Source organism: Diuraphis noxia, unplaced genomic scaffold (genome assembly GCF_037042655.1).
Source record: "Diuraphis noxia isolate RWA-SAM2 unplaced genomic scaffold, SU_Dnox_SAM2 contig0001, whole genome shotgun sequence".
NCBI lineage: Eukaryota > Metazoa > Arthropoda > Insecta > Hemiptera > Aphididae > Diuraphis > Diuraphis noxia.
The window spans coordinates 58208216-58272345 of record NW_028301711.1 but is presented as its reverse complement, the minus strand read 5'-3'; the positions used below and the strand labels follow the sequence as shown (position 1 = coordinate 58272345).

Below are 64130 nucleotides of genomic sequence, written 5' to 3'. Positions count from 1 at the left end.
TTTATCATTATTGTTATTATTATTATTATTATCACCGTGCACGGGCCCACCCGGCACCTGTCCTGCCCGTCCACTAACACTAACACGCACGCACCAAAGACGTCAGAGCCCAAAGGCCTACCATAATTTATTATTATTATCATAAGCATAACATTCGGATTCGGAACGATGCGCGCTGCCACGCTCGACACATATTTTTCATAGGTATTCGTATTCATAATAATATTATTCATATTACCATCATTGTACGGAATACTTCGATTTATTTGATTCTTAAATCTAAGCGCTCGGTGTGTTTAGAATTTATTTCGGCATGACATTGTTTTATTATAATACAATTTCATCGACGAGATTTGCACAGTATTTTTCGTAGAATGATAGGCCATACAAATAAACAATGCATCATAATATATTAATGGTATTATAATATCGTGTTATTCTATGCGTCGCGTCTTAGTGATAATATTATTATGACGACCTAGACACCGCCGCACTCGTGTCTGTCGCGTGAATGACAGCTTGCTGCGTGCGTAGGTTATACCCTACTAACCTACTCGCATACTCGAGTCAATGGGCCATAGTCATAATATTTTTAATGAGCTTAAATGTACTTGATATGTAAACGTGGGGGGGCTTTCCACACACCCCCTATATAATCCGTTATGATTGTGTTTATTAACTTTTTAGATATTAGTATATTACATTAGATACAAATTGAAAAATTATAATTTTAAAATACAAAAACTAAATACTTAAGTAATAATTACTTGATTTATGTTTGAAAAATATGAAAATAATGTTCCACGTTTAGTTTTGTTTGGTTCCATGTTTATTATAAACGTTAAATATAAAATAAAAGTTAGAAAACCACTACAGCAGCCGCTATTAAGGCGATTATGAACATTATTATTATTACTGTTGGCGGATGACGGGTAATGGTGCCTGGTGGTGTTCATCTGTTGCATCTTATCAGTTACATATAATACGTTTTCCCGAAATGTTTTTAAATAATTATTTGATCAGTATACCCCATTGACCTATTAATTAGTTAATAGGTCAATGGTCTACCCACGCAAAACCATATAAGATATTAATATATCATGAATTCATGATGAAATTAATGATTGTTGAGCTCGTTGTCCACAGACGTTAGATAAAACCTTAAAACTTGAAGCCTTATTAATTATTTAATTTTTATTTCAAGTCCAAATATTAATAAGTAATAAAAGTATATTGTACATAGGTATAGACACTGTAATATAGAATACATAGATATATCTCAATGAAATGTGTAAGAGTGTACGAATCAAGATATATCGTAATTCGTGATTCTGTGGTAACATATATAGTATATACTTTATAGGTCCTCATAGTAAAATTACGCTATTAGGTACATTATCGGATGTAATGTATATATGCGGTATTATATGGATTGATGATTTCAGATATTTTTTTTATGTTGGTAAATATTTACTTGTTTATTTTGTTAGCTGCAGTTTGAGCAGTATTTTTTAACTTTGTGTCGTTTCTGATAACAAATTGGATTTATAAATGGTAATTAGGGACAACAATTTTCTAAAAAAATGGAAGAACCAAATAAAATTACGAAAAACAGGAACATTTGCACGACATCAGTTTTTGAAAAATCGAGTTTATATATTGATGTAAATCAAAAATGAATGCAAGTATTTAAAATTTAAAAACTTAAGACTTAAAATGTAATTAAAAATAATTGCTGGAATTTTACAAAAATGTCATCAATGCTAATTTTTTATGAGTAGGTACCTACTCATAATTAACATCGTTAATTTACTCATAGGAATTTTAAGTACAAACTTTGACAAAATTGAATATTCAAACACTAAATATTAAAAAAAAAACAACCATGTAATAGATTAGATAATATTTTTACTCCTAAATTTGGTAATAGTCAATTCAGTCTGAAATTAGACTAAAAATACTAAATTTACTTTATTCCGAACTTACAATAAATTCGCTACAAGTTATACGTTGCAGGTAAGACGGAGACAGTGCATGCGAGGATGGTGAGATGTCCTCTTAAGAATCCATTTTGTGGTGTTAGCTTAAATGTTTTAATATTACAATAAATATATATATATATATATATCAATTATTAAATATTAGATACCTCTATCTATATATTTTAATTCTAAAGTGAATATTATAAAATATATTGTTTAGTACTTACTAGAGATGTTACGAACTGTTCGATTTTCGAACCGAACCGAACCGAACTCTGGGTGTTCGGCTCCGTTCGAAAACCGAACTGGAAATTCCAAATAATCGAACCGAACCAAATATCTAATAGTTCGGTTCGGTAATCGAACCAGAGAAATAAAAATAGAAGTCGATGGAGTAACGGCTAAAATTATAAATTATTATTAAATAATTAATAATTAGTATTTATTAGGTATTTATAAGTTATTACTATTGTTATTGTTAGTTGCCCGTTTCAACCGGCTGCCTCACACCTTTCCTACCACCCATAGCCAATGACCATTCAGCGCATTATCCGAGACTGTCTAGATAGTTGATACTCCGTGCGGTGGGGAAGGGGGACCTCGTTATGAAAACCCTCGATACAAAAATAGATTGTTATTAGTTGTTTAATATATTTTGCTTGTTTTAAATATTGATGTTTTTCGCTTTTTCTCATCAGTTATCATCAAATTAATAATTAAAAATTAAAAATCTCATGCATAATTATTAACTATTAAAGTATTTAAGTAAATAGTAGTAAAATCTTTATTCTGAGGTATGGTGGCTAAATGATAAATAAATAAATATTAAATATTAAATAAAATAATATCAAATTTAACTTTTAATGTTCGGTTCGAGTTCGATAAAATATTTGAAGAGTTCGGTTCGGTTCGGGTTCGATTAAAAGTGTGTAGGTTCGGATCTGTTCGAGTTCGTTAATTTCAATAAAAGTTCGGTTCGGGTTCGGTTCGACCTTAAATATTATGGTTCGTAACATCTCTAGTACTTACCTATATATACACCAGTGTTGTAAAGTATTTGAGTAAAAGTATTTGAATAAAAGTATTCAAATAGTTTTTTACGTATTGAATACTTTTTAAAATACTTTTATTTTTGAAGTGTTTGAACGGTATTTTAAATACATTTTTTTAGTATTGAATACTATTTTATTGAATACTTTTTTTATTACTTTAATTCTTTATTCATTGTCAAATAATAATAATGTCATAATAATATTATAAATATAATATTATTTTATCATTTATGAACAATTCGATATCGGTTTTAGTTTTCGTCTATTAATAGCCTAACTAAATAAACTACTATTTAAACCGTCTGTTTATCGTTGACGACGATCGCAATTTCCTAACGGTACGTTATCGGTACCTACTACCTAGCAGTGCGTCAGTAGAGAGAGTGTTTAGTGTTGGTGGTGCAACAATCACCAAAAAAAGAATATGACTTATAAGCATTTCGAACAAATTATGTTCTTAAAATGCAACACACAAATGTTCGATTAATATTATATATTAATATATTATGAATGATTCAGAATTAAACTGATTTTTTTGTTTTGTATTTGAAAATTATGTCAAATACTTTACTATAGATAGTATTTGGGTGGTATTTTAAATACTTTATTTTATAAGTTAGTCAAGAGTCACTAATGGGTGGCTGCTTAAATCACGCCTGACACGTATCATGTACTATTATCATATAAGCTTATTGTGCAAACTGTACAGATTGTTTATTTCAAATAAAAAAAAAAAAAAAAAATTTTATAAGTATTTGAGTAATTATTACTTAAATACTTTTTAAAAGTATTTTTTACAACACTGTATATACCTTATATAAATATTTAAAAGAACTGATAACTACAGTAACTTTGAATTGTAATAAAATACTTAATTAAAAAACGTAGATAATATCCGTGTTTTCTTGACCGATTTTTGTTAATATTTAATTACTATATACGCAATTGGATGTTCATGATTTTTAAATCCCAATATTTAACATTCTCATTATTCGCTTCACGCTCATCAGTCATCAAGTAAACATCTTTATAAGTTATAATCAATTTTGTATTGTTAGTTTTAAATATTTAAATATTACATTAAACATAATATCGATTATTAAATATTAAATGTTAAAGCAAATTACAATAGTAGGTATGTATAATATACATATTTGAAAATACTGATAACTTTAAAATTCAAATAAAGAAAATAATATGTAGATAATATTCCTACCTTAATTTGATTATAGATAAATATTTACTGTAATATTATTAAAGCTAACAATATATCGGATATAATGGATTCTGATGAATGCTGATGCGCAATGTTGCATGTTTGTTAGACGAAGATAACACGTAAAGTTTTCTTAATGAGACATTTCTACCAGTATGACCTATCATATTGTAACTATTTGGCATTTGTATTAGTGATATAACTATATAAGTGATTCTTAAATTAATTTAAATGTAAATATTCATTTTCTTGAAAAGTATTAAGTAGGAAGTTGAATAACATTATTTTTTTTTACATAAGTTTAAGTACCTATCTAAATAAGTAAATATAGGTACTCAACACCTAATGAATATTATAATTTTCAAAGCCCGCGAAAAATATAAATATACTAATTAAATTATGATACTGTTGCCATCATGTATTACATTTGTGTTTGTATTAGTATTAGTCGTCAATGATGATTGATTAATGTGAGTGTAAGTAAGATTGTTTGTGGGTAGTGGTGATCCAGGCATTTTTTAAGCCAGAAAATTCTTAAATAATTCTCATTAAAAAAAAAACATAGATAAAATTTACTAAAAATTAATTTACAATCCCCCCTCCCCCGAAGTAAAAAATTCTTGATACGTCACTGTATGCGAATACTGAGACGTCAAAACTATTGTTTATTACTTTATTAGTTAAGGAAATAAGGACACAAGTTAATTTGACAATACTACAAGAATTATTGAAAAATGTATATGTTAGGATGCTAGTAGATTATATTTTTTAAGCCACCTTTATAAAAAAATGTAATAATATGGGCTAGAATTTTTATAAATATTAAAAACAAATAATTTATTTGATTATTACTATAGACAGAGTCATACGACATTCGTTGATTTATAATGAAAGCCATTAGCCTTCAAAGAAAAATATTTAATGTTAATTATCGACTGTGTATAGTATGGTCAAAATTCTTATTGGTCATCGCATTAATCACTAGATTATCTATTTAGACTATTTAGATCTAATAACCATTTAATGTGTCTCTATAGCCATATACAAATTTCAAATTCTTTCAATCGTTCACGGTTTAACACTGTAATTATTGTAGTATAATCGTTTGGCTGTTTATTTATTTATTTTTTAAGAGCGGAAGTAATACCTAGCGATGATAGCGATGAAATATGCACAAAAAAAGCTAGGTATGCAGAATTAAAATATATAAATTTTTTTTTGAACTTGAAGGCTGGTTACAACTCCAATTCTCCAATCTGACCGATTGCTCGCCTTGTCTTAAGTTTCCTTAAAATTATTGATATTTAAATTGCCCTAAATCAGAGTTTCAAGGACGTCCTGAACATAGGCGCAATTTGGGTTAGATTTATGGGGGTGCTAGATTTAAATTGACCAAAGTGATAAATTTATCTCCTAATGTCTATGACATAAAATCATAAGTTATAAGTTTATAACCAATAAAAATTTGGGGGTGCTATGCATCCCCAAGCACCCCCCAAATTGCACCTATGTCCTGAATTTGCCTTCTCTTCAATCATATCCTCTTCCTCTAGTATTATATTGTGCAGCTCGTTTGTGTCTCAGGGAACGTCTAACCGTTTTCCACGGACATTTCTCCAGCCCCCCCAACACCAATAATGTTTATCAAAACATAACTTAAGGTTTGTAAGTCGTTTGTAAAGTTTTGTAAAAACAAAATTTTCGTTTGTAAAGAAAACCGAAAAAAGTTATGACCATTTCAGGGTGGGGGGGCTGGAGAAATGGGTGAAAACCACGGGATTTGGAAAAACCAAACTTTTTTCGGCTCAGTCGTTTGTAAGTCGTTTGTAAAGTTCTGTAAAAACAAAATTTTCGTTTGTAAAGAAAACCGAAAAAAGTTATGACCATTTCAGGGTGGGGGGGCTGGAGAAATGGGTGAAAACCACGGGATTTGGAAAAACCAAACTTTTTTCGGCTCAGTCGTTTGTAAGTCGTTTGTAAAGTTCTGTAAAAACAAAATTTTCGTTTGTAAAGAAAACCGAAAAAAGATATGACCATTTCAGGGTGGGGGGGCTGGAGAAATGGGTGAAAACCACGGGATTTGGAAAAACCAAACTTTTTTCGGCTCAGTCGTTTGTAAGTCGTTTGTAAAGTTCTGTAAAAACAAAATTTTCGTTTGTAAAGAAAACCGAAAAAAGATATGACCATTTCAGGATGGGGGGGCTGGAGAAATGGGTGAAAACCACGGGATTTGGAAAAACCAAACTTTTTTCGGCTCAGTGGTTTGTAAGTCGTTTGTAAAGTTCTGTAAAAACAAAATTTTCGTTTGTAAAGAAAACCGGAAAAAGATATGACCGTTTCAGGGTGGGGCAAACTTTTTTCGGCTCAAACGTTTTTTCTAGATTGGTAATTATTTATATAGGTAGTACAAATTATTTTTACCAATAAAAATATATACTTAAACATAGGCAAATTAAAATGGACAAACTCTTTTATTTTTTTGAGTCCCTTAGTTTCACCAAATGTCTATATATCGTCAACGGTTTATTATAAAAACATAAATTTAACATAAAATTATTTTTAAATAAATACAATTTTTGAAACTTCATATATAGCTTGCTATTTGAAAATCAAAAGTCGATAATGTTTTATCCAACAAGGGAGGTAGATAAAAATGTAAAAATTATAAAAATAATGTAAAATTGTAGAAACTTATGTTTTAAAATAAATTATATAAAACCAATACAGTTCCTGTTAAATTTAAAAACGTATAGAAACGTTAAGAAACTTAACACAATTAATAAATATAATAAATTATTAGACTTATGAGTTAGGTACCTATTTAATATTTTATAATATTCAATATAATATAATATAGTAATAAAAAAATTCAATCGTACCCGTGCGTTTTTTTAGGAAAATTTAGTGAGGGAGCTATAGTAAAGGAGTCCTATAAATGTATAATAATTTAAAAAAATAAACTATTTCTCTTTGCAAATATTTATTGAAATTTCTGTATTATCATGGAAAAAAATCATATACCTTGTTAACAAATAAAAATATTATAGTAAAATATTAAACTATTGTAAAACAAAATTAAGTTCTTCTTTGTAAAAATATTATTTTTAATGCTTTCAAATTAAATTATGTACATTTTTTAAAAAGTTTACTTGCTTCCAATTGTATAATTACAATTATTAAGTACCTATGAGTATTGCATGATATTTTCAGAACTTTTTCTTACAAAATATCGTCTAACAAATAAGACTAGTAAAGTAGTAAGTAGTTGCCACCTCCAAACTCAATGCTACATAATGTATGTAAACCTTTAGGTACCGGTATTCCGGGGTAAATCTAAGTATTAGATATTATTAATTTTTCTGTAATTTATAAGCATTTTCAAGTTTACTAGTAATATTTTAAATGCTCGTAACTTACATAAAAATTAAAATATCGTAAAACAACCAATGTAACAACACAAGTGTTGTTCTTAACTTTAAGTTTAAAAAAAGACGAATTCAATGCCTATACTAATATTATATTGTAAAGAATTATAAGCCATGCCTATGTAGATTATCATGATTAGAGCGTGGATTTCTATGCAATTGCATATTTCTTTCCTTTTAATATATTTGGATTTTTATCAGTTATCTCCACGAATCATCATAATTTGAAGCTAATGGCGAAATTTTTTTTTTGCATATTTCTGCATGTTTAAAGATTATTGCATATTATTGCATATTTTGACAAAATTTAAAATTAATTGCATATTGAAGCGAAAATTTAAAAAATATTTTATCATGTAGAAAAATTAAAACTAAATTTCGAGAACGTTCAGATCGAAGATCTTTATCAAGACCCGAAAATACTAAGTTGCTTCAAATATGCCCCAATAACTTCAGTTTTCACGTCGAACGTTCGTTCTCTGCAGTCTTTAAAAATATGTTAACCAATAAATGACACAGCTTCACAGAAGAAAAACTTGAAAAGCATAGGTACCTATGATTATTCATTTTAATCATAAATAAAATTTCAAAAAAAAATCAAGTTCAGAAAATTCCCAAAATTTTTTTTTTTTGTAAATTTTAAATAAATAAAAATTTCTTGCATATATTTTACATATTTTGACTGCATATTTTTTTACATATTTTCATTATTTTGACTGCATATTTGTTGCATATTTTCATGATTATTACTGCATATTATATGGCATATTTTCATGATTATTACTGCATATTATATGGCCTATTTCGATACTTTTAAGCAATATTTTTATCGTAATACAATTAAAAAAAAAGTATCAGCATAATCAGATGTATCAGACTTACATAGACGAAAAACAATAAACCACAAATAAGCCATTGAAGTTCAATAATTATTGAAGAATACATAGTAAGTATCACTTCTTTAGATTTTATGAATAAAAAAACAGATTGTAACCGACTTGGACCCAATTTCCCCAGCCCCCCACCCTGAAATGGTCATAACTTTTTTCGGTTTTCTTTACAAACGAAAATTTTGTTTTTACAAAACTTTACAAACGACTTACAAACGACTGAGCCGAAAAAAGTTTGGTTTTTCCAAATCCCGTGGTTTTCACCCATTTCTCCAGCCCCCCCACCCTGAAATGGTCATAACTTTTTTCGGTTTTCTTTACAAACGAAAATTTTGTTTTTACAGAACTTTACAAACGACTTACAAACGACTGAGCCGAAAAAAGTTTGGTTTTTCCAAATCCCGTGGTTTTCACCCATTTCTCCAGCCCCCCCATCCTGAAATGGTCATATCTTTTTTCGGTTTTCTTTACAAACGAAAATTTTGTTTTTACAAAACTTTACAAACGACTTACAAACGACTGAGCCGAAAAAAGTTTGGTTTTTCCAAATCCCGTGGTTTTCACCCATTTCTCCAGCCCCCCCACCCTGAAATGGTCATAACTTTTTTCGGTTTTCTTTACAAACGAAAATTTTGTTTTTACAAAACTTTACAAACGACTTACAAACCTTAAGTTATGTTTTGATAAACATTATTGGTGTTGGGGGGGCTGGAGAAATGTCCGTCCATTTTCCAGCATTTTACTCTAATATAGCATCTACGAATGTATGATAATGTGTTTCTCCTACAGTTCTAACGTTCTATAAGTACCTTTTTGCTTGTCTTTGTCTCCATTATTATTATATTTAAAAAATAATATATGTAAAAAAATTTAACTGGTAACAATAATTTATTTATATTTAATATTAATATATATATATATTTTATAGGTAATTCTAGTGAAATAAAAATGGTACTTAGCAATGAAGGTTAAAGGTACACTTTTAAATGCATGAATTATTATTATATATGACTATATGAAGTTGCATTTGTTTTTAAAGGAGGCTAAACACATTTTCAGTTAACATGTAAAGACATTTTATTAAACGTAGGTTTAAATACTAAACAAACCAACAGCGATTAACGACCAAAAATATTTTTGATAAAATACACACTTGATAATTATATTCAATTGCTTAAGGATTTTCGTCGAGAGTAAATGGCTATCTTTGTGAAAATCGTTAATCGAAATGTGAGACTCCCAATAAAAATGTGGACAGTGGTATGTGGCAGTGCGAAAGTGCAATAATTTAAAATAATTGAATTATATAAAATCTGACATTTGTTTTATAAATATTATTTATTCTAAAACGAATAATCATCCAAACCCGCTAATTTCAAACCTCTCCTCTAAGACTCTCCCGGATAACCCTCCCCATCGACTAAAACGAAATTGGCCTCGTGATATACTTCGCTAAAAAAAAAAAAAAAACAGTTTGAAGTAGTGTCAATGGACGCACCCTTCACTCAAGCCTCCAAGCCTTATAAAAAAATTTCAAATTTACTTATTGTTTTATTATATTACAGATTGTAAATACATTTATTTATAAAAAAATAAAAAAATATTATTTAAAATAAAATGTGCAAAATTAGTACAAATAAGGAATATACCTATGTTTCAAAAATTAGAAATCTTGACATAATATGCAACATAAAACGCCTTTGTATCTATTTGGCTTTGTTGTAACAAATGAAACAGCTTTGTTTCAAGTTGTCCATTTTTACGATTACGTACAACAATATTTAAATGCTAGAAGTCGTCTGGCTTAATTATTATTATTTTGATGAAATATTTTCACTTCAAATTTCATATAATCTATAATGTATAATTATATGTAATAACTTGCAGCGTATCGGTCATCGGGTATGCATGAATAATTTGGGTAATTCTGGACTTAAATAATTGCAGCCAGATCATCTGCAGGAGCAATTAACTATTTGTCATTCCTAAACAACTTTACGTACAAATCGTTATGAAGATTCGATTAACTTATTCTACTTAACTGACCTATCGTATTCGACTTGTCATGTATAAATCAACACTTTTATGAATAAAGATCTTTTTATTTAATTTATATTTTCTAAACAAAAACAAACAAAACGAAAAAACGAAAAACATTGGTTTATATGTTTGTTAAGTTAATTGTTTATCATCACTGGTCTTTCATAAAAATATCTTCATATTTTTTTTTAAGCTGCTCCATGAAAATAAATAATAAGACAGTCCCTGGTGCCACTCGTAAATAATAAAAAGGCCAGCCTTTCCACAAAGCTGTAATACCCTCGGTCTTCAGCAAAATCGACGCCACTTCTATTATGCCCGAGTATTCTGCTTTTCCATCTACAATTTTCTGTTGTTGTATTCTATAAATATATAAAACGCCAATGTATATAGAAATAATGTATAAATCTATACAGTTATAAGCAGTAGCAGATTTAAATGGAGCGTAGAAGGGCTAGAGGAATTGTGCTATAGTCGCTAGGTATTGGTAGGTATATGTTAAAATATAGTTGTGAGTTATGACATATATAACTTTGTATAGATATTAATAATTTTAAAATTTTATGTTTATAAGTGCTTGTAAAATTATTTTACATTGTAATTAATATTATGAAAAATATTTATACCAATAAACAAGACTCTTGATTTGTAGGCTATAGGTAGCTCTAAAAAAAGGCATTCTAAGCGTAATAATATTCACTTAAAATCATTCATTTTTTAGTGCTCGTTTAAAAGCTATTAAGCTATAAGATATGCAGAAAAATGTACTGGATGTGAAAAAAATAAATTATAACATATTATTATGATTAAAATTAAAATCGAGAAAGATTGAAAAGTAATTTGCTTGAATACCACGAAACAAGATAGCACGTGTTATAATATATGATATATAATATATATTATGGAACCTCATTATCGACGAAATTACTAACGGCTATTAATTGCAATTCATCAATCTCATACTTATATAGCAAATATTATTTTATAAATCTTAACTGATACAATTGACTAACATGCACTTACAAAAAAATATATTCACTTTTATACTCTCAAAAGACAGTATAAGCATAAAATAGTGCTAAAAATAGCATTAAAACTTTGAAGTATGCCGAAATATGCAAATTCTACAAGTTACAAGTCCTGTTAATAAATATAATAAGAAAAAAAAGTATATTTTAGAAATATGTATTTAATAATATAATGTGGTCCCCCTCCAAAAAAAAACAATAACAGAAGATCCCAACTATTACTAGTTATATACATAGATGTATATAAATAATAAATACTGCGTAAATATGTTACCTAGTCTTCAACACGTCCATTGGATTCGAGCAGACGGAATATACAATTCCAGAAATCATGCTTGATATGGCGTGGAGCTTCAAACCGTTCTCCATATTATCTGCAACCGTTTTTGAAGTATGTAATATACATTTTATAATATTTTTGTGTTACCAGTGCCATAAAAGCAAAATCATAACATGTTTAAAATATTCGCTGTATGAATTCGATTTTGGTTTTTTGGCCTAATATGTAAAATTATATGCGTAAACCGCTACGGATGAGCGGGTAACCAGCGTTCTTACAATTGTTCATCATATACACTTTAGCCTCGTCATATGACATCAGCTGCGTTAGATTGGCTGTCATCGCCCTGAGCATGGTCGCCACCGTCCCTCGCCACAGCCCTACTACACCTTCATCTTTTCGTATTTTTATCAAAGCATCGAACGCGTTTTTGTAGTTGCGACGACTCTCTTTTGGCAATCGCCCGTCGGCTGTCATGCGGACCATAGCAATCTGTAATAATTTCAAACAGATTTCAAATGATTAACAACACCCGTAGAGAATTTGCCCCCCCCCCCACCATAAGACCGTATACACTTGCGATAAAATACAGGACAAAACCACACACTTTTGGTAGATTAAAACCGCACAATTTTTTTGAATTTTTTGTATACAAAAACAGCACGTTTTTGATTTCGACCCCAAAAGAGTTCACAGACAAAAATATCTATGGATAGTTAAAAAACTATTATTTAAAAGAAAATTAAAGTGTATAAAATGCTTAAAATTTGATTGGCTGAAATCTATTACCAAAATTTTTTTTTTAAATTCATACGACCACCATCGATTAAAAATTCTTCCCAGCATTTGTACAAGTGTTCCTAAATTAAATACAATTATTTAATTTAAAATTTAAAATATCACTTAAACGTTATTCTTATTTAGCATTAATTTTTAGTGTGCAGTTTTAACCACTTTGATGTATTTTATTATACAAATACCGATAACGTGTGCGGTTTTTGTCTAGAGACATTTTTGTGGTCAAAGTCAAAAGTGTGCTGTTTTCGGTTACAACCAATTTAATTACACCGGTCACTGATTTATACCACCGGAGCGGCCTGCAGGTATTAATCCTCATCCGGGCATCATTGTAACGATTAATTATATTATAATTTTAACTTTATATCTCAATATTATCGATGGTTATTATAAAAATATTAACCACTGAATAATAATATTTATCATGAGATAAACAACATGGTATGATCGCAAAGGTTCAGATTATATTAAAGTCTGCTAAACATATCACTACCTACGTCACTAGCGCTTAAGCATATGGCCATATTATGATCATATTATTGCAATTAAATTATTAGTACTATTACACGCTATGCTACGTCATGCACTCATGTGCCTATACTGTCTGCCGTCTAAAAGTTCCGATCATATGCCTTGTTGTTTATATCGTAATATTTGCGTTGGATAATCCAATAATTACGTCGGTGGGTGTAGAAATGAAAGCAGCTAACGCTCCGGTGGACATGCTGGCTATTGCGTTATTCATCACGGTGCCTTGCCCTCGTCTGAAACACATAACATAATATTGAATATCGATAAAATCATGGGCGAATAGGCCTACCGGGCTACCGGGCATTTCCCGGTGGGCCCCCCTTCATAGTTCGGTAATGGGGCCCTTTAATATCATGTACCTATTATTACATTTTTTTTCATGCGGGGGCCCTTTTTAAAATTTTCCGGTAGGCCAAAAATGGCCTATCCGCCCATGGATAAAATAGGTACTTATTTTGATATTATGCATAAGTATCACTAGGTTTCTAATGTCACTAATACATGACATGATTATCAATTATCAAATTGTTATACTAATGTAGTGACGTGATGGTTAAATTACTTATAATATTATTATGAATAGGTAGTAGGTATACCTACATGATTATTTATTACGTGGAACGATTGACATTTAAGACTTAGCCAGTATACATGCTATAGTAATATGCCCATATAATATAATATGATATATATATATATATATATATATATATATATATTTACAGCTATTACGTCAAAACTAAATTAAAAGTAAATACATTTAAAACAAATTATTCTACACGCAAATTTAAATATCGTTGCCGTACTTTATAACTAAGTAGATGCAATTCCACCATTATGTTCAAATGTTACATTGTCACGTACACACGTTCACACGAGATTATTCGTGCGACTTTTACTTCGTTTTTTGTTTATACTTAGACTGGTAATTTATATATTATAATCAAATTAAATGTCATAATATTTATAAATATATTACGTGTGTCGTGTGTAAATGTATTTAACATTCGAGCACTAGTAATTCCATTTAAATTTCAAACGAAGCAAAATATTTGAAATATTTGGATATTACGTACCAGGCTGCATTCGTAAATTTTACCACATGGATATTAACCAGATATGCCACCCAAAAGAGTTAAAAAATAAGAGTAAAGAGCCATTAAAAAAAAGCGGGTAAGTCGTGGATGTCGCTCTGCTGTACAATAGGTTACAAGTGGGTTACTTTAATGGATGGAATTAAATTTGAATCCAATGATAATATTATATCATTGTATACGAACAGTGATTCTGAGCGGAGACGGTTTATCTGTCTAGGATATATTATAGATTATCAACAATTTTCAAATCTTAGGTTTAAAAAGAAAATTTTTTATGCATTTCTAGCTTATAATAATTTGTGAATTTTCGTGATTTTTCATGATTTTTACGTAGGTATGTTGTCAAAATTCAAACTTTGAATGCTTATAAAAAATATTGTGACTATATATTCCCTTTATTTTTCAACTGCTATTGTAAAAATATGTTAGGAGCCTTGTATTTCATTTTTAAATATTAGATCTAAAAAGAAAAACTTTTATGAATTTCTAGCTAAAAATAATTTGCAAATTTTTGTGATTTTTATGTATTTTGTCAAAATTCAAACTTTGAATGCTTATAAAAATAAATTGTGAGTATGATTTTTTTTTATTTTTCAACTACTATTATAACAATATGTTAAGAGACTTGTATTAAATTTTCAAGCTTTTCTACCCAACAAATGCATTTTTATCGATATTAATTTAAAAAAAACTAGTAATGATCAAAAATTGCAAATACCTATGAATAGCTCAACTTCATTCAAAAATTTTTGAAAATTGCATGGTGGATAGAATATACTTATATAAACATTCGGAGAAAACTGCATGTATCCATGGTCATTTGTTTTAATGTTAATCTAAAACCAAAATCGATTTTGTCGAAAACTGATTGTTCGTAAAATTTTCCGTTTTTCCCTTAATGTTTAGGTTGTTTATACCGATTATTTAGAAAAATATTAAGAATTTTTTACTTTTGACTCCCCCCCCCCCCCCCCCCCCCAAAGTACCAACTACATTCAATTTCTTGTCGAACGAGATACTGAAGTCAAAATCGAAGCACTTTTAGTTTTTACTGCCTTAAAACGTGATGACAGACAAAAAAATAAATATACAAAAAAAAAACACACACACACCATGGTAAAATCAATACATTCATTGGTCCGCTCAGAATCTAAAAAATGTATATTATTTGCAATTTTTTACTAATTAAAATGGTAATATGATATGTAACCAATGAAGCGATGTCAACCATTTAAATAAACAAAAAACAATTCCTTTTTCATTAGCTGAAAATAAATACATGCGTGAGCTACCCTTTAATCTTAAAAGATAAGCTATAAATATTGTTAAGGTATCAATGAATCTATTGATATAACATTTATTTAAAACAGTTCACTAATTTTCGAGTCTATATGATTTGATTACAGACAGACAGACCAACGATCAACATCTGTTTGTCTTACAAACATATTATATATTATATAGACCTGCAATCGATATTAGCTCACTTTTTCAATTCATCTACGAGCGATGTGTAGCAACCAACTCGAGTTGACGTAAATATTAGTTGTCTTACAAAGTTCGCGGTAATGCCTTTATAAAAACCTGAAAGTTTTTCTTTTCTTGCCATGTTTGTTATTGCATGAATTGAACTTTTGTGATCCGAAGTTGCACCCTTCTCGCCACTCAGTTGCATGCGAAATTTTAGCACTTCTAATGGATGTACGAACACCGCTGATCCCATTCTAATGCAAACAGCGGTTATACAATTTTTTTTAGAGCCAACAGATAACATAAATTAGTTGAAAAATAGTTTAAATATTTTATTTTTACCCCGACAATCCAGCAATTGAAAAGTTCACGTAAAATGGCAGAACTTTTTTCTTTTGTTCGTTCGACATCTTGACTGAATATTGTATTAGTAATTATTCGTTCACGAGATCACTATAACTAATTTTCGCTAATATATATACACGATCGAATACAAAACAATTTGTTTTTATGCTTAACAACAGATAAACAGTTTGGTACATCATTCGTATAATATTTATATTATTTAAGCTATTTTTTGTATGTATAGTTAACTATATATCAATTGGTATCATCCTATCGATAATTTTTCGAAACGCTTAAAGTTTTGTTTGGCGACGAAAATATAATAACCGTATACTGTACTTTGTGGAGTTTATATTATGTACAATGTACAAATTAGCTATACTTATACGACTTAATGTAATATGGTCATCAATAAATGTCAAAAATCAAATAATGTTCTGTACACTGTTTCCAATATCCCAAGTACTGACCTATATTATATGTATTTAATTTGGTAGTAAAGCATAATACGGTCATAATATGTGAATCGTTAATTTACTTGTTTTATGGTTTTAATAAAAAATAGATCATAAATAACCTTCAAATTGTCGGTCAATATTAGTTTAATCTTTAATGTAGGTACACCTTTTTATTTTCTTATGTAAATATTATATTATAAATATTATAATAGTTTATTGTATATAATGTTTTCACATTTTAAAGTGAATAGGAAAATATTAACAATAGACCTATCAGTATATTATAATATGTGCCTCACTGCCTACGTTATACCTACACACAATACACAGTAAATACGTACAAGGGCGTTAGCCGAAATTATTCAAACAAATAGAAAACAACTAAAATAATTTAGTATTAACTTGGCTTGTTTGTTAACCACTTATTATTTATAGTAATTCAGTAAGCATTTTTATCCGCCATTTTTTCCTTCAATAATAAATTTATTCAAATTCTGATTCATGGAACTTTTATCTATACTTAAAGAACATTTTTTTAATTACTCGAGATTTTTTTGTAATTCTTAAGGAGTACTATCTATATTACAGACTATTATTAGGTTATTCCATTTTTCAAATAACAGCTCCCTCTCTTTCTGCTGCACCTAAATTATTTAGTGGATAATTGTTTGTTTTCAACATTTTGTTATGTCTTATTAAAAATTTGACCGAATCGTAATTTTTCAGTTATTACTTTTAAAATGGTTTTACAAAAATATATAATACAATATATGTAATATTGGATCTATAATAGTATTTTATTAATTACTTTTCAAATCACTATGACTATATAGTCATAAGCTCATAGCATAGTTCCACATCTTTCAAACCCATTTTCATGAACCGATTTCGAATTTTTATTTTTGTTTTTTAATACGGAAAATTTTCAAAAAAATATCCGTTAATGATTTTAGGTAGAGGGGGGGGGGTTATGATTTTAAATTACTGTGTAATAATGAAGAAGAAAAGGATGCATACTTAGGTAATTAGGAACTTGGTGAATAGGTGAATCATCCTGTAAAGTTTAATCGTCGTCTCGCTGCCCAAATAAGTCGTTATCGGTTATCCCCATCTGTTAATTTGCCTAAATTTAACATGTAGGTAGGCACTTTAAAAATGTATGAAAAATATCCATATATTTATTTGAAGAAGTTATAAATCGCAATATTTAAATGTTTTATTATTATTATTATGTATGACCATGAGACTTGGGTTTTATAATGTATAAATACATATTTTTACTGTGACTTGTTAAATTAATTTAGGCAAGTGGATCATTTTGTTTCAAATGATTTCTATTAAAATGAACCATACTTAATTTTACTCATTACGTCATAAATATATATTTCACAATTATTTTTATTTTTCCAACATATACTCAGATAATTTTGATAATTTATGTAAGTACCTACAAATGTATACGTATTTGTCAGCTAACATTTTATGGAAGTATGTATAATAATATATTTTTAATCATTAATTATTTTTTATTTATTATATACGAAAAGTGAAAAGTCAACAAACGTCGAGCTGTAGTATGTGTTTCACGACTTAGTAATTTAGTATAGAATACTTAGTAATTAGTATATAATAGCTGGAAACCTATATCAAACTACCTACTTAGAATAAAATTTAGAGTTTTTTTTATTGGAATCCGGTTAATTCTAATATTACAAGCTATTAGATGTTTACTAATTATAGTTTTGGATGGCCGAAGGTAATTTCGAATGTATACTAAACTAGGTCAAAAATATTACATTATAGATAATGTGTGGAATTTGTAATTACATTTTGATGCCGAAGATGATTATAACTTAATAAGGTTTAGGAATAAGTGGGGTTGAGCACTAACTACGCTTTTTAATGATTCTGAAGTGACCGCCACAATTAAAATTATTGACTTACTGAAAGTTTTATAATTTATTAAAATATATATTATAATATACTATAAAATATATACTATTATAAATGTATTATATAATTCTATATATATAATTTATAAATTATAAATTTATAATATAGTGTCATGCAGATGATCAGTAATATTAATATTGTCTGTTTGGTATTCTTATATAGTAATCACTAATCAGTGGTTGGTTTTATTATTATTTATAACTATAACCATGATAATTCAAGTTAATAATTATTTATGGGAAATTTCGATCAGTGAGTTGATGATGTTTCGTATATTCGTTTCACTATGCGATCACTAAGGCCTGGAAGTTCATGCGCTAATAAAAACTATCAAAATACGCATGCAAATATGCGCTAAATACATAGGCACTAATTGGTTCAATTTTATGGAGGGATGGCTTAAGCCCTGACTATTTATACATTGAGTTTTTAGACACTTATAAATTGGGGAGGGGCTAATTATAACTTGGGTGGGGGGCTAAGCCCCATTAGCCCTTCTGCGATTTGCGTCTAAGGCTAATTATGATTTTTTTTTTAAATTTAAGTTTTTTTCCATTTTTGGTAAAAATAATAATTAAAATATGGGAAAAAATATTCATTATAGTGATACCTATTTAATTATTAATTAATATTATGTATTACATTATATTTACTTTAAAAACTTACAGTTTAAAACTATAGAGACTTTGACAGGTTTTCAAATACAAATGAAAGGCGAATATCAGCTAAAATGTTTTGATAAAGATAAAAGTTCCGTTCTACATCAACAGAAGAGATTGGTGCATACCCTTGAAATGTATGAAATCATTAATTTGAAAACTTTTTGGTTAGCCACTTGTTATTGTTTCTTCTCCTGACATGATTTTTGAAACTTTTGACAGTGTTTTAACTGTTTTAAGCCCCTCGTTTTTCTTGATAACTTGTTCCAATTTATTATCTTAACGCCTTTTGGAACTTTAATTTTTTTTAAGACATTATCTAAAGTGATCACTGCAGATCACTATTTTCAATTATAATACAATACTTATTGCTATACAATAATTATTTGTAAATTTTTACTGCTTAGTTAATAGAATATATTTATATAAAAATCGTATTTACTGGCTAGTATTAAAGATATAATTACATATTATTTAACGTTAAATACGAAATTTAGATATAAATTATAACATATTATGGATAGTGATAATATTATTTAGATTTCATGGTTTTATTTTTAACAAGAATACCTATAATAAAGCGGATCGTATAAGGATTATATATAGCCATATAGGTATTATATAATCTATAACTATAATATCTACTCTTGTGATGAACAACAAACTATTTAACTATGCAAATAATCTTTAGCGTAAAACACCTAAGTTATACTGACTGTTTGTCTAATAACAATAAATTTACATAAATATGAATTAATTTAGTAGCATGCCGTAGAACGACGTCGCAGTCGACAGTTGTGGGACCAATATTTCGCGTGGCTGCATGCATGGGCGACGCGCGTTACACACTATAAGTTCTTTCAAAATAATCTATTTAGAAATGTCATAAATACCTATTTTTAAATTATTAATTGTTTATAGCATTTATATAATTTTTTTATATGTTTAACTAGTAAATATTTTTATTTTATTATGCTTCAAGAATTTCTGTTACACTTTTGTTATATTAACCGATGAATAAAAATTTTAAAAACAACAAGCAACCACACAGTTAAATTCATCGTCGATTTCTGAAAAAAACTCTAATTATACTTATTTTTTTGGAAAATCTAGAATGTCACGACTAAAGTAGCCACCATATTGCTAATAGTCCACAACGTATTTTTCACTAAAAACTATATTTTTTTTTGCTTAATACGATATGAAAAATTATATGTGATGGGAATAAATTATATTGTAATTTATGAAATGTAGTTAAGTGGAAAATGATTTGGGTGCGATGTGATTGGTTTTATACTCAGTTATAATTATATAGTATAAATTATTACATCTATATGCGATCTGGTAATAACTTTTACGCGATTAATCACACTATTAAGTATTATTATATACTTAGAATTTTTTTTTACTATCCTTGTTATTTTTAAAATATATTTTCTCGCACCACCGAAATGCTATTGGATATATAATGCAAGCATTTTTTTAAAAAGAAAAACTTCATTGTAAAATATTATTATCCCAAACATAATATAGTAATAACACTAATAACTAATAATGTATCACGTACTATATAAAATGTATGTTATATTATAGATACCTATCATTAATTATAATATTTTCTACTCAAGCAGCTTGAAACGTAATTTTACAACGTGCATACTTAAACAAAACTGTTATAAAGTTATTTAACTACAGTAACAACTCAGAATTTAATATGTGCATATGACCGTTGACTGTCCTGTTTGATTAAGTTAATTGTGTAGCGACAATACAGTGGTTGATATGAACCCATTTAATTGGTAGGGTATTGTCAAGCAATATGTGTCACTCGAGAAACAAACAACGTCTCTCTTGAATATTGCTACATATTATATTGTATATATTATTATACCTTACCATATATATATAATATATACTACCTACAATAATATATGCAACAATAACCCTTTTACCGACACTGCAGTAATTTATTATTGCATATTATTATTTTGATTATGCGGGAAATGGACAATAAGTAATGATGATGTAGGTACGTGTGGACTTATATGTATATATTAGATATATTTAGTGCATTTGTATCTTGTATGATCTATCATTGATTATTTTCAAATTTCATAATAGGTTAATTTACTCTAATTTTTAAACTAACGGAATTAAACGTGATCTGCTAAGCATACATTTGCTATGTTACGCACTTATAAGATGGAGATAACAAATATATTGTGTGCGTGTGTCCTCTTGAATTTTTTCCAAAACAATAGTCAATGAAATTATTATACAGTATTATTGGTAATAAACCAATACTTTTATTTTTTCTTTTTGTGACAAATATTAATATAACAATTTATACTAGATAATATGTAATATTGTAATATTAAAATACTATGTATTATAGACAATAGACATAATTATGATACATTATTGTATGGCTGCAATTCGTATTACATACCTCTCATTAACCCGGGCCACAACTCATACGTTATTTTAGGATTCGGCCGCAACTCACCAACACTGAATAGATTAATATTAATTAGGTACTTACTCAAGTTTTCAAATAATATATCCCATTATATCTTTAACACCCATTATCATAGCTAATAATAAAAAAAAAATATATAGCATAATAATAGGTACCTACACAAAGTCAAATAACTCAAAAACTACTCATTCGAATTTTAATTCAGATTGGTACATCAGACATTTTCAAAAAAGTTACCTGATTTAAAATTGACAAGTAAAAAGGTGATTCTCATTTGAAAAAAAAAAAAGTTGCAGGTATTACCATAGGACACGGCACAGAAAATCTTGTATTTTTAAATATGACCGGCTATAAGTTTCAAAAATCAGAATCTAATTAATAAATTCATTAGGTTTTAGTAAAAAAATCGAGATGAGATCTGAGTATGCTTAGCGAGCTACTTTGCTCAATATAATAATATGTGGGTAACAACTGCTGTCTGGTACTCACCCATGACTAAGGGTGTACAATATACATGGTTAAAGCTGCAGCAGTGTATTCTGTAGAAACACCTGTATCTCTTACTTGACAGGCTTTGCAAGTCAATAGACTATAATGTGCAGTTATTCTAGATGTTCTTAACACTTCTCTATTCTAAAATTAATTTTATAATTATTTTGGAACATTTCCGGTACAACTGTTGTAAAAGTCTAGCTACACTTATAATATGTTCCTTTTATAATTTGACGAAGTTATAAGTAGTTCTAGTAATATACTAATTGTGGTATAAAACTTATAAATTTTTCGATAACTGATTACTAATTAATGCATACCTGAACATTTAAAGAAAAATAATCTTTTCTGTTTCTGAACACTTGAATCCGGACCTCCAGGATTTTGTATTTTTATGCGAGTACAATCTATGCATCCACCAATTCCAGGCATCTTGTACCTACATTTAGTAAAATTTCTCTCTTATAATTGTCCACTCGTCAGTCGTCTCCATTTTTAGGAAAATGTACATGATGTTTTACATTATTTGTTATTTCAAAAAGTATAAACAGGTTTATAATCTAAAATTAAAATTAACTGAACTTATTTTACAAGCAATTGAATGGGACTTGTAATTGGTGCCTATTTGAAAGTTTGAAGATGCGTAAAATCGCAGTGTTGTTATAGAAGTTGAAGAATAGGCAGGATTGGCCAACCGTGGTTATTATTGTAATGTATAGTATAGTTAGTCAGTCTAGGGTATATTATATTTAAATATTGTCATATATTCTATTTTGAAACAAATATTTGATTTTTCAATTAAGACGCATTTTGCATAAGGCATGGTTAATCAATTAGTGTAGTTATCATGTAGTTATCATAATTCATAATACCTTATATTATCATAGATATACGAATACCTGGTTTGAGGATAAATCGTTATCATTACGCGATTTCATAAAAATTTAAAACTCAAACGCTCAAAACATTTTTCCTATAATGACGCTTCAAATTTTCTGTATAGCTATTTGAAGCAAAACTTATGGAAAATTTAGTGTTGCATTTTATAACCTTAGATAAAAATACAAACAATATTCTGAATTTTGAACTACAAAATAATTCGCAAATATTCATGGTTTTGACGAATTTTTGTCAATATTTGAAATTCAAATGCTTATAAAAATTTAATTTGGATTTCCGGTGGAAATTTTTTTTGTGATAAAGATTGAAAAACTTGTAAGGAATCTTATATTAAATTTTTAAATCTTAGTTTAAAAAAGCAAATTTTTTATTAATTTCTAGCTTAAAATAATTTGTGAAATTTAGTGATTTTTACGTATTTTGTCAAAATTCAAACTTTGAATGCTTATAAAAAAAAAAATTGTAACTATGAATTTCTTTTATTTTTCAACTGCTATTGTAATAATATGTTAAGAGCCTTGTATTCAATTTTCAAGATTTTCTACCAAATAATACATTTTTATCGATTTTAATTTAAAAAAAAACTAATAATGATTGAAAATTGCATATACCTATGAATAGTTCAACTTAAGTCAAATTCTTTTAAAAATTTCATGGCGGATAGAACATAGGTACTTATATAAACATTCGGCCAAAATTTCATGTATCAATGGTCATTCGTTTTAAAGTTACATAAAAAATCAAAATCGATTTTGTCGAAAACTGATTGTACGTAAAATTTCCTGTTTTTCCGTTAATTTTTAGTTTGTTTATCCCGATTATTTAGAAAAATATTAAGAATTTTTTACTTTTGATCCCCTAAAGAATCAACTAGATTCACTTTCTGATTTAACAAGGTACTGAAGTTAAAACTTAAAAAGTCGAAGCATTTTTACTACCCCATAACGTAATGACAAACACAAAAAAAAATATTCATGTTTTTGACGAATTTTTGTCAATATTTGAACTTCAAATGCTAATAAAAAAAAAATTGTGCATATGTATTCTTATAATTTTTTATTCACTATAAGAATAACTAATGAGGAACTTTGTATTCAATTTTCATGTATTTTGATAGGGCCAAAAAAATTGTATCAACCCTTCAAAAAAATTATTCAGAAAAATTGAAAATTTCAGTTGTCTATAAATATCTCAAAAATAGTCAAAATATTATGGAAATTAAATCATGTAAAGAAAATGCCAATTTAAATAACTGGTAAAATTTTCATGTGTCTACGATTTATACTTTTTGAATAATAACAAATATTTAAATTCGTTTGAGGATAAATCGTTATCGTTACGCTATTTCGAAAAAATTTAAAATTCAAACGTACTTAAAATTTTTCCTATAATGAAGCTTCGAGTTTTATCTAGAGCTATTTGAAGGAAAACTTAGTGTTGTATTTTTAATTCTTAGTTATAAACATAAAAATTTTTATGATTTTTCAACTTCAAAATTACTTGCAAATATTCGCGTTTTCGACAGATTTCGTAAAAATTTGAACTCTAAACTCTTATAAAAAAAAATTGTGACTAACGATTTTTAATTTTTTTTAGCTACAATTAGAACAACTCATAAGAAACCTTGTATTAAATTTTCATGTTTTTTTGGTTGTCCAACATTTTTTTACCGACACTTCAAACAAAAAATTCTCAAAAAAATCGAAAATTTCAGTGGTCTATAAATAACTCAAAAAAGAAGAAAATTTTTGAAAATTAAACTGTATATAGATATCACTAACATTAACATTTAATTGAAAATTTCAAGTATTTACAGTGATTGGTTTTTTAATTACAATCATATAAAAATATCGATTTGGTCGAAAACTGGTTTTGCGTAAAAATTCCCGTTTTTCTGTCATTTTTTTTTTTTGAAAAATGTTTACTTTTGACCTCTATAATGCACCAAGGATCTTCACTTTTACATCGGAAACCACCCCCAAAGTTTGAAATCAAAGCATTATTTCGAGTAGTTATGCTCTACAAAGACACAAAAAAAAAAAAAAAAATAAACACACATCATTGTAAAATCAATACATTCATCACTTCGTTCAGAATCTAAAATATATGTGTTAAAAATACATTGAAAAAGGTATTTATGTTGATTTTAACATATAATTATTATAATGAACAATATTTACGGAAGTATAAATAGTTTCTATAATAGCAAGGTACATAAAATTGGAGAGATAACTAGAATTCAATTGGGTTTTCTTGACCTTTGATGTAGGTTCCTTCTAGCCTCTAGGTGTTCTTCATCGGCAAAATGTACAAAATCGTTAAGTTCGAATATTTCATCCATATCAACTAAGCTATTGGAATTAAAAATTGTAAAAAAAAGTATCGATTGACCTTTTTTTAACTGTAAGATGTGATTTTGTGAACAATTTTAACAAATTGATTCTATCATTATTTTTGTAGCTATCCCATAAGTATGACTGTGTTACGCAATTTTAAGGGACTGTGCTTAGGTGACACTTAAATTAATTTTAAGTAACACTTAAATAACTGCATACGGGTGAAAGAGATAAAAATAAATAGATAAATCGTTAATGTTTATTAAAAAAATAAGAAAGCATATAAATCAAAATCATTAGTATCTACCTATATTAACACATTTTATTAATGTAGGTTCCTGTGGTTTTGAATCGTACATAATTTTAAAGCGTTTCTAAAGTTAAATTCGCTTGCGACATAAATAAAATTATATGAATGTTCAACAATTGTATCATTTTTGTTTTGAAATGATAGGTAATGCCCCAAAGTTAATAATATCAATTGCGAATTATAAAATATAATATAATATAATATAATTATAAATATACACTACATGGTAGCCGTAGCCATTAGGTAACCTGTTGAATGTTGACTGTTGTAACGCAATCGTACTATACTGAAGTAGTGCAGACAGTCGTGCAGTATCTACCGTACTATAGTAGTAGGTTCTACCTTAGATAATACGTATTATCTATGGGTTTTACACTACCGTCATAGATAACAGTTTCATTTTGAGAATCCCTGCTCCGACCAAACGGTTTGTATGTTTGAACTAGTAAACATTGCAATGCCGCCTGTCAGTCGGCCGTGATTCTAATGTATTATTTGTAATAACTGATTTCCGAATCGGCGTTGTCCGCCAACGACTTGGCAATGGACTACCGCCTACCCTGTCGTGACTAATATTTTTATTACACACGACTCTGCCACGACGATGATGACACCGAATGTATAGTTTAGGTATCGCCGATGCTGTTTAATGCGCAGTCGTCATGTTGTACCTCAAGATCATAGCCATATCGTGCTTCATACTGTTGAACTACGTCGTTCGGCCAAGCACGGTACCGATGGATTTGAACGTCCATCCAGAACACTTACCATATATATTGAATTCAAAAACTTTTAACAACAAAACGGTATGTGAAGTTGATTAAAATTTAAAAACAATCAAACATTTGATTGTATAGTTGCATATACATAATATTCAATTTGTAGCGCTGTTGGGGCTACGAAAGTGACTGTGATATTGAGAATCGCTATTTGGATCCAATTTGTCCAGGTCCCAAAACTAGCTGGGCACCGACCAAGCGAGATCAAATTGACACGTTTTACGATCAAGGAGATTTTGGATACGTAAAACAACAACGAGAAGAAATCACACACTTGTGTGAGCCAATAAATAAAGTATATTTTTTATTACACTGGAGTTATTAACTTACATTTTTAACGCAGTTTTATACCTTATGTGTATTGTGTTTTTAGTTATAACTAACTCCAATTACTGCTACCATTGTGGCATTGTGAGTTTGGCTAATGCTGGGGGGCTTGGCACAATGATTTACAATGGTTACCTTTGCAAAAAAAAAAATTCAAAAAAAATTATTAGATAGAATTTATTTATGTTTCACTATAGTACAGTCTTTATTATAAAATATAATTTAACAATTTAACAAATTTAATGTTTCGGTAAAAAATATATATTGTTTTAATCGTTTGATGATTAAATAGATACAAAATTAAAATAAATATAATAATATAGATACCTATATACTGTATATGTATATGTATTCATACATCAATCTTATAGTAGTGAGGGGGGAAGGCGTGAATTCATAAAATAGTTTGAAAGGGGGCGTGGACCTTAAAAGGTTGAGGACCCATACCTATACCGTATGTTAGTTAATTTTAAAGTTAGAAGCTATAATTCAATATAATATAATACATACTTATATTCTAGGGACATTTTTTTAAATTCGTTATACAAATAATCTCCCTTTACCATGAAGTAAATAAATTTCAAAAAAACAATAAACTTTTTTGGTTTTTATAAATTTGAAAATAGTCATTTTGCAGAGTTATCAATTTTGTATTTATAATATGGAGAAAAAAAAATTTTTTAAATCAGTGGTTTTTGGAATGAATGAAAATCACTTATGTAGTTATGTATTAAAAAATACTGCATAATAGTGTAAAAACAGTAAGGTTTCAAATTTTTTTTATAAAATTAAATAAAATATTTTTTAAATATACTAGAGCCTCGAGCAATTAATTTTATACATTGCAATCTTACTTATTGAAATATTGGTCAGGTTTCAAAATGTAGAAACACAGGATTTGTATTTTAAAAATAAAAATAAATTGTAGTTAATAACATTAATAATAATATGTTGATGTAATTATTTAAATATTAATATTTTGACTTTATATCTTAGGATGATTCATCATTGGAATGCACAAACCATTTGAAGTTTTGCCGTGGACATAATATCATGATAAATTTTGAAAATGTATTGTATAAAAACTACCCAATTCGATATCAAATGGATGTACTAAGTAACGGCCAAATTGGTGGAAAATGCAAGTAAGCATAATTGTAATTAAACAATTAGTTAAAAGAAAAAAAATAGTTAAAAAAAATATTTTGTTAATTGATACTAATACTATAAAGCTGAAGGGCTAAAATATTTTAAACGCACTAATCTCAGAAACTACTGGTTTAAATTTAAAAATTATTTTTTTTTTGTATTGCCCATTTATCGACAAAATCTATAGACCATAAATATAACATTTTTAGTAAGTCCACAGGTTAAGTTGGAACTTAAGAATTTATAAGAAATTTATGAATTTGCTATTTAAAAAACCATAAAGTTATTACCGAATATTGAAAATTCTATGATGCGGTGACACTTCAGTAGGCTAATGTACTAAGTGTCTCGAGTTTGAACCAGTTTCTTGATGGTCCAAACTTTATGCACTTTTTCACATTTTTTTTTCTTTTTAGTACTTATTACTTTTAAAGTTATTTTAGTTAGTCTAGAATTGGTTACGTCTCTGGGAAGGTTTTAATGTATAATATTATGTTTTAATAGTTACCCAGGTCAGCTTTAAATAATATAATAATATTTGATCCGTTAATTACCTTCCTACATATATCTATATAAAAATAGATTTCTGTTTGTTTGTTTGTACTTTATGTATTCCTAAACGGTTGAACCAATTGCAACAAAATTGAGTACAGAGATATATTAGACTTATGGACAGAAGATAGGCTAAATTAATAGGACATGCTACCCGCATGTGTTGTCTCCTTCTTGCAAGTGCGTAGCATAAGAAATGTTATGCTCAGCAGAACACATGTTGCTCTATTAGTCTAAAATTTAGTGTGAATTGACCTCTAATAAAATTAAAAGGTAAAATAATTACCTAGACAACCTCATAGGCTTTTATTATATTTTAATTTTGAAACGAGTTATTAGGATTTTAAAATTGTAAATAGTTTTACATGATAAAAAGCTTATGAGGTTGTCTAGATAATAATCTTACCTTTAAATTTTATTAGAGGTCAATTCAATCTACATTTTTGATTAACTAAGCTAAACGTATTCTGCTGAACGTAAAATTTGCCATGTTACGCATTTGTAAAATAGAGAAGACACATGTGAGTATCATTTCCTCTTAAAAAGTGATAGGTCCAACCCCAGGAGGTGCTCAAACAGACATTTTGAGATTTACAATGGTAATTTTTGTTATAGATGGTTACTTTTAGTTTCAAGTTTCAATAATAATAATATTAGTGTAAAAGAAATTATTATTCCTGAATTTGTTATTATTTGTTTTCATTGCACGTGTGTGTATGGTATTAAAAATGTATATTGATATTTAGTGTTTTTTTGTTTTTTTTTTTGTTATAATAACTCTATTTCTATGCAGTTATGCCTCCCAAAAAAAGATTGATTGATAGTTTGAATAAGTAATTACTAATTAGTAATTTGTAAATAGGTACTAATTTTAAAAAGCTAAAAATGTGAGAAATATGATTGAATATAGTTTTAGTCCTGTATTTTATATAACTGTATTAAAAATCTGTAATGGAGATTAAAATAGGGTTAATCAAACTTGAACATGAGTATTAAACAATGAATTAAATACAAATTTTGTTTTACAGAATTGTTTACACATTTGAAAATATTTTTTTTTTTTAAGATGACGTTACACCCGCATGTGTTGTCTCCATCTTATAACTGTGTAACATCGAAAAAATAAAAACGATATTGCACAGACAGAATTCTCCCTTTTATGTGGTGAAAATTTTGTTTCTCAGTAATAACTAGTTTTCTCGGTTCTTTCCTGCGCGAAACAGTTTTTGCAATGTTACGCACTTGTATGACGGAGACAACACACGCGGGTGTAACGTCCTCTTAACACAAATATACGAGTAAATAATTATTAACATCATAGGTAATTCACATACAGGTTTCATAAAGAAAAATTGGATGCTCAGTGTGATCATCTGAGTCCATTACAGTCTTGGAGTCCGGAATTAAGATTTTTTACTCAAATCGATGATTATCCTGGAAAATGTGATATAATTATAACTAAACCTACTGTTATCATGAAAATAGATGCAAGTAAATAATTTTAATTTTAATATTTGTTATTTATAATTTTACTTTATTAGTATAGTGTGTTTAATAGTGTTTTTAATCTTTATTTTATTAGCTGTGAATATGTACCATCATTTTTGTGATTTTTTGAATTTATATGCGTCTCAGCATGTGAATAGCTCAGGAGCTAATATGTTTTCAAAAGACTTACACATATTAGTATGGGAGTCATTTGCCTATGAATCTGCATTTAGTGATACCTTCCAAGCATTTACTAAGCATCCAATATGGAATTTAAATACTTTCAGAGGAAAAGTTGTTTGTTTTAATGATATTGTCTTACCTTTACTACCAAGAATGATATTTGGACTGTATTACAATACTCCTTTGGTAACTATAAATTATTTTATTTTAAAATGTTTATAATCAGTAGTGAAAATATTATGATATTTAAGTTAATGAATAAACCAAATAATTACATATATTTATAAATCTATACGTATTAGTATTAAGAAGATGTAACACTGGTATTTGTTGTCTCTGTCTTTCTAGCAAATGCTAGCGTAGCTTAACAAATTTACGCTCAGCAGATCATGTGTAGCTAGTAGCTACATTAGTTTAAAAATCAAGAGTGAATTGACCGATTATGAGAACATAATGATAAGAATATTATCTAAGATTGCATATTGGTTTTTTACAATAGTTCAATTTTTTTACAAGTTTTGCATGTATAATATAGTGTAAATTAAAAAACTTTTATAACACACTTAAAAACTGAATATTGTAAAAAATTCACATACATACACAGATAATGTTCTTACTGTTTAATTTCATGAGAGATCAATTCACTTTAATTTTTAAACTAGCAAAGCTACTCGTGATCTGTTGAACGAAAATTTGTCACGTTACACACTTGTAAGACAGAAACAACAAATATCAGTGTTACGTCCTATTAAGAAGACGTGATACCCATATATGTTGTTTCCTTTTTACAAGACCGTAACATTGCAAATTTTGTGCTCAGCAGATTGCGTTTACCTCCGTTAGTTTAAAAATTAATCTCGTATAGGTATTATTTAGACAACCTCGTGGACTTTTAACTATATTTTAATTTTAAAGCGAGATAAGTATTTTAAAATTGTAAATTTTTGTCATCTTAAAATACTTATACTCGCTTATATTCCACTTGTGATTCTTTGATGAAATTACTTACTTATATGTCATAATAATATTTCCATTCATATATATCAATATACATAAATATATATCATAATTCAATCTATAGTCATTTTAATCAATGATATTAGGTGTAAAGACAACTTTTTTTGCTTCAGATTGATGGATGTGAAAAAAGTGGATTGTTCAGAGCATTTACACAACATGTATTGCATCGTTTGAACATTACTCAAAAACCAAATAGCAATGAAAAAATAAGGATAACATTTTTATCTAGAAATACAAAATATAGAAATGTATTGAACGAGAATGAATTAATAACTGCTTTAAAAAATCATTCTCAGTATGAAGTAAAAAAGGTATTTTTGATTAAACAAATGTACTACTAAGTTTATGAACTAATTAAAATTGTTTTCAGGTTGTTTATAGTAGCAACTTCTTAACCTTTAAAGAGCAAGTACATATAACACATAACACAGATATATTTATTGGAATGCACGGCGCTGGGTTAACACATCTTTTATTTTTACCCGAATGGGCAGTGTTATTTGAACTGTTAGTATGGATTTTTCTAGTAGAAATTTATATTTATCGTTAATAAAGTTTATATTAGAGTTGATATTCATTAGTATAACACTATAAATTATTACCTAATTATTATAAATTTTTTCTAACAGATATAATTGTGAGGATGAACATTGTTACAAAGATTTGGCTCGCTTGAGAGGTGTTAAGTACATAACATGGCGAGATATAAATAAGTTTACTGGGCAAGATAAGGTAAACAATATCAAATTTTCAAAAAAATAATGATTTGTAAAATCAAAAACATTGGTTCTTCATTAAATTTGAAGTTCAATGCATACATTTTATTGACTTACTAAATACGACAAGTACAAACAATTTCTATTTTAATCAGCATCTTTGAATTTCATTCAGTGTGATTAAATTCAAGATGTTTTGTTCATTTTTGTGTTCATTATGCTTAAGTAGGACCTAATATTATTCAATGAAAAAATACATTCATCTTTACCTACTGTTCAGCTGAACGGTTAGGTTAAAACTACTTTCCTTCATTTTTTTTTTATTATTTGTTATAAAATATTTATTTCAGACAAATATAAAAAATTGTATGCATACAAAGAAAAAATTATCTTCTACAAAATATGTTCAAACATCTACTGAACAAATCATTGACATTCTTCAACTCTTATTAAATTCAACATTCCAAAATATAAATATAATATAAGAAGACATATAAATCTTGACTTAAATAATAATAAATAATACGAAAATTAAATAGAATATTTTTGTGTTATAGGGCCAACATCCAGATCAAGGTGCACATGCTAAGTTTACCAATTATTCATTTGATAAAGATGAATTCTTAGCTATAGTAGATGAAGCCGCTACACATGTAAAAAAAATTAAACACGGTTATAGTCCTAAATTACACGACGAACTTTAATACTTGTTTGTTGTGCTTCAGTATTAACTGACTTTAATGCAATTTTGTTAATTATCTATATTAATATTGCACATTGAGATATTTTTATTTTTACTTTTTACTTAAGATTATGTTGTTTAGTTATTTTTTGTTTTTATTATGTAATATTTCACTTTTTTAAATAAATAATTGTTTTTTTTTTTTTATCACTGAATGGCTTGTTGTAATTTTATTTTTCTACATTAATTTGATTTTATATGAAATAAGATGATACATTTCATGAATTCATTGGCAGTCCTAGTTAATATACTCCCTTAAGATAAATATTGAGTTATCAAATTTTTAGTTTATTCTGTGGAGTAATGTTGAAAATACTTTCTTACTAACTTTTGTCATAATATCAAATATTTTTTGACATAAAACCAGTGTCTTTAGTTAATAGTATTAAATGCATAGATATGAAAAATAATAAATTTAATTACAACTGTAATTCTAGGCCACACATTGTGTGCAGAATAATACAAATAATTTAAAGTAGATATTATCATATGTTTAAAATGTGTCTGTTATGGGTCAACGGCAAAACATTTGTTTTTGGTTATTGTAGGCAACAGACTTTATTTTTTTTAGAAAAGACGTTTGTAAGCTGAAAATTAATAAAAAAAGGTTTAAAACAGCTATATTGTGGATTATATATTTAACACAGATTCTAATTCAGTTATTTTTAAATTTTATTTCATGTGATAAATAAGAGGATAAATTATTGATTGTGAATAAAATCTTATCTTCGCTTAAAATTGTGTATAAAATACGATCATTATTAGTTGATATTATGAATAAAATATGAATAGATGTTTACATTAGTTATCTGCTACAGAAATCCTTCATTTTTATTTTTATTACAATTTTTGTTTTTGAACTACTAGGTATCTACTTCAATAATTATAAACAAGAATATTTTTAAGCATATATACATTATTATTCAATGTCATAATTTATAGAGATCTCAACTTGTACCTTAGAACACCAAATATTGATATCAATGATATTTAGCACATTACGTGTTACGAAAATATTTTATTGATGCATTTATTGTAGTATATTAAACGAATATTATTTATTATTTTAATGATAATGTTTTAGCTGTATACGTAGGTTTAGGTACCTAGTATGTACATACATCGTAGATCGTTTTATAATATAGTTTACACGCTTTCCCTTCATGTACATGTGCCTAAATATAATAATAATATTTATAATACGAACTGTGTTTATGAAAAATGTTCCATGAACACTTATTCATTTTCAGAACTCTTCAAGTCGAAATCTTTTGTGCCAACACCAACTATTTGTGAGTACAGATATTAGTTATTGGTATTATGACATATCTCATAAATACTAATATTTTTAAATGTCGGTGGCCATGGGTAAACCTTCCATTTTGATTTCCCAATAGTACATATTATGATTGGACACGAACAGCATGTCACCTCGAATTGCTTCAGTATCTTTGTTAGTGTTTGGATGAATTACTACCTTCAACGTGTCATCTGATACACTCACATCAGTGGTTGATTCTAAAGGATCTTATCCCCATTCCATGTCTGGTCAATCCAATATTAATTATATGGTAACATGTATATCGCTATGATACTTTCTATATTAGGGTCTGTTTTAAGCCGCCTGATAAACATAACATGTTTGCCTCTTGCGTTAATTAAACAACGTGGAATTCTTCTTAGTTAGATTATTTGATTATTTATTTTGACAAAACATATATATTTATTTATAAACATTAAATCTAAATTTGATTAACAAGTTAAGTATTCTGAATGACTAGAATAAATTCGGTTTGACTCAAATATTTTCTAAGTTCAAAATATTATTTATAAGAATTTTTCTAAGTCCAATAAATTAAATTAAAGAACAGACTGGCGTGAAGGTGCTTCGGCTAGTCTGGTCAAGTCGCGTCTGAATACAGGCCGTTTCGGGGTCCCTTATATAGTGCTACCCTCTACTCCCCATAGTCTACTCGTTCTTGTCGCTGTTCTCACGGATGTGGTATAATTGTCTAGACTGACGGGAAATGTAACTCGCCCACTTGAAAGCCAAATGTGCATCCCGTGCAGCTGCAGACCTCGATAATTTATATTATTATTATGTAAAAATATAAATTATGATATTACATTATAACATTGGTTTTTGGAACTTTAGTATTGATGTATAACCCCACACCTTGTGTACCCCTATCAATGATCTTTTATAGTCGTATGACCACATGATTTCGTGTTTCCCTAATGTTAATGATTTCGACGAAATGCTTTCTCTCCTACATTTATAAAGTTCGTCGCACCCTTCCCTAGCTTGGTGCGGCTGGTACCTAGTTGACTGTGAACTATACAATGCGGGACGCTAGTCCATAGCAGATGTATACGGTTAATCAACAGCACTAATGACAAACAAATATAACATAAATTCCAACTACTCTTGTCTATCTGAGAATCTGAGTCCACACCTTTCTCGGTTACTTCATAAGTGAGTTCTTTAACGACGCTGGTGTAGTGGTTAGGTAGGATTAAGTAACAAGAGACAAAAACACTATTTGTTAGTAATAAATGTATTTCATTTAAGTTATGAAACAGAACGAAAAGTATCTGCCCGAAAAGTCAGTTGTAAAAAGTATTGGGAATGAACTTATTAGACATGACGGCGATGTTGAGGACCAAGCTCAACGATTACTATTTACCTTAGTAAATTTGGGAAATGCAAAACCAATTCTTATCTAGTCTTTACCATTGGTGGAATTCGTGTAACGGATTATTGTTTTGTTAAACCGCAAGACCCATGTAATAAAATGGTAATTTTATTACACTTTACATATTAGTCATATTACGATAAGCTCATGATATCATTATTCGTATATTTTATAATATTTAAGTAAAATTATTGTCGGATTACTACACAAAACACAATTGTTAAGTGTAAAACTGTTAAGTGTTAATGCATGCAACGCTATACAGCTGTAGTGACCGACTAGTGAGTAGCTGTCTTTAACGGCGCATACCAGTTGCCTCCCAAAATATACGAATTGCCTACCGTCCTTATCGTAAATAAAAAGGTTAATTTACACTCGTTGCCTCAGATGACCAGGTAGTTCATAATTATATACGAGTTGCGTCTCAAAAATGTTCACACTAGTTGCCTCCCATATAGAGTTAAGTAGTGGTTCATAAACTTCACTAAACAGTTCCACATAAATGGGTAATGTTTATTCATTATTAAAAATATCAGACTTGGTATAAACAATAATAATATAAAAATAATCAATACAAATAAAACATATTTTACTACTAATTAAAAATATCTTTAACATGCAGTCATGTAGGACAGAATAAAGCGGTGTATACATTTCGCCGGATTTGTTTGGTTATTATCATAGAAAAGAATAGTAAGAATACACGTCTTTGATCACAGCATCAAGATAGATAAGAATTCCTTATCTATCTCGATGATAAACACCAAACACCGTGAGTCGTGACTGAGATAACAGTATTATGAAAGTAGGTATCGAGTAAAGCACGTGCACAGTACACTGATTTTCATTTTTTTTTTTTACTTTTTGTTTGTGTTAGGCTGGTCTTGCGTCTAATTTTTATTATTATTTTGTATCGTTTTCTTCATCTTGAATATATTTTCATGATTATGTTTTAATTCAATAGTTTGAGCGAATTGTCAGGAACTTGATCGCTTGTTGTTTCGTATACTGTCGCTTACAGACTTAAATTATTTAAAGTAAGTATCTTGCGTTCTTATGAACTACCTACGAATTACTATCTTAATTAAAACGTATTGTAACTGTGTTTATAGATGGTCACTGAAAAACCAAATATGTTCAAAAACCAAGATAAAACCACTGGACTATATAAAATTGCTGCAAAAATATTAAAAAAAGTCAAAACCGGTAGCAGTTATAAGACTCAGCTTTACCAAGCACAATATCCAGTAAGAACTTAAAAATTAGTTAATACAGTGAAACCTCGATTATCAGGGGGTAATGATGGGGAAGGGGTCACACAGATAAATGATAATCACGTTTAATGAGACTTTTTATAGGTAATAATGAAATTTTAAAAATCTTGATTTAATTATAATTAGAAATATACATAATATACACACAATAATGTTATACATAAATCCATAATATTGTATACAACAAGTTATTAAGGCTTAAAATATGAAGTTATTAGTCTTTGTTTTTTTTTAGTTTGAAATAATTTTCTTTACTTCACTTTTAATTTTTCTTAAGCCAATAACGTCATGGAAGTCAACATTTTCCTGTTCGCAGAAGTTCAAGAGGACATCAACTGCTTCCATTGCTTGACTTGTCTGTATTTTTCCAAAACAATATTGCTTATCTTCATATTATTATCGTCAAAAATGTAATTAATACGATTGTCAATATTGGGTATTATGTAATATAAAATGTTTGATTATAACTACATAATATATATCTACAGTCCATACTTATTTTTAAATTTTCGGAAGAGTGAGCAGGGTTAATCGCAGTTCATCATCGTTCATGATCGTAGATCAATGTTCTACTGTAATAGCAAATTAATATTGAATTGGATCTCTAATGTAAGCACTAGATATCTAGAAAATGTATGGTACTTTGCAGTTGCATTGTTTGTCATTGTTAGGTACTAATTTAATATAAATAGTGAACCAAAAAATAAGGCATACAATTCTTAGTATAATGAAATTAATTCAAACAAATTTGACAAATTTGAGTCATTGAAATGTTGTAGGTATGTATTAATTTCAATTTCCAAAAATTTATTTCTAATGTTAAGTTTAAGAGATAATGTTGTATACAATTTGGTACTCAATATCTTGGTAGCTTGTGCGGTATTTATTCTGTAATGCGTACTCCACACAATCATAGCTATGTAAAGGGAATATCCCAATTCTGCTATCTTATTGTTCTTTAGGAATTTGTATAAAATAAAAATGCATTTCAATATGTGCATGTTACTATGAATATAACTTTGTAGAGTCCTTGGTTTATTGTAGTTTTGTTTTTAATTAAGTAATTTAAATTTTTGAATATACAAATATAAAAATATATTTTTTTTTTCCAGAATAAATTATCATTGAATGCAGTACTAATGAATGTGTATAAATGGGAAAAGGTGATAGACGTGTTAATAGAAAAAAGTAATATATTGGAAAAAGAAAATAATATGGACCGGGATTTAGTGTATGTACTTATCACTGAAATGATGTGGTCAAAATTTGGATTAAAAGGCACTGCTAAAAATATATTAGCTATAAAAAAATATAAAGCTGAATTTTCAAAACTTATGAAAGAAAATGATTTAGAAAAACTATGTACTTCCACGTATACTAAAGGTAATTAAAAAAAAAAAAAAAAACGTTATTCATTACATTAATCAATTACATTAGTAATATTTGTTATTTAATAGAGTTAAAAATTTAGCTGTTTATTTTGTACCCAAGTACCAGAAGCATTCCATATGCTGACTTCATCATATGCATAAAATTTGGGTTCTATAGAACTAATTTTGTGTTATTAGCTTAAATATTAGAGTCAATTGATCTACTTGGAATAGAGTGGTTGGGAGTTTTTAGGTGTCAACCGCAACAGGAACCGCTGCTGGTTTAAACCTTGGTCACGGGTGGCACTTCTCTTTGGGCAGTCATGGTGTCTGGAGAGAGAGGTCGCTATCCCCCACCCGGGCATGGCAGAAACCTAAGGGTGCCCACTAGAAATTCTGCCAAATAGGCGTCCGAACTAGGCTTTTATAGTATAGATTTACTCCCGGACATAGCGCCATTTTAGTCATCCTTTAGGATTTTATTGATATTTTAATTTTCAAGTGAATTATGACAATTAAAAATATTACAATTTTCAATTGCCGATTATTCTTTTGTAAATAAAATGTGCATAAAAGCCTATTGATACTATTCATAATATTTTTACATTTAAATTCTATAGTGGACCAATTGACTACTGTTAAAATAAATAACAAATTTAGTTTTACGGAATTCTCAATTTTGCTATGTGTACGTTTTTAGAATCAACACTTTTTAAAATCTATGTGTGTATGATAATTTTTTGAAAATATTTGTTTCTAATTGTCTGTGCAGTGTACCTAATAATTTTGTATAAAATATAATTATATTTTCAGGTTTAAAACCTAGGTTTTTCCGCGTTAACACATTATTAACTACGTTAGAAGAAATTTTGGAAAAATTATCAAAACTTAAATTTATTAAATTAAAATCGCCAAAATCTTATGTTGAGTTTTTGGAATTAATCAAATCTGACAAGTTCAAAGGAAAAAACGTCTTTGTTCAAGATATTCACATTAAAGAATTATTAGTTTTCAATTCAAAAGTGAAGTTTTATGAAATTGAAGAGTACAAGAATGGATCTTTAATTGTTCAAGATAAGGTAAACCTTTTATTTTTAAATCATAATACGTAATATGAATGAATAAATTGACAATGTTATTATTGCGCAGTATGTTCTCATGTGGAAGAGAGTATAATACATATTTTAATTATTGATAATGATAATTGACAACTAAAGATTAAGACGATACCGCACTTGTATTTGTGTTTGTCTTACCAAAAATAACATCAAGTAGTTCAAATTTGTTGTTGTTAGTTTAAATATTAGTGTGAAATAGTTAGAAAAAGTTAGAGCTAAGAATATGATATGTGCTCTTATTGGGTTTTTAGAATATTTTTACTTGTTAATGAGTTATGAGTGTAAAATGTTTCATAATTCATTTGAAAATATTTAAAATGTCATAATAAACCAACTAGAGAACAAATATAATGCCATTGTCATATTGATAACAGGTTAATTTGTTCTAATATTTATGTCAACAACACAAAATAGAAACTGCTGAGTATACGATTTAGTGTATTATGTGTTTGTTAGATGGTGACAACACATGTTATGATTTTTTCTTAAGTTGGCTCTATATGGGATGTTATGGCATCCCCTGTTCACATGTTTGTGATATATCATATATATTATCCATATCAATTGTTTTATTGTTTATACTGTCCTATGTTCTAAAATGTACTAGCTGTTAAATAAAAATTTTTGTTTACAGGCAAGCTGTTTGGCTGCATACTTATTGAATCCAGAACCAAATAGTACTGTGTTAGATATGTGTGCTGCTCCTGGTATGAAGACATCTCATTTAGCTGCTATTATGCAAAATACAGGGTGAGCTTATTCATTTATACCAATTTATAACATACAATTATATAGTATGTTACGATATAAGTGCAAATACCGTTTAAACCTAGGATATAAAATATATTTTTTTTAAACCCTGAATGTTGTGTAATATTTTCTCCTTTGCTTTATATTTGTATAATTATTATTAATTATTTAAATTTAAGTCTTATACATTGACTACTAGGTACTTACTAAATACTATATTAGATACACGCGTTTATATTATTACTATTGATTCATTTATTGTTATTAAATATTACTGAAAAATTATAATACGGTAACTATTTTTTTTTATTACAACAATAAATTATTTGTACATCGTGAGTTACATTATACATTTTTGAATCAGCACTTACATCAACTTGTAATACATTTTTTCCCAGTAATACTTTATTAATCCTTGTTCATTAGTCAAAAACAGTTGTGATACGGCTTAACGAATACCAATTTTATTGTCTGGAACTCGTAAAGTTATTTTTCAATAGGCCTATAAATATATTACTCTGTTCCATATTATAAACCAAATTTTATTATATGTAATACACAGTATTAAGTATAGGGACAACTTTTATCACATAGGTTAAATTCATGTCAAGGTCTTTAATAATCTTTATTTTTGTTTTTTTTTTTAAATGAAAATTCCCAAAGTGGATCGCCGTAAAATGTAATTTGTTGCGTTGTTACAATACTTTCAATTTGATAAAAATGTACTTACTTTTCTCTATTTTCAATAATATTTAATAACAATAAATTAATTAATAATACTTATATAAATAAGTAGATAATGTATAGTACCTAATATACTTAAATAATAATAATACGAATATAAATTAAAGGGAAAAATATCACACAATTATTGGTAAAATTTTTGGATTTTCTCCAATACTGTTTGTTTATGCTATGATTTACAAAATGTCGTTTGTAAAAGTCTGAACTATAAAAATCATTTGGGGTTTAACCAAACTATTTTGTAAATACTAGGTTTTACTGACAGAAGTTGGTGAAATCTAGGATTTACTGGTAAATCTTAGGTTTCACTGATATTAATACTTTTACCGTAACATATATAAATTTTATTTTATTTTTTGAAAAATAGCACCAGTGGTTGGATTTCTTTGCTAATAATTTTATGCTATTTTAAAAGCCTGGGCAAGTTAATGATAATTTTTAACTGAGTTTAATTAAGTTGATGGAAAGCATTTTAAAAAGTTTAAAGTTAACAGCTAACTTAATTTTTTTTCTCACTCAGTTAGAAGTTAAAACTTATATGAACATTTTCAACCAACTTGTTAAGTTAATATTATGATTTTTTTTTTAAATATCTTTATATAATTTATGTATAATATACCCAGTAATATGGTTTAAAATAGTAAAAATCATAAATATTATTGAACATAGATAATAGGCAATAGCAAATAGCCTTTGTATACATAAAAATATAGAATTAAATTATTAGGTACTGATGAATATAATTGTATAGCAGGTATCAAAAGCATACTAAATGTATATGAGCATAACCCAATTAGTTTTAATTTAGGACGAAAATATTTTATAATATATTCTTGAGAATTTTACATTTGTGATTTGTATCTATGTTAATATAATAAATTAATATCATATTACTTATTACTTGTTACTTATTATTTATTAGTATTATTATTTTTATTATTATAATATGTCGCAGTATGATATACTCGTAATATAACTTGATGTTATACAATACACCTATAACCTATATATTATAATATTAAATATAATATATACCTATATATGTGCATATGGTTATTGCTATATCTATATGCATTTACCTAATTAATTTTTCTTGAAGAATACTGGAACAAGAAATACGTTAACTATATTTCTAGTTTCCTATTCTAGGAAATGGTTAGGTAATGTGCATTATTAATAATAATTATATTTTATATTTTATTAAATTATTTTTAAATTAACTTATCTTGAATTTGATTAAAAGTAACTCATTATTTATTAAGTTTATATCAATGAAAATAAGTTTCAAGTTAAAAATTAAGTTACTGAAAATTTAATTTTAAAAAGTTAAAATTAACTTAACTTTAACATTTTAACTCATTTATGCTCAGGCTTGCTATTTAATTTTGAGGAAAAAAATATCTATGAAATAATATTAGGTTAATATTATATTTGTATTTTTGTTCTATCTTCTATAGCTACTATCATCACATGTTTTATGTCATGAAAAAATGGCCATAATTTGTTTTAAGTTGGCAATTCAAAAAAGATTTAGCATGGAAAATTATCATCAGTTATCATTGTTATCAATACTATGTACTATAACTAATTATCATTTATAATTTTTAAACAGTTCTAATACAACCAATTCTTGTTGGAATTTGTTGAAACAATAATTTAATGATGTATTTTGTTGTACTCATGCCTAATACATCTGTAATATTTATAGTAAACTCTATGCTGTTGATCGCTGTAAGGATAGATTCAACATCATGCAAAAAATGTTGGAAAAATATGGTGTACAAAATGCAGAAACATTCAACATGGATGCATTAACTTTTCCATATTATGATGATGTTAAATACATATTGTTGGATCCATCATGTTCTGGTTCTGGTAAATAATATTTTTTGTAGTAATTCCTTTTTTTTTTTTTTTTAATATTTTGTTTATTGAATAATTATAGTTTATGTTCAATTTTAAATATTAAATGATAATTTTTCAGGTATTGTTGATAGAGTTCGTAATGATTCATCAGGGCAAAATCAAAATTTTGAATCAAGATTAAAAAAATTAGCTAATGTCCATGCTCAGTTATTAAATCATGCATTAAAAAGCTATCCTAATTTAGAACGATTAGTTTATTCCACATGCTCTGCAAATCACGAAGAAAATGAAGCTGTTGTTGACGAAGCTTTATCTGTTAATGGAAAATTTAAGCTTTTAAATTGTACCAAAATAGTGGAAGGCTGGACAAACAAAGGAGCTCCCGGTTATGATTGTTCAGAAATGTGTCTTAATGCTGTTCCAAGTGTTGATTGTACTAATGGATTTTTTATTGCTGTATTTATTCGTCGGGATTTAGAATACAATGAAGTTGCTGTAAAAGAGGAAAATATTGAAGATGAAGAAGTTGTTGAAGAGGAAGAAAATATTAAAGATATTGAAGATGTCATAAAGGAAAAAGTTGTTGAAGATATTGAAATCGTCAAAGAGGAAAAAGTTGAAAATAATGAAATTATTGATAAAAAGGTTAAAAGAGTTAAAAAGTCAAATATCCATAATACTGAAAACAATTTAGAGAGTAAATGTCAAAATATAAAAAACAAAAATATTGAAAGTACATCATTAGTAAAAAGTAAAAATGCAAAACGAAGAGAAAGAAGACTCAAACTGGAAAAAGCAAACAAGTCAAGTGGCCTACAAACCACAAAAAAGAAACAAAAAAAAGTGAAATCAGAAGAAACTTAATTCTTGTGTTATATTATTATTGATTTTGATGCATATTAATTTCATTAAAACATAACTATTATACAATTATTAGATAAATTGTTTAAAATTTTTTAATAATGCCTTCCTTAAGTATTAATTATGTTTTAAATAGTATATCTCATCATAATACCTACACTTATATATAGGGCAGAGGACTCTTAGTACTTGCATACCTTTTTAGTGGAATCTTAAAAAAAAGGTAAACCTTAGTAAAATTTATAGTTTTATAATTTATATTTGAACATAATGTTTTAAATTTTTTTTGTTTTAGTTGGTTATTTAAAAAAAAAAGACATTTATCAACAACAATCAGTTGCTATATCATTTGTTTATTTTTGTGACTACCACAGTAGGTGTGGGTCAATCGAGTATTTTTACAATAATTGTTCTAATTTAGGTATTATATTATATGTCTTACATAACATCATTCTTATTTTAGTACATTTATTGTGTAAGCTGCTATACAAAAAAATTATAGATTATATAAATTATGTTAGTGTTTTTAAGTGCTTAAGTGCATGCATACTTTATGTTTCTATAGAACTAAAATTGTTCTCTGCCTTACAATTATGTCACACTTTTAGTTAAGCTGTTTGGTAATAGAGATTTCTGGTTGGTGCAACAAACTAAATATGTATATTTGGTCATTTGATACTGTATTTAATTTTATATTATTATTATATAATATTTTCTTTTTTTGAAAAAAAAAAACATCATAATTTTACTTAATTAATAGCAGTGACTTAGTACCTACTCAATGTATACTCAAATCTTTGGATTAACACCATATAATAACTTATTCTTATAAATATTTTTAAGAACAATTTCAGTTATATATTAAATAAATAATATTGATTAGAATAAAAGTTATGACATAGTAGGTAGTTAATATTATATTTATTAGCTATGCTTAAAACTTACTGCAGGTACTGCAAAGTTATATATTGGTTTTTATAATTTATTATATAGGACGGAATATAGTTAATGGTACCTAATAAGTATAGCTATCAAGAGATAACACACTCCAAAAAAAAAAAAAAATGTTGATTGATTACTAACTGGGTTAGGACTTGCAAACAAGTAAAAAATATTGGTGACAACACTATAATATTATACAAATTATATTACCTGCTGTATTATACATTGTATAACCTATTGACTATTTGTCTATTCCTAATACTATAACTTGAATTTTGATATTAAAATAAGTTATAATAACTATTTATATTTTACAAAATCTTACTGATTATTATGATTGACAATTAATGTCAATATTTAACTACCTAGGTACTGATATATCAAATAAAGCTATTAAGCTGTTTTTGGTTTACAATGACATCAACTGAAGAATATAAACTTAATGTGAGCTGCTCATATTATAGCTGAATTAAAATTATCTGGATATTTATTCACAGCCAACTTTTTACATCTCTTTTTATTAAGGATAAATATTTACTGATTATAGCTGAGACGAAGCACTTTATTGTAGACGAATTTGTAATGTCTATAAGTGTTGATAGATAGATTAGTTTAATATGTATAAATGAATATAAAGATTATATGAATATTATATAGCAAATATATATATATATATATATATATATATATATATATATATATATATATATATATATAAATAAATATTGAATATAAAAAAATACTGTAATTCTTTATTAAAAACTACAATACCTACTTGTGAAACATTTTGGTCGTGGGTTAAAAATAATTATCGGCATTTAATAAACTTAGCTGGGAAATTTATGAATCTCCCAGAATCAACAGTAGATACAATTGAAAAGAAATGTGCTAATTTTGTTTAATGTCGATAATTATTTACAAAATAGACTTAGGGGGAGAAAGGCTCATAAAACTTTTTATCATCGTACACTTAAAATTGAGTAAAAATCTTTCAATACAAGTGAAGAATATTAAATATAATTAATATTGATTCTTAACATTATATTAACTGTAAAAAATAAAAATCTAAAAGCATAATAAAAAATACTTGTTGGCATGTGCAAAGTAAATGAGCTACCGACCAGCTTTATCAATTCCACTATACATAAACCTACATAAGAGAACATTTTTATTGTTATTTTCAACTTTTTTATAAGTACTTTTATTGGTTATTAGTGGTCATACTTACTATGGAATATTATTCAATAATAAAAATATGTAGAATATAGGCACTTATATAATGATATCATCTTAAGTTTAGACTCTATAATAAGTAATAATTAAAACAAATTTGATTTTATACGGTATAAATAAACTTATAAAAATACGGTATAAAAAAAATAATATTTTGCATATCAAAGCATATTTCAAACATTAAAGAATATCCAGTCAATATTTTATATTTAAGGATAATACTATATTGTATTATTGGTAAAAATTTCATATTTTCTCATTTCTCAAGATGAAAATATTTTGTCACACGGAAAAAATTATTTTTAATTTAAAAATGGAAAATGATAGAAATTGTTAAATTACATATAATGCTTGTAATAGAATTATAAATTGCTTAAATTATTTGATTGTTTCAAATGTGCTTATGAATAAACTTAAATAATTTATGAAAGAAAAAAGGTTTAGGTATGTAAACATAAGTTTCTTCAAGTCTAAGCATATTATTATATGATGTGCAATTAAAAGAGCACACAACACAAAAAATAAGTTTTTTTTTATTTGAAAGAATGTTCAATTATAAGGATAATGGTATAATTTTTACGTTTCTACTCACATTATTCAAAGTTATGAGCAATTGAAAAAAGACACGTGACGTCATTGGGCCCTACTTTTCGTAATCGCCTATCTTATAAGTGTAAAAGTTCCTCGATTCTCACAACGATTTACCCACCTAAACATTTTATTTTTGAAATTTAATTTACGTATAAATGTGTGGTTTTGTGTGTTTAAGACGACGCAAGAATCAGAATTTCTATATGCCGTTTAGTTTTTTAAATATTTAAAATCTTAAAAGATACATTTTTGAATTTTTACTTCGTATTTAAATCGCCACGGAGCGCCGTTTAACAAAAATATCACTTTTAAGATTTTAAATATTTAAAAAACTAAACGGCATACCTATAGAAATTCTGATTCTTGCGTCGTCTTATACACACAAAACCACACATTTATACGTAAATTAACTTTCAAAAATAAAATGTTTAGGTGGGTAAATCCACTTATAAAGAACGCCAAAAGAGGCAAGTAATATATTTAGATTCGAAAAACGTAAATTCATGAAATATATACTGTGGGAAGCCGAGACCAACCACAAAAAACTCGTGAACTGTATCAGAAGATTAATTCAATTAGGGGTGGGTACAAAAAACATGAAAGATTCTAAAAAATGAGGATGGCTCTATAATTACGGAACAATGCAAGATTCTAGAAAAATGGAAAGAGTATTTTGACCAACTGCTTAACTGCGAGATTGCTCCTGAAACTTTCACATGGATATCATCAGACCCTAACGACATTGAATGCCCACCTCCTAGTAAGATGAAATAGTAAATAAATTAAATAGACTAAAAAACACTAAAACACTGGGAGAAGATGGAATCCAGGAAGCAATTCTAAAAAATCTGGATGAGATAGCTATAAATAGAATACATGATATCATAGAAAATGTATGGTCTTAGGAACAACTCCCGAAATACTGGCGTACAGATTTAATTTCTCCGATTTATAAAAAAGGAGACCCGCAAAAATGCGGTAACTACAGAGGTATTGCTTTATTAGATACGGCATATAAAGTCTTAACAGAATGTCTACTAGATAGTACCCAAAGCCGAAAATATAATAGGTGACTATCAGGGTGGGTTTAGGACCAATAGATCCACAATTGACCAAATGTTCAGACAAATTATCAAAAACGCTTGGAATTAGACAAGGATGTGCAGTGTTATTTGTGGATTTCCGAAAATCTTATGACTCTATACATATAGAAAAAGTCTTTTAAACATTCTCAAAGATTTAAAATTCCCCAGGAAAATTATTAATCTCATTGGAGCCAGTCTCAATCATACTGATATAGGTCAAGATAGGTAACGTAACATCTCAGCCAACTAGAGTAACGACAGGACTTCGGCAAGGGGATGATCTGTCTCCAGTGCTGTTTAATTTAGTACTGTAGAGGGTAATACGTGAGATGAACATTTCGGACGGAGTTATATTAGGACAGAATCACAATTGGAATGCTAGCATATGCGGATGATATCGCTCTCCTGGGTGAATGATAAAGAGATTAAGAAATGATCTAATAAATACGGCATAAAAAGAGGGCCTAACCGTTTATGAGGAAAAAACGGAGTACCTTGAGGCTAGCCAAAGAAATAGAAATGGCGGTCTTGAACAATATATCAAAATATTCGGTCTGCTAGACGTGATAAAAAAAAAAAAAAAACAGCAGGTTAAGCGGCATAAAGAATGCTGGGCGCACTCGCTGAGGTACAGGACTGCCAATCCAGATATAATCCACGGGTTTCGGAGGTTGACGCTCAACGACGCTGGAGTGGTCGACCTGTTCGAGACGACTTTTATGTACTAGCAGATCGTGGCACTCAGTTGGTGCTGTCCACCTTGATGTCCAACGACTCCCTAGTTGTGTTGGACGTCAGGAAAAATGTCACTATATCGTTCTGCCATGTTGAAAGCGATTATGACTAAGTTTTACGAGAAAAACATCAACAAAACCGAGATCAAACAGTGGGAATGGACCAAGCTCATCGGGTGGGAAAACGAATTAGAATCGCCACACACAAAAAGATTCTTAAAACAAAACTATGACGTATGAACATATCGACGTATAAGGTCAACATAATATGATTACTCAATGCTATTAATTTTAAAGTTAATAGGATTTGTAACAAAAAAAAAAAAAAAAAAAATGTACTAGATAGTTATTGCTGTTGGCGTAAACATAATATTATGCATAACCAACGGTGAAGCTATTCATATGGGAAATATTCCGGTGCACTATATTTTAAAATCAAATATATTATTTATTATTATTATTATTATTCATGTACGAGTAATATAAAATGGGATTATTTCAGTCATAATTTTAAAATACAACATTATATAAATTTAAATTTGAAATATTCTGATATTCATAGTTTTCCACTAAAGTTGTTTATGATATTATAAATATAATATGGGAATATAATATATTATGTGGAATTTTCAATTTTGAATTAAGTTCTTTTGAATTAAAAATAATTTGAAAAATGTTCTACAATTAGTAAACATTAGATAAGTACAATATGCTAGATGTGTTAGGATAGCCACTATATATAGGGTGATTCATTTAAGTAGGAACACAAATTATCTCGAAAAATTAAATTTCAATTTACGCTACCTATATGTTTATTTTATAAATTCTTATTCGTGATAAAATTTAAGTTATTTAATATTTATAGACATTTGAAATTTTTCGTTTGTTATTCTAAATTTCAATAAAATTATATTCACTGGGTCAAAAACTTAAAAATTTAATATATGGTTACACTTCTGCGACAAAAATGAATTTAAAAACTACACTCAGGTTTTTTTTTTGTTGGTTATTTCAAGTTCAAATTTGGATGAAATTACATATTAAATGACCAAGAATAACAATTTTGGTTATATGTTGTAATTTAAAAATATTATTCGAGAGTACCTATTTTAAATTTATTCATATTCTAATAATTTTAATAGCTAACGTCATTATAATGATTTATTTTAATACTTTATGATAAATTGTATAAACTATGAATGACTGTCTAGACTCTAGACCTCTAGACCACACAAAAGAAACACTATATTCCTATAAAATTTTGTTTGCTACCCTCTAAAAAGAGAGTGTAATTCTCCGCCAGTCACGGAAATTCGCAAGCTTAGTTCTGAATTAGTACAAGTTATTTAAATTAAAATAACTACGTAGTGTAAAAAAAGACAAACTAATGTCCACCTATAATTATACAAAATTTATGTCCTGCATTAATTTGTACTGTACAATGTATTCGTACTATTCGATTACTGCACGATGCCACGGTGTAAAATAATAACTATACAGGCATGATTTGGTAATGTTTGGATGGATACAATTTTAATCGAACAATTTGTCAAATTCTCCAGGATCTAGTACATCCTATTTATACATTATATAGAATTTGATTTTAATATAATCGGAGTAGGTATTCGCTGGCGTGTATTTCAATCAAACTGCTTGCTGTGTGCGCTTACTGATTAAAACGATACGAAAACCGTATTGGATTAGTTTATTGTTGTAAATTTCTCTGGCGGGTATTAATTAGGAAGGTATTAACTATTTTCAAACTATGAGCGACTGCGCCCACGCCCGTTTACCGAAAATTATCGTAGTCCACGTAAGTAGGTATAGGTACTTCGAGTGATGTGTATCGCATGTAACGTAACCGGCTAATGGCTATAAAATGAAACTTATATAGCATGAATACATGATGCTAACCTCGACGACCTCTATGTATATTATGTATTTATGTATTTATAGGATTATAGACCAATAGACCATTTTAAAATCCAACATGTATATAATATTATGTTTATTTTGTACATGTAACAATTTATTGAATTATTAGTGTTTTTATCCTATATTATTATTACAAACCTGTTTACTTATAAGATTTATTTTGATATAATTTTTTGAGGTACCTACCTAATTTATTTTATTTTTAATTTTAGATTTTGAGTGGAGCGATGAATGTATATTAATAATTTTTCCATGATGTGTGTTTTAATTTTCTCCATATTTTTGTGTTTCTAAGAGTTTCTATAGTTGAAAAAATACTCTTATCATTAATATTCATGGAGGTTTCTGGTATAAAATTGGATCAAGTTGATACTATTGTTGAATGAAAAATTGAAAATCTTCACTACTAATCAGTAAAATCAATTAACATAATATACTACTAAAATCTTAATACAATTATTGAAATAATTGTTAGGTAACCCAAAAGTTGGATTTTAATTGATTTATTTTAGTTTTATTTCCATACACATTATTATATGCCAATAGGTAAACAATTTTTCCTTGTTCAAGAAGCTTCAAAAAATAATACAAGGTTTCTATAAGTTATGCTATTTATGCTTGAAGATAGTATTTTAAACCTTACAAACCTTAAACTTACTTACCTCTTTTTATATTTGTGTAGGTATATTATATACAATATATATATATATATATATTATGCTTGTTGATGATGATTGAATTAGTTGTAGAGCTTTAATACGAAATTGTACTCGTATCCTACTTTTTGATGATATATTATTTTGGGTATTATACTAATTATAACTTTTTTAATTCCTTTGAATCAAACCTGATTGTATTATGCGGGTTGTGAAACATAATACAACGTTTGGTATTAAACTATTTTACCCTAGAGACTCTTTTCAAAACAAATTTTCCGCAAACAAATGTATTTTAATGTAATGGAAAAGATGATTTGCGGAATTTTGATTTTATCCCGATAACTCCCCAAGGTGGTTTTACATTACAAATCAAGGGAAGTTTTTGATTGATCGTATAACAAGCTAGTGACCCCACCTAGTGTTTACATGTGCTGTTAGATTAGTTCAGAACATTCAGAACGGCAATATTTAAATGGCTATAACATTAAAAATTAGAGTTTCAGGAAAATTCTGATTTTATCATCGTTTTCAGCATACAAAAAATACATATTTTTTTTGCAGTAAAAATTGAAATTAAAAAGAGTTTTTTAATTAAGTAGGGACCCAGCTGGTCACTAGGTATGTTGCTTAATTTGTTTATACTGTAGTAAGCGTATGGTGACATGGTCTATACATAAAACGCTGCCATATAATTGACTTTTGAAAAAGCTACTGTGACGTGACTTCTGCACAGATTGCAGACAGGTTGGGTAGCGTGTGTTAAGACGAGCCAGCAAAATACACATGCACACCGATAGTACGTCACGCTGGAAATTAAATTATGGATAGATGTTGTGGATGGGACTAAGAGTAGGATGAGAAAACAAAACACAGGGCACGGAGTAAAAGATTTAGGGCCGTTATTCTTATTAAGCCATGTTCAGGCAGCTACACGTCGTCTGCCATGTCATGTACCAACTAAAGTTGAGCTCGGTCAAATTCTGGAATTTTTTTCGGTATCATGGTTGGTGACTCAATGGTTAGGTACATAATATGTATATCAGAGTACGGTAAAAACCTATTCTACCTAACCTAATGACGTAGCTGTGAACCCGGTTATAGTCGTTATAGACATGAGTCACGTTATAAATAGGAAACACACAAATGTTACAAATTACAAATATGATATATTATGATATATTTATGAAAAATCGATCAAAATTTGTATGTATGTTGTGATAGTAGCGTTATTGAGATCCCAATATCAAAGATGTTATCACAATAAAGTATAAGATTTATATTTTATTAAAGTTATATTAGAATGTATTACCTATAGGTAATACATAAATTATAATTTATAAAAAAATAATTTTATCTCAGCAACTATAAAAATCATTACCTCAACATTTAAACTTATAATAATGGAAATTAAAATATGTTTGTATTTTTATTACAAATTGTACACAATATTCAAAGCTCAATAAAGGTGACATAATATTTCCCCGAACGGCGAACGTAGAGAAATATTCTGAATAATGTAAAGGAAAAGGTTCTTGTGAACAGTGACACATGGCTGTGTTTAATGAAGTCTTATTTTTACTCTCAACAAACTTGAAATTACACACACATAGTGAAAACTAAAAATCTAGACTTTAATAATTTTGATATTTTTACTGTAGAAACTATGGTGCTATTAACTATTGTAATTCTTCTCATATAAGCTATTTTTGACCATAGAAGATAATTAAAAACTTAAAGTAAAAATTCAATTATTCAATTATTTTCCAAACAAAAAATAAGATTTGAAGTTGATTTTTAAAGTGTTAATTAATATTTTAGGAAATAATCAAATATTTTTTTTTTTACTTTTTTTTGGTGGAGGGAAGGAGGGGGCTAAGGCTCTAGCTCCTCTAGTTGTACCTATGCATTTCGTATAATAATATGTAATATTATGAAATCAACAAAGGCATCGCGTGATGTGCGTATGTACCGCATTCGCATGATGGATTGTATGCGATATAATCGTCACTGCAGTTACACTACCACTTTCCATTTCTTAACAATAACCACCTGACTTGCTAAGCGATAGTACCTTATACGTTATATTATATACACCTATTGACTATAATTTACAAACAAATTTTAAATTCAAAGCGAGGGAACACGTTCAAGAGGTCCAAGATTCTACCAATGTCCAATGGAGTTGATAACGTGGTAGGTAGGCATCCAAAACGGAAAATTTACGTATGAATTTATTACTAAATTTCAAGGGATTTAGACGCTATTAAATCAAAACCCACCCCTATGAAGTTAGTGAGTGAACGATCATATTATATATTAGATGTTTAGTGGTAGAGAGGTCGTAGATTTTTTTGTTTTTCACGTTGAAAAACCATACTAATTATAATTATACGTGTATTATTTTTTTTATAGCAAACTTGTGTCTACATTTTGTTAAAGAATATTGAATTGTTATGAAATTGATTAGGTATTTACTACTTATGTTTATTTTTGTCTCACACATTGAAATACACAGAAAATAAAAAAACGTATTACCTAGTATAATGTCACTTTCTTGGTAAAAATAATATAACTATCTGTGTGTGTGTGTGTGTGTGTGTGTGTGTGTGTGTGTGTGTGTGTGTGTGTGTGTGTGTGTGTGTGTGTGTGTGTGTGTGTGTGTGTGTGTGTGTGTGTGTGTGTGTGTGTGTGTGTGTGTGTCTTACACTTTAGCAATATACAAACAATGTTGTTCCCCGAAATATCTATTACGAATGAAAGTCACAACCGATAAAATACTCAAATGTGTTCTTCCATTTTTTATAATATATTATAGCTTATTTTATAGCCTCACCAATATAGCCACCTAATCCCAACCTAACGGAAGCACTAGCGATGCTATTTTACTCATCGTAGAATTTTGAATTCTATACGTACAGATTTGTCGATCGCAGATAGGCTGTCGTTTACTTCAAATGGTGAAAAAAGACGATAAAAGTGTGTGGAAAATGCACATAATATGGGGACTCAAACTTTTTTGTTACTGTTTTTCATTTTATTTAGTAGGTATTTTAGTTTCAAAACGTACATCAAACACGCATAATATGCATGCTTGTCATAATATAAACATTAGTAAAAATGCATTTTTTTTTTCATTGAACTAAGTTAGTATATGAAACTTAACGATTTGAAGTGATATTATAATATTATTTTTATTAGTTAAAATATAATGATTAGCTTAAACAAATAATAATCATTATTAATAACTGACATGATGTTGTATTGTATTATAAACTGTATTAGATAAGACATTATGATAAGACTTGTAATTAATAAGTTGTGATAAGTGTTTAACTAAGTACTAATATTTATCATAGCGTATGCTGATGGATGCACCAAAATTTGTGTGATCAACAGTTGCAATAAAAAAAAGAACATAATATGTCTCTTTATTAAATAGGTATTGTACATAATACATATAGGTACTTAAAAAACTTATCATATCAATTATAATTATATAATAATAGTTAATTAGGTACAAAATATAAATCAACAGAACAGTTCTTAGTTAAACTTTTTGTATACATTTAACTAGCACAAAATCGTAAACATAAAAAGGTCTTTATTTTAATTTTAAAATACCTAGTTATTTAAATCTTAATACATTTTTTTATTTGGAAAATAATATTCAAAACACAAAAAAAAATTATATACCACTTGTTCTGACAATGTTATTGTTCCAGGACTTGTTTTAGTTATTCTATTCAAGAAAAGTTATTGATTTTAACTATATTAATGACAGGTCATATTTTACTACACACTACACAGTTATCATCATCTGACAACTAGCAGTGACATAACTAGAATTTTAGGGATGGGGATGGGTGGGTAGCCTTCAATAAATACTTTAAAGTTGAAAACATTTTCTAGCAACAGTTCATAAACAAATTTGACCATTAAAAATTGATCTAATTTACGTAATATTTCTAAAAATTTAAATTTGTTATCAAAAAATGTATTTCAATTTAATTTTAAATTGTAAATATTAATAGAAGATATAAACTACAACTTAGACTTTAAATAAATAATAAAATAATTTTATTTTTTTTTAATAACCAATTGGTACCAATGTAACTTCAATATTCTTTATTATATTTTAACAATAAATAAAAATAATACAATGCATAATACAAAACATATTTATTGTTTCTAACTAACAAAAGTTTAAAAAAATGTTTTGTTCCAACTAAAAATAATCCGCCTTAATTACCAATACATTGGGCATGGAAGTTTATAATAAATACCGAGAGGAGAAAATTAAGTTATAGATATGAACTAAGGTCTAAGATACACTAAGATATCTTATACGCCTATATCTAAAATGTATACCTATTAATATTATTGTATTTTACGACAGTGTTTAGCAAAATCTTATTTTATGTTGTGTTCCGGCATTCGAAAAAAGTAAAGCTCTAAATGGTAACAAAATATTTTATTGGGTAATTTGAAAATTCAAGATTAACTTGAATAATTAACTTTATGTTGAATTTAAGTTGATGTAAAATGAGTTAAAATATCCATCAACCAAAATAATAAATATTTATTTTAATGGGATAAAAAAAAGTTATATACTACCTACTAGTAATTGAATAGGTACCTATAAAATTTCAGAAGCACACTGCATTGATGTCAGGAAACAAATGTTAAATTTTATGACAGCTTTGATTGAGCTCAGATGTTTTATACATCAATATTTTACCTTGTACATTTATAAATTTATAATTACTCACCAAATACTGTAATAATATTTTTAGGTGTACAATACTAAAAGTTATATATTTAATAATATAATAAAAAATGGTAAATAAGTTAGTAAGTAAGTAAGTTTGCTGTACAGTAGGTTACAAGTGGGTTATTGTAATGGATTGTATTAAATTTGAATTCAATGATATAATATTATTGTATACGAAAAATGATTCTGAGTGGAGACGGTTTGTCAGTCTAGGATATGTTATACTATATTAATTATCCTGTATTATTATAAAAAAAAAAAGTTGATAGTCTAAAATAAACTTCTAACTAATCAAATAAAATGCATTATGTACCCGACTTACTCAGTCATTCATACCTAGTAGTTATATTCAATATATTATAAAGTATTAAGTCATTAACGACATTGGCTATTAATATTAGGATATAAAGTATATAAAGTATACTCAAGAAATTTAAGCACCAACTGGCCACAAATAATATTTTTAAATTATAACAATATAACTAAAATTGTTATTCTTTATTATTTAATATGTAATTTAATCCAAATTTCAACTTAAAATAATTATAAATAGAACTGTGTATTCGTATAGTTTTTAGATTTCTTTTTGCAGCAGAATTAACTACTTAAAGTCGAAGCATTATTTTGACAACTTATCGTGTACACAGACACACAAAAAAAAAAATAATAAAAAAAAAACAGTACATTGTAAAATCAATATATTCATCGCTCTGCTCAGAATCTAAAATACAAACAACGACAAATAGTTTACGTTATAGACATAGAAATCGAAACGTTAAAAACTATTACACGGATAAATTAAAACACAATTTATCATAAAATTATAACGTAATAAACGTAGTTAAATAGATATTTTGATCAGTGTCTTGATTTAAGATACAGCTCATTTGAGTACCTACTGGTGCTGACAGTACTTGACCGTTATTGATGAAATATTTGTCGCACACAATTTAAAATTCATATTTGTGTTTAATTTTTAATTATTATAAAGAAATTTATTTTCAGCAGGACCAAAATCGTGGGCTCATATTATAGTTTTCATCAAGTTCTATTGTTATTATAAGTTTTGATGGCTCAAATAAGTTTTATGATTATTTTACCGGTAATTTTCAATTAGTTTATAGTTTTTCACGTTTATCAAAGGAGTGTGTGATATACGAGTATAAACTATCTTATACACACCTAGTAAGTACGATGTTACTATGTGATGGAATGTACATTTTCATAAAAATATTTAACTTTGATCTTTTATCATGTATTCACAATTTAATATTTCCCACTAAAAAGAAAAATATTTAAAAAAAATTTAAAATGTTTAAGAAAGTAGTAGTTTTACTTTGAAAGGTAGTGCTATATCTATCAGACCCAGACAATGATACGTGATAGTGATACAAATATAAATATGGTCAAACCAATTAATCACTTTGCTTATTTTTAATACATACGTAAGTTGAGTAGTACGGAAAGTTATACAAACATTACCTTCTGCCTAAATAATGATTTAACCCACATTAACAAAGTTCATAACAGCTTAAAATGAACAAAAACTGAGCAACACAAATACAATTTAATTCACTTTTAATTTTACATTGAGTAATAATTTGTAGTATCGTCAATACTGATGGATTTTTATTAAATGATAATATTATATTGTAAATTAAATAAGTATACTAATTAATGGTTATTTAATGCATTTCAGAGTACATGGCGTTTTAGATTGGTAGGAAATTTATTTATAAATTTGTGTATAGGCTGATTTTCCCAAACGTAGAAATAATTTTTTAATGTTTTGATTAATTTCACAAGTAGAATAATGATTATTCTTTCACATGTGAATAACATCAGACAATATCGTAATAAATTATTATTTTTGTTTTAGACGATGCCATTATTGTATTCAAAACAATTTTTCTGAACTTATTCAGGGTTTTTTATTAACTTAATTTATCCAAAACACGTGAAATGTTATAAATACTTACTTTGACTTTTTATGTTTTGTTATTTTTAACAGTTTTCTAAAAATTAAATGAAATTTCAAGAAAATATATTTTTATTAACATTATCTATTTTGTTTCAAATTTCACTTTAGAAAGGAGAGCATACAAGACTTATTTTTAACATAGAGCTAAAAACGAAAAACACTAAAAATATATTAAAAATAATAACTTTCTTGTTGTACCTAAAACATCATCAAATTATTTCACTGTATAATTCTCATTCAATTAGATAGTTATTGAATACACATTTGTTTTAATATAAATAAAATATAAAACTACAATACTTTATTTTCAATAAGGAGCGGTGTATAGAAACATTAATTACATTAATATTCAAATTATTTGTCAACCGTGTTCATTAGAATGCTATACAGTTGAGTTTTCATTGATTAGCACTATTATATCAATACCAACTTCATAAAAAAATGAAATTAAAATGCGTATTCGTTGATATCGAAAGTACATAATAATATTTAGGTGACTACTATTATGTAGGTATAATAATGAAAGTTTTTGATTAAATTTGACATAATCCACAGTCAACATTTTTTTCGGGCAATATTTTAAATCTAATCATTCACATCATATTTGCAGTATATCGGCATACATAATTTACTCTTAGAAAACTTGAATGTTACAATATACGAGAAACGTGTTTTTGTGTAAAGAACACATTGTGTGTAAAACGTTTTTCACTATAGATTTTATTTTATCAATATGTAATTTCTACTTTTTAAAATAAATACTCAAATACAAATACTAATATATATATATATATATATATATCAAATACTATATTATTTGTTTATTGCAAATTGTCGAAGATTCGTGGGTTGACTATTTCTAGAGAATGTCGTAGATACAAAATAACTTAGATAGGTACGAGTATTTCTTAAATTCTTGAAATGGTAGAATTTCGTGATCGTAACTTATTTTGAGGTGTAAATCTGAAATTAATTTTGATGCAAACACAATATCCGTAAAATAACGTATAAAAAAATATGATTATAATGAGATGTATTTGCTAACTATCAAGAAATTTAATTATTAATGAATTACTAAGACTAATTTTTTTGTACCTACGGAGTTTTATTGTTTTAAAATAGAAATTCGCAATAACTGTAAATATTTTTGAATGAGTTATGTTTTATTTTTTATTGCTATTTAAGATTTTATTGTTATTTTGGTGAATGTAATTTATTATATCTATATATATATATATTATATATACATTATATACTGTGCTGTGGTAAATTCGATTAAGGTATGTATCTACTTAGTTGGTAATAGGTATAGTCATAAACTCATAAGTAGGTAACGAAAAATATGATATTTTTGACCTTCTAATTTCGTGTGTCTATAATACATTTTATGCACGCTTATTAAAATTTATAATTATTTATCGTTATTTTGTATTATTCTTTTGAAAAAATATATAGTTAGTTGTAATTTTCAATACGACAAAAGGTAAGTATGAAAGATTTTTCTTCTAAAATGCCATAAATTAAAAAAAACAATTTTATAAGATGATTAAATAAGTAATATTAAATATTAAATTTTAACAATTGAATACACAACAGTGTTTTATGTTATTACTTATAATTAATATTTTATTTTAATCTAGCTCTTTTTGTTGATGAAAACTTTTAACGATAATATTGTGAATTAATCTATAACTTTACTATTGAATAGTTTGTTATATAAGTAATTGCAAATACATTACCAATTAATTATGTTATTTGTGTACAAGTTTAATGAATGTAGCAATAATGTATAATTAAGTAAAAATTAATATTTATAGACTTACGGTATATTTAATTGTTATAATTTAAGTTTACACTTATTCGATTAATTTTTTTTCTCATCTATACAAACTAAGGCATTTTCTTTGAAATAATTATTGGGAATACTTATTATAATATATTATTTACTATTTTAAAACTATTAACTGAATTACATTTTAATTTTTATTAATAAAATTGTGTTTTTAAAAATAATTCGACTGCGTATAAACTAATTAGATACCAACACAAATTATTATTACCTGATGTAATGGTATATAAATAAAATATACCAATAAAATTATTTACTTCATAATTAATTTGAATTCAATAGGTTGTAATAAAAATTAAATTATTAAAAAATGTTGTACTATTTATTTTTAAACGAGATTATAATACAACGATAGTTAAGGTTTTTACAATATAATTTAATATTATTATGTTCTTTATTAATTGAATATTAATAAATATTTAAAAAATAAATGTTTACTAACATTCATGTACCTATGGATAATTTATTACGCGTACCTAGAAGATACAAATGTGTTTTGTTATTTTAAGTAAACAAATAATATAGTTAATATAACAATTGAATACTATGTAAAACTCAAGTTCTAACCAATTATATTCAAAATTAATTGATATTAACGCTATACGTCTGTACAGTTATATACACTTACTATGTTACTATGCACTTATAATAATATTAAAAATATCTTCCTGGCCAGCTACTCGAGTTTATCATGTCAGAGATGGTTTTACCCGATTGCCACCCCTAGGCAAATTTTATTTTGCCACCTCATATTAAACTTATCAATAAGAAAATGTATTTTTAAACACTTATTTAACATAACAACTATATAAAATAAACCTTTAACAATTATACTAAACAGTAAACAATAATAATTATTGGTTGTGTTTATAAACTGTTTTAATTAAGAAATAATAATAGAATAAATTTATTATAGAGAATATCCTGTCCGCTCCTTAGCTCTAAGAATGTACCTACAAATATAATTTGATAATTCACAGTTTAATAAACAATGAAATACCAAGCAGCGCCTACCTTATATTCTTAATATGTAAGCATTTTGTCTCGCTTATATAATTGTTGTTAAGTTCCAGATGAGGAAGGAGTGGGGTCAAGAGAATATCCTGTCCGCTTCTTAGCTGTAAGAACGTAACTACAAGTATACCTTGATAATTCACAGTTTAATAAACAATGAAATACCAAGCAGCGCCTACCTTATATTTTTAATATGTAAGCATTTTGTCTCGCTTATATAGTTGCTTGGTATAGCAGCGCCTACCTTATATATTCTAAGCATGTGAAATAAAATACATATTCATTGGCTGGAATGGATCGTTGGAGGAGAAATAGATTACAATTATTAGAATCATTACAGAATCGCATGGGTAACGCAGTAAATAAAAGAATGACAGTTTTTTATGGTTAACGAACATAGATGAATGTACAAAAATAGACTCATATCTGGTGATAGACTAAACGCAATATTTAAAGTTAACTTTGCATAGAATAAAAACGTGTTATGATTTAATAAAGATTTCGGCGGCATATGGCGTAGACCACCGTGTTGCACCGAGTGTGGTCATTGTCTGTGCATAGCGCTTATATAGTGAATCGATTGTCTTATCCCCACTCAATTGTTATTACAAAACCTTAGAATGTATTGTTTATGTCTGCTGCGAGAAGTGTGGTTGTGCGCATGTTAGTTATGTCGAGTTTTCGCACATTGTTGCTGGTTTTTTCGCAATATTTTACTAAGGGGTTGTTCTGTTACGTCATGTGGTCATATGGGTTATTGTCTTTTTCTTTTTTGTATAATATCTTAGTGCTTAAGTGGCGTTCTTTTGATGAATGTGTGTTGTGCGCATGTATGTATAATATGCTGTATTTTGCACGTTGTTATTGGATTTTTGCAATATTTTATAAAAAGAAGTGTTCTGTTGGATCATGTGTTCATACGTTCTAATGTTATTTTTCGTTTGCATAATATTTTGCATTGATATTTGTTTGAGTGAATTTTTTCTACTGCATACGCGTATATTACGTCTCGTAGCTATGTGTACTTATTGTTTTTTCCGAATTTGGTATTTTAAAGTTATGATTTTTGTAAATTTTTTATAGTTTTTATATCTGGTACATATATGTAATTGTTGTGTATCATTTAAGATGCTGTCTTCTTCCGATTTGCAAATTGTAAAACATATTGGTGCTATGTTTGTTTTTTTGTGTAAAGTTTTAGTAAGAGTATTTTGGTATTTGTGTCAAAGTTTTAATTCAATATTGAGTTTGTACATGTGAGTTAGTATTATTATATACCTACGTTAGTTTTTTTGATGCGATGGAATTTCGGTTGCGTAATAATGTATTTGTGTTGCGTAATATTGTCTTATCTCGTTATTTTTCGAATGTGATCTTTGCTTGAAAGGTGATGTCTGGGAATGTTGGTTACGTTATTTTATTTTGTATTGCGTAATAAATTTAAATTGTGTTTTAGTTTAAATTGCGTTTTAATTCTAATTCCTAGGTATGGTCACATTCTGTATATTCATTTTGTAATTTTATTCAAAGTATAATATGGTGTATAATTCATATATTACAACTGGAATTCATGATATAAATTTTGAGTGTTTTATAAACTCTATGAAAATAACAGAGCTCTATTTAGAATCGTTTTTTCAATAATCAATATCAAGAGTCCAATACATACCTAATCTCGAAGTGCCGGGTTATTAAATCGATCCTAAAGTGAGCTAAAATTTAAGTCCAAGGACACTGTATAAATATCATAATTTATAAATTATTAGTAGTATCTCCAATTAGTGAGAAGTTTAATTTGATCGAATATACCTACTAAATTTATCAAGATCCCTAAATTTGTTAACAGCAATTTAAAAAATGTTTATTGTATATTTAACCATTTAGTCATTCGTTAAAGTTTTCTGTTTAAAATTTAATCGATATATTATTTTATATTATATAGTATACATGTTAATACATATATATTACAGTTTTTAATAATAATCAGTGATAAAGTAAATCACAAACTAATGTAATATAAAGCAGTATCTAATGCGACTACTTCAAATTTTATACGAAAACACATTAAATTTATGACTATATTTAACTAAAATCGGGTTTAATAGTTTATAAAAATTTCGATCTAATAGTTTATCTAATACAATAATATAAAAAGTGAAAAATTACTTATTTCTATAGAAATAGATCCTCTATATTTTATTAATTTCTAGTTAAATTAAATTATTTTAGAACCAATTGCTTGTGCTTATTGCTTACCTACTAATAGTTTTGAAATTAACTATTTAACTATAAAATAACTATTAATGGTTTGTAATATAAGTAAATAATTCATTATTTTGCCTATGACCATTTACATACTTGTATAATCTATATAAATACAAAATGACTTGTCCTTGGTGATTCATCATCGCCTAGCTAAAACCGCTGAAGCTATGATTATAAAATTTGGATAACAGTTTTGTTTAGTAATTTTTACACTCACTAAGCAAGGATCTTACAAAATTCAACCTCTACTGTAGGGGGTTAAAGCGGTTATACAATTTAAAGAAAAAAAATTGTTCGTTTAATCGGTTTGATATCTGGAATTGTTTTAAAAATGTTTACCATCAGAAAGCTAAATAACCCCATGAATTCATAGGCTATATTTTATCTTGATAAGTGACCCTTAATTTTTATATTACAAATTTCAGATTATTTTTAGAAATAATAAATATAATAATAATTATATTAATAATATTTTTGTTTGTTATATGGTTACTATTGGTCATATAATTTAGTATATGGATGAATAAGAAATTAGCAAATTGTTCTTAGGTATCAATTTTAAAAATTGTTTCACTTTTACAAATCAAAAAATGCGATAAAATATTATGATTGAACATACTTTTAGTCCTGTCTTTTAAATATTTGTGATTTGTGTTAACATATTTTTTGGAAGTTAAGATAGGGTAAATCCACGGGAATTTGTCACGGAAAGTTTTGGTCATGACTAGATGGGTATAAACGACGATTTAAATAGAAATTGTGAATCATTTATGGAGTCGGTATTTTTAATGGACAACGAAATGCACGGGGATGAGATAGTAATAAAATAAAATAAATAAATAATATTTAGAATCTTTTATAGATTCAATGTAAACAAATAAAATAATTAAATTATAATAAAAAAATTGAAGCAATATATTGTACAACCATAGCAACAAAAACAGAAAACAAAAAAAAAAATTAAATTGTTATATAGTTTATAATTATTAGAGAAACCATAGTATTGCATTTATTTGAAGAATGGGAGTGAGTACTTGAAGTATTATATTATAACTTTATAAATATTAAAAAATGTTCATCATAATATATAGGATGCAAAGGCAACTACGATTAAAGATGCATTAAACAAATGGCAGGAAAAAAACAAAACGCCACTTGCAGAAGCTTTGTATGTCGGCTTGCAATTCCAATGGCCACCAATTGAAAAGATGGATGCTAACCTTGCAGTTTTAAAGAATTGCGAGTAAATTAAATTTAAAAATTAGGAGTAACTATATTTTATTTATGTCAACAAGCTATTAATTTCCTACAACTTCAGTGTTTTGTGATTTTTCTTTTAAACTAATGTTATGAACGTTACCGTGTATACCTGTGATGTTTTGTTATATTTTATATTGTGTCTCTGGTGGTATCCGAAGACGACAATTTGTTGAAATCGTTCTCTGTGTAGCGGGTGATAATCAAATGTTGTTTAATAGTTTATTAATAAAAATAATACACGTTTTAGAGTTGAATGAGAATTGAGAATATTATACTTTATTAGTTTAAAAAAATGTAATTTATACTACAAGCACATTACTTAACTCGAATGAGTCGGGTTCAAGACTAAATTGCCGACAGGACCGATATTATAGTCTCGTCACGCATAAGCAAAATATCTAAGATAAGACGCCTACATACAGGCGTTATTAAATT

At 27.3% G+C, this 64130-nt stretch overlaps 4 protein-coding genes across 4 annotated transcripts in view; 3 read left to right on the top strand and 1 right to left on the bottom strand.

Moving 5' to 3' along the window:
* Positions 1 to 10756: 10756 nt before the first annotated feature.
* Positions 10757 to 16238, bottom strand: LOC107166741 (mitochondrial 2-oxoglutarate/malate carrier protein-like). The gene is made up of 6 exons (XM_015515532.2): positions 16152 to 16238; positions 15827 to 16063; positions 13391 to 13475; positions 12192 to 12405; positions 11908 to 12007; positions 10757 to 10967 (listed from the first exon to the last, which is right to left on the bottom strand). The coding sequence occupies exons 1-6, from the start codon at positions 16217 to 16219 to the stop codon at positions 10757 to 10759; spliced, it is 915 nt and encodes a 304-aa protein (XP_015371018.1). The 5' UTR covers positions 16220 to 16238.
* A 9956-nt stretch (positions 16239 to 26194) lies between these two features.
* On the top strand, positions 26195 to 32852 carry Eogt (EGF-domain O-GlcNAc transferase). The gene is made up of 9 exons (XM_015515528.2): positions 26195 to 26547; positions 26627 to 26815; positions 27844 to 27992; positions 29885 to 30039; positions 30131 to 30405; positions 31350 to 31550; positions 31610 to 31746; positions 31869 to 31971; positions 32513 to 32852. Exons 1-9 carry the CDS (start codon positions 26404 to 26406, stop codon positions 32657 to 32659), a joined length of 1500 nt encoding a protein of 499 aa, XP_015371014.1. The 5' UTR covers positions 26195 to 26403; the 3' UTR covers positions 32660 to 32852.
* Positions 32853 to 36179: 3327 nt separating this feature from the next.
* On the top strand, positions 36180 to 43457 carry Nsun5 (Nop2/Sun-like domain containing protein 5). The gene is made up of 7 exons (XM_015515527.2): positions 36180 to 36430; positions 36506 to 36640; positions 37780 to 38050; positions 38851 to 39116; positions 39790 to 39905; positions 42358 to 42524; positions 42634 to 43457. Exons 2-7 carry the CDS (start codon positions 36506 to 36508, stop codon positions 43377 to 43379), a joined length of 1701 nt encoding a protein of 566 aa, XP_015371013.1. The 5' UTR covers positions 36180 to 36430; the 3' UTR covers positions 43380 to 43457.
* Positions 43458 to 63163: 19706 nt separating this feature from the next.
* Positions 63164 to 64130, top strand: part of LOC107166732 (dynein axonemal light chain 1-like) — a 3936-nt gene continuing 2969 nt past the window's right edge. The window contains exons 1-2 of the mRNA XM_089230807.1: positions 63164 to 63253; positions 63527 to 63678. Coding sequence (XP_089086933.1) covers positions 63164 to 63253; positions 63527 to 63678 — 242 coding nt within the window. The remainder of the gene's footprint in view (positions 63254 to 63526; positions 63679 to 64130) is intronic.

Excerpts from the sequence above, each read along its gene's own strand:
- LOC107166741 (XM_015515532.2), bottom strand. The coding sequence starts at position 16,219 with ATGTCGAACGAACAAAAGAAAAAAGTTCTGCCATTTTACGTGAACTTT. Across the intron at positions 16,064-16,151 it reads TCAATTGCTGGATTGTCGGG|AATGGGATCAGCGGTGTTCG; the intron begins GTAAAAATAAAA and ends TGTTTGCATTAG. Across the intron at positions 12,008-12,191 it reads AGTGTATATGATGAACAATT|ATAATATGGAGAACGGTTTG; the intron begins GTAAGAACGCTG and ends AAACGGTTGCAG.
- Nsun5 (XM_015515527.2), top strand. The coding sequence starts at position 36,506 with ATGGTCACTGAAAAACCAAATATGTTCAAAAACCAAGATAAAACCACT. Across the intron at positions 36,641-37,779 it reads TTTACCAAGCACAATATCCA|AATAAATTATCATTGAATGC; the intron begins GTAAGAACTTAA and ends TTTTTTTTCCAG. Across the intron at positions 39,906-42,357 it reads GCTATTATGCAAAATACAGG|TAAACTCTATGCTGTTGATC; the intron begins GTGAGCTTATTC and ends TAATATTTATAG.
- Eogt (XM_015515528.2), top strand. The coding sequence starts at position 26,404 with ATGTTGTACCTCAAGATCATAGCCATATCGTGCTTCATACTGTTGAAC. Across the intron at positions 30,040-30,130 it reads TATCATGAAAATAGATGCAA|CTGTGAATATGTACCATCAT; the intron begins GTAAATAATTTT and ends TTATTTTATTAG. Across the intron at positions 30,406-31,349 it reads TGTATTACAATACTCCTTTG|ATTGATGGATGTGAAAAAAG; the intron begins GTAACTATAAAT and ends TTTTTGCTTCAG.